The following is a 72089-nucleotide window of genomic DNA, read 5'->3' on the forward strand; positions in this document are numbered from 1 at the left end:
CTTGAGAAACTCTAACATTAAATATGAGTTCAATATAAGAGCTCTTTAATGGCATCCATTTAACCAGGGATTAACTAAAGTTCTTTCTTCTGTGATAGATACCAAGAACAAATTTAATGTTCTCAGCTGGCAGCTTGTCTCTCTCATGCCTAGTGCATTTTCCCTACCAATTGAGTGCTGTGCTTACAAGTATTACAAGTATTTGTTCCCAAAGCTGTTTTGCCAATTGTTTGTTATTGTATTTGTACAATTTAATTAAACATTTGGCAAATTTATGAAATGTTAATGAGAAAAGAGAAATTTTGTTTATATAAAAATTAAGTAGAACGTTGAGAGAGACTCAATAAAGAACCCCTCAAAAAATCCTATTTGATGAGGGTAAAAGAGATCAAATATATGATGATGGAAGGAGAACTGAGTCTGGGTGATGAGCACACAATGTGATATATAGATGACGTATTACAGAATTGCACACCTGAAACCTATGTAACTTTACTAACAATTATCACCCCAATAAACTTTAATTTTTAAAAAGTCCTGTTGGATTAAATCTAATAAAATAATTATAAATGATCAAGAAATTTTTATAAAATTCTAGAAGAATTCTGTTCTCAATTTGTTTCACAAATGTCAGTAAAGAAATTCGAATTGGAAATCACAAGACATGCATTATGGGCATGGGTATTCCAAAAGTAAACAAAACTATGCTTAAATAATTGGCCTTGACCTTAAATCAAAAGATTAGCAAGTGAGTATTACATATATATAGTGATCAAATAAAATATTTATGAGTATATCACATTTTAGTATTTTCTACATTATTAGACTTTTATATTAGTACTGCTAATTAGTAAGATAATAAAAGTTTATATCGATATATTTGGATGCATATAATAAAGATCAATTTATAGCCAAAAAGGAATTGATTAGAAAAAAATGAAATATGTCAGGGAGAAAAAAAATCTTCCTCTACTCTTCTAGGTTCTTCTGTTTCATCTGATAATCAAATTGGCACGGGACATATTAGCAGAGTTAAAACAAATTAAAGTTTAGTAACATATATACATCTTGTATACATGGGAGAGACACAGGGGAACTGGGTAACTCACCAAAATGGTGGAAGCTTTCACCTTAAATATCACCTTCAGCTAAAGACAAAAGAAGATGTTGGAGGTGGGGAGTCAGTTTGGGAGGTAACCAGGAAATGCACAGTAAATAAGAGTAAGATGTTATGCAGATTTAACTTATTGTCTTCTCTACTAATAAGAGTTTCTAGAGATTTAGATATCATCCTCTTCCTAGTACAGTGAGGGAAACACCCTTACAAATGGAGATTTCCTTTATAAATGTAAATGTTCTTAAAATTAACCAGCATAAAATAATCAATATCCCCAAAGAGGCATATTTTGGGGTGGCAAACTCTACTCCCCGCAGGGGCTCATCAAATCAAAGGAAAATCTGAACAACCACATTCTAGAAATAACAAGAACCAGGATATTTCCAGTGATCTGGGGAATAGGACTTACAAAATGGAATAATCAGGGAGACATTGATATGATTATTCAGTCCTAACCATTTTTCATCATCTACTCAAAATACAAATTCTAAGGTGAGAGATATTGCTTTTTATACTTTGCTTTATGTCCCCTTCCTTCCCTTGGTAAAGCAAAATATCTTGCCTGGAGTCCAACTAGTACTACCGGTGATGGAAAAGAAATACTTCTCCAAAAATAATAGAAGTGTTATTAGAAGGGGAAATACATCCTGGAAAGGAAAATATATCTAGAATCCAACAAACAAACTAAACATACATTCAATGGCGAATGAGAGGAAAGAGATTCTTTAATGTGCTCAATGGTGTTTATTGATTATTTTTTTTCTTTCATACAATAAATGTTTACTGAGCATCTTGAAGAAGATGCAGAACTATAGGGATGCAAAATTTGCCAAACAAAAATGTGTTTCTCTGTCATAAGGATTATTTTATTTTTAAGAAACAAAAGACTCAGGACGAAACTTTGACCTTCTCCAAAACCACCTAAAAGAATTTAAGACAGAAGGCCTGTTCCTGGAAGAACTATCACTGTAGATAACCATAGTATAATATGAACTAGGTGTGGCAGACAGTGTAGCAAGGCCTGTTTGATCAAAGTCCACTCTGTGACCCATTGTCTCTAGATGGCCCAGGAAATATGTAACGTTAACTCTTCATCTCTGTGTGAGTTTCCTTACTTCCCTTTAAAGTTGCAGACCCCATCTCCTCATCCTAGTCCAGAATGGCATTTATACCTCATTTTGACTTACTGTCTTTGGAATTCTTCATGTTTATGTGAATTCCCCACACATATGTATTACATTTGATTTTCTCTTGTTAATCTGCCTTATCTCATTTCAATTATTTGACCAACCATAAGAACCAAGGAGTGAAGGGGATAATTTTCTCCTGCCCCACAATATCATATAAAGCATGTTCTCTGACCACACTGCAGTTAAGTTAGAAATTAATAACAGAATGTACCCATAGAGTGGGACATTTAAAAACACACTATAAATAATTTCATGGGTTTAAGGAGAAATCATAACAGAAATTTTAAAATCTTAGAACTGAATAATGAAAATACTATAGAGTAAAACTGTGGGATGTAGTTTTGATACAATGATGGTTATATCCACATACTACAGAAGACTGACCTGTGATTTAGGTATCTAGTTAAGAAGTTATTAAAAGAACAGTAAAACAAACCAAAAGAAAGACAAGCAAAGGTGATAAAGCAGAAATTAATTAAATAAAAATACTTATAACTGAGAGAAACAATAACATCAAAAGTTTGTTCTTTGAAAAGTTTAATAAAACAGGCAAGTCTCAGGTAAAATTGGGACAAAAGAGAAAATGCATACATAACCAGTATTAGTGAGGTAGGGTGGGGCAGGGCCTGCAAAAAAGACAAAAAAACAGTAAATCAACATGAAAGGAGAACAGCCAGAATGGCCAAAACCAAGATGGGGACAAAATTCACCTCCAACCACATTTTATGGTCATTATAATACACACAACACTCCCACCAGCGCCATAACACCTCTGGAGAAGACCATATAAGGACAACAAAAAGATATATCCCAATTCCTGGAAAAACCCACTCCTTCTGGGAACTAATAGGAATATTCCTCCCCTTCATTCCCATACTAAAAAGCTTAACCTATAAAAACCACAGCCGCAGGGAGAATCAGGGCTGTTTATCGTGAAAGCAACATCTGCTCTGCCTATCAAATAGATCATTATTCAGTAAAGTACTTTTGCTTTATTTTCTGGCTCATGCTTGAATTTTTCCTGTGCCAAGATAAGGACCCTCTTTTTCTGTAACATTAGGAAAGGATAAGTGGGACAAAGTACAGATATAGAAGACATTTTTAAGGAAAATAAAGGAATTCTATAAACAATTTTATGCCAGTAAACTTGAAAACTTATACAAAATGAACAAATTCCTAGGAAAAAACATACTGTACTCAATGTCAATGAAAGAATGTCCAAACCTGTAAAAAATTTACATGAGAGTTTATCAGTTTATTTGAGCCAGAGGATACACCTGGAAGTAAAATCTCAACAGACTGAGAAAAATGCTCTGGAGAATGATAGTTTTACAGTTTCTTTTATACATTTGAAATTAAGGAAAGAACATAAGGAACATTACCTGAAGGTTGGAGAAAGCAAGACAGGGATTGGATTACAGGATAGTTAACAAGATTACATGCTCTCTCGAGGGTGGTTACACTTCTGAGGGGTCTAAAAAGAAGTATTTCAAATGTGATTTAACCTAGATGTGCAAAAACAATAGACTGGGTTGGTTAAGGCAAAGATAAAACTTTTGCTAAAAAGTTATATGCCTGGGGCATGACTACCCACCATGACCTGCCAGTTAGGAATTTATGATCAGTTCACCCTGTAAGATTACGTTTGGTCACCGGACTAGTCAGATTTATTATACAGCCCCTTTTTCATCCACACCAAACTGACAAGAAATAAAATTGAATTGTCCTATAACTATTAAAGAAATTTAAGCAATGGTTTCAAATCTCCCTAGACAAAGAAAACCCTAACCCTAGACAATTTAATCACAAATATAACCGACCTCCAAGGAACTGAACATTTCAAATTTCAACAAATTCTCCCAGAAAATAGAAGAACGAATACTCCAACCTATTCCATTAGACCATTATAACACTGATACCAAAACCAGATAAGGAGCAAACTAAATAAATGAAATCACAGGTCAATGTAACTCATGAAAATGAATGCAAAACTTCTACATAAAACAATAGAAAATTTGATCTAGGGATGCAAAAGTGATCTAACATTAGAAAATCAAACTCCATTAATCTAATTTTTAAAAATCTACACAATGACCCAGAGAAAACATTATTTCAATTATGGACATGTTAGAAGCAGTCTATTAAAATAAAGACAAGGATGCCCACTACACTTGCTTCTATACAACATTGTATTAGGGACCCTAATTAGCACAAGAAAAAGAAACTAAATGTATTGGGATTTAAAAGAAAGATTCAAAATCAGCATTCTTCACAACTGATATGATTTCCTAGATAGAAAACCTTTAAAAAATGCTTTAGGAAGAATATGAGCATTTAGCAAGGTAGCTAGATTATTAGATCAATGTACTAAAATCAATGACATTTTTATATACCAGCAATTGTTTAAAAACATAATTTAAATAATACCAGTTCCAAAAGCAACAAAAGCTCTTAAAGATCCTATGAATAAATATAGAAAAAGAGGTATAAGATTTATATTTTTATTACAGATATTAAAGATCTAAATAAACTAATAGACCATGTTCACGGATAGCAAGACTCAATAACAAAAATGCCAGATGTTCCAGATTGCCCTGTAAGTCCAAATAAAATCCTGATACAAATATTGAAAAACTGATTTTAAAATTTATAAGAAAAAGCAAAGGGCCAAGAAAAGCCAAAGACTGTTGAAGAGTAAGATGGAAGGTACTCCCTACCAGATGTAAATTCTTATTATAAAGTTATAATGATTAAGACAGTGCAATTTTGGAGCAAATACACATAAACTGTATTTTCTAAAAAATAGAAAGCCCAGAAACAGATCCATGTATATACGCAACTATCATTTCTAAGATAATCATATGCAAATCCCATTCCAAATGCAGAACTCAGGATTTCTCCCATCCTATTTTCCAAGAGTTACAAACCTGAGGATCAAGAAGGTAATTAACATTCCCTGTGTCTCGTGGCTAGTAAATTACAGAGCCTGAATTTGAAGACAGGTTTGCCTGAGTTCAAAAGCCAGATTCTCTTGGGACAGAGCCCTTATGTTATTCACCTTTGTAGCCTCACAGACCTACCCAATGCTTGGCATATAGTAGGTCCTCATTATATACTTTTTGATTGGTCTATTAGTTTGAATTGTCACTTAATTCACATAGGACATATCGACCTATGTGGACTAAAAAAGGGGGTATGTATAATTAGTGACTGAAAGCAACATCCCAGGGTGACCTGATCATAAATTCCTAACTGGACAGGTCATGGTGGGTAGTCACACCTCAGTCTTACAGAAGATACATCAGGAAGCAAGATCTCAACAGACTGAGAAAATGCTTTGGAAAAATGGCAGTCTGCAGCTTTTATGCATTTGGAAGTAAGGAGGGAACTAAGAAAGATTACATAAAGGTGGAAGAAAGCAAGGCAGGAATTGGATTACAGGATAGTTAACAAGATTATGTGCTATCTTGAGGGTAGTCAAGCTTTAGGAGAAGAGGTCTGAAGAGGCATTTCAAAGGTAACCTAAATGCACAGACAAAGATAAGCCCTTTACTAAAGAAGTTCCAGCCTGGCATGACTACCCATGACCTCCCCAGTTAGGAATTTATGATCAGATAGATCACCCGGTGAGGTTGCTTTCCATAGAATCCCTTTTTTGTCCACAGTATCATGGGCTTTTAGCATGAATGATTCCATTTTGGGTCTGGTTATTTTTCTTTAACAAATGCAATATGCAAATCAAAGGATGATGATGATTTTATTGGTGGTATCTTATACAATGCAGTAATTTGCCTATATCACTATACACAAATATAGCATAAACCGTGAAACTTTTAACTCAAAAATACAGCATTTCTGCTTCCCACTGCTTTAAGCTTATCATCATTTACTGGGATTCTTGAACAGCCCACAGTGAGAAATGCTATTCAGTGAACTGTATTATCTTTTAAGATTTAGGCCATCGTTTCTCTGAGCTGACAACCAGGAAGGAACTTGGGACCAAATAGCTCAAAGAATATTTTCAAATCATTTTCCTTTAGAGAGTTCTAGAAGAAGTGACATTTTCTAGCATGTGAAAATGACAGATGATTATCAGGGTTAAAACATTTAGATTCTTGCTTTCCCCAAATGCAATTTTGCTTCTTCTTTTTCCCAAATACAATGGAAATTAAGTTTAATTATTCTTTCCAGAAACTGGGAAAAATAGCCCTGATTTTAATATTAAACTGTATTAAAGAGTTACCTGTAAGTAGGTTTCCTTTCAAGGTTTTCCAATTTTTACATTTATTAAGTGAACCAGAGTAGTAAATTTTACTTAATGAGAAATAACACAATTATGATAGAAAAAGTTGCCTGGGAAATTGGATTAAACTTTAACTATACCAGATCAGAATAAGGCTGAACTCTCAAACTCTCTGAGTCATCAAATGCATTTTTCCTAAAACAACTAAAATTTCAAAACATCCCCAATTCATTACCAAAACTCAAGAAATGCTAATGATTAAAATACCAATATAGAGATATTTATACTAACACTCATATCCCTGGTTAAGATATGAAAGCAAGGTAGATGGGTAAATTAATCAAAGCATGCAATTTGAAACATGATAAAAGAAAGTCAAGATACTTAATCCTAACTAAATAAAGAGAAATAAAACTCATCTCGCTTTGTGGCTATTTTCAGAGCGCAGAGATCTTGCTAAGCAGAAGGAAAAGCGTGTCTAACCCCATTTTTATTACATGGCTACCGACCTATTCCATTATTCAGTAAATGAAATTGGACCTTCTGTCAATAGACGGAAATACCTGTATTTTAAAATAAAGGATTTTAATCCCCACATTCACCCTGTTAGTCTAATGAAACCGGTGGTTTAAAATTCCAGAGTTCTAAGGTAAAAGGCTTCCTTCTCTATGAAAGATACTTCTGAACTCCAGGAGACAGATAGCCTTGAACAAGTGATATGTGACTAAAAATATTTAGTCAAAAAGAACTTTTCTGAATTGGTGCCTAGCTTCTATCAGGAGAATTTATATATACCACAGAGGGAAAATATGAGAAAATAAAACTTTCACTTTTGGGCATATAAAGCAATAGTTTCATTTGTTAATATGCCTTTTAGGTTCATTATCAAAACATGAATTGAACTTTTATGGTACATTAGCTGAGCTATTTCTAATGCTCGTTTGAAAATGAGAAGATTCATGTCAAAAATTGGCTATCTGTGATCTGTTTCTAATAAATAAGTGGATAGGTGAATATCAGCTGCCTCTGCAAATCCCACTGACTTAAAAACTTCTCACTTTGGCCCATTTTGGGGTAATTCTAGAAAGTTATAATGATTTTCTGAGACCATACAAATGATGAAACTCTGAGAAAATGATTACATTCCTATAGTTTTAGTCTAGAATTCAGTAGAATGACACTGAACCTTTTGTCAACAGTTAAAAATATTTCATATTTGCTGAAGCAATCAGTATAATGCTAACGCCTTTGAGTTGACTTTATAATTGAGACCATATGAACCCCACTGAATGTCCTTGTTATGATAGAAAGCTAATCTAAAGAAAGTAGGAACATGATAAACTGCACACATTCTTAACCAGTTTCTACTTGGTCTGTCAGTTTTATCAGTAAATGTATCGGATTGCTGAATATTTTATTGTTGTATAACCACCGAAAGATATTGTGCTGACAGGTAAGATATTTTCATTTTTCCCCTCTAGAGAATGTAGGACCCATCAATGTCAGGGGTGGCACAGTGCACTTGTAAAGTAAAATTTTCTTTTCTTTCCAACAACAGAAAACATCTCTGGCTGCCAACAGTATCTTCATTGAAATTCTGCAGAATCACAGTTGCTTGTTCTTGCAAAGGACAAACATTAGGGCCTGAATGGCCTTTGAAAGTCATCTCATTTGGATTTGAGTGAAGGCTAAATTATATATCTTTTCAATGTAGGAAGAAAGAAAGTGGATTAAAGAAGAAATAAAACTGTTTAAAATGCACAATGTCTTTCCTGGAACTGAAGGAATTGAATTCAGAGGAAGCTGAATTCCAGACTAGTAAACAGGTCCAGTAATCCTCTCTTTGTTTACTGAAAATGAATCACTCCTCAATTTCTGAAAGGAAACAAAGAAATGTGCTTTCTGTTTGCAAAGGCTGTAAACCCTCAAGTTGAGGCCACCCCGACCTCACTGAGACTGCTGGCATTCTTGAGTCATGCTCTCATGAATGCCATGGCACAGTTGAAAGAAGTCAGCAGAATTGTTGAGCAAGCTGATGATAATGCTCCAAGAGAATCAGCCTTCAGTCCTGCACCTACAGTCAGATCACGGATTTATTCCCCTGTGTCAAATGGCAAATGTGTTCAAGCTGGTAAAGATCGGTCTCCATGGCAACAGGTCCAACTCTTACCCCTGGAGAGAAAGCTGGAAACCATTTTGGGCACTTCTTACTGGTTTAGGAATGTCCACTGAACTTTGAAACCTGCCCAGGCTGGATTTTGCCATGATTGGCAGAGGTAGAGACAGGGTCCTGCACTGACTTCTCAGCACCACAGTCACAAAGATGAACTCTTCTGCACTGGAAATACCAATTTTCAAAAAAGTTAGTGACACTATTCCTGGTTCCTCAGGCAAAGCCCACTTTAGGTAAAAGATAAACTGCTGTATATTAACAGTTTATTTGAGCAAAAGTCTATTTGTTTTGGACAGCACCAAAATGAAAGTGGTTGTAGTAGTCAGCCAACAGGAGCCAGTGGAAAGACTTTATATAGAGAAGGTATGGAAGTAAAGAAGGAATTATTTGATTGGCTATTGCTTAAAGCCTAGTTGGCTGTTTGTGATTGGCTGTCCTTAGCATTATGATTTCACAAACTTGAGGTGTTTCCATGCTTAGATTTGGGTTTGTTTACACAGGCCTCCACAGCATTAAACACACATCATTCTAATGGCATGGTTTAATTAATTTAACAGTTCTTAAAATGTTGAATTTTGAGAAAATGACAGCCAATGAAAACAAGTACAGCTGGCATCAAAAGCTAAGACCTTCTCTCTAAAGAGATCTACTTAGCCATCAGGTTTATAAAAGCCATTTTTAAAAAGTAGGGCCTCTTTTGCCAATATAGTAGCAATATCTGACTTATTATTTTTAATACAAAGAAAATCTAAAAACACTTTAAGATCATCTCACATTCCAAAGATGTCAGACACTGTTTGTACATAAACTTGTGTCCCTGAGTAAATTACCTAAACCAGAGATTTCTCGTACCTGTAAACTTTTTTAAAAATACAAGTTCCTAAGATTCACCCAGACTCACAACATCAGAATCTCCAGGAGGACAGCCCTTGAATCTTTTTTTTTTTTAATGGTCCACTGATCATTCCAATGATTGGAAATCATTGGTCATAGATGGGATTTAAGTTCTTTAAAGAAATAAAACCCTGAAAACCAAATAAAACTTTTAAGATTTAAATTGTATCTACACCCTTAATTGTATCTTGAATAACTAATCCTGAAATGTGTACTTTGCATTTTCTAAATAAATTATTTGGTTATCAAAATTCAAATTTTGCCCTTAAAAATGAAATTTTTCATATATTTTGTTCTACTTATGATAGAAAGTATAGTTTTAAAAGTATCATGTAATATGATTAACAATGCTATTTAAAGGTTTACATGTCAGTGGTTTCACTGCGACTTGAAAATTCTAGTAATTAGTGTTTCTGAACCTCATTTAGCCTAAGAGTGCTAATTTGGCCCTGTGTCTTGTTGAGCTTCATTAATTAACTTGTCACCATGTATTTAATAAGTGCACAATTTATCTAGTGTGGTAGAAAAATAATGAGCAGTGGCAAGCAAACTTATTGATGCCATTGTGCATTACTTTATTTGCTGTTTGTTTTTGGGTTTTTTTTTAACTAATTTTAGGTGGTGTCATCATTAAAATAGGGATCCCAGGCATGGGTTGTACACTAGCTAGTGATGATAAAGCACAAAAGATGATCCCCTTTAAGTGGAGTGTTAATGACCATTGCAGCCTGTGGCAAACACTGCTAATTGTCCTGCCTGTCAGCCCTGGCCTCCAGCTGGCCCCCGACACTGTATGGGAGAGAATTAACCTCTTATCTTATTTAACCCACTGTTATTTTTTCTCTGTTACAGTCACCTAATACATAGACATTGCTGGTCATTCTGTCTATTTTAAGAATGCTGTAAACCCAAGACTATCATTTTGACATTGATAGTATTTGGAATGACCCAAATGCACGTGTGTGTGCACGCGCGCGCCACGCACAGACACACACACACACAATGACAGAGTTCTCCATGACCAAACTTCAATCAGTCTCCTCTGAACTCTCTTCTAAACTAGACCATGATTTTGGGCTAACTCTTCCCCACTACAAACAAATTACATGAGAAAAACTGGTGGAGTTTTCTTGTCTTAAAGAAGTAAAATCTGCTGAAATGGCACATTCCATTATTTCATCATTTCAGTGCTAAAAGATGGTCTTCCTCATACTTAACTCCAATCATTTCTGCTTTATTTTAATTCTATTTCCTCCTATCAGTTCTCTGAGTCTACCTGTATAACTGCCAGTCTTTTCTTTGTGTTTGTCACATCATTTTTAACAACTTAATGACATTAGAAACTTTTACATTTGTCAGACTGAGAAGAGCTACCCAATCCATGAGAATATATTGTTTATCACGGATTATCTCTTCAATGAGATTCTCTCTTCCAAGTACTGGAATAAGCCACCCTAAATGTGTCACTTTGGCATGTGGTTTATTTTGAGCTGAAGACAATCAAGGCCCAAAAGACTCAGGAGGAGATTTTTACCTCCCCCGTAACTGACTAAAAGAATTTAGATAGTAGACCTGGTCCAGGAAGAGAACTATCACCAGAGTCAACTAGAAAGAGTCTGAGTTAGGTGTGATAAGCTGGGGGAGCACAGCAGGACCTGTTTGTTCAAATTCCTTTCTCTGTCACACTGTCTCTGCTGGCATGGCAAACATTTTTTTATCAAACATTTGTTCTTTCCATCTTCCTGTGAATTCTATTCCTTTCCTTTGAAGCCCCAAGCCCTACATCCTTCTCCTTTGCTCAGGATAGAATACAAGCCTCAATTACCTGACTGTCTGAGAGCCTCCCATGCCCATATGAGGCTCCCGTACATACAAAATTAAATTTATTTTTCTCCTGTTAATCTGTCTTATGTCAATTTAATTATTATACCAGCCAAAAGAACCTAGAAGGGTAGGGGAAATTTTTCTTTCCCTACAGTACAATATCAACAACTTAATTTTTAATTCTGAAAAAAAGTCTTCCTTTAAATAGGTTTATTTCATCTTCATTTTCTGATTGCAGAAGCACATTTTAAGAATTTAAAATACAGTTAGAGTCATCAGCATATATAAGAAAATTTTGCACTGCAGAAAAATTTTTCACAAATGATTTTAGTTACCACAGTTATTTTTAATACATAATATTTACAATTTCTCCCATAAAGCTATGACTAACCAGGTATGTTCAATATAAAATAAATAGACCTTAATGCATGTCATTACCCTATGCAAATACTTGTAATGGTGCTCCATTGCCTAGTGAAAAATATAAATCCTTTAGGTTGGCCTTGGAAGCTTTCCATCTTATGGCCCTGATTTTCCTTTCTAGTCAAATCTAAGTACCTTATGTTACAACAAAAATGGACAGTTCCTTATTCCTCAAACAAGTCTTTTATTGTGCCCTCTTTGTGACTGTGCCTATTCTCTTCCCTCTGCCAGGTAGAACCCCATTTACCTATCTCACCTCCCCCATCCATCCCACTTCCCCCTGCTGCCATTATTTTTACTTGCCTTTAACCTCATTTTAATTGTCACCTCTTTCACATGGGCTTTCTCAGTTCTATCAACTCTCTCAGGATCTTCCGATCCACTGAACTAGCATAATGCACAGTTGGTTTCTCACATAACTCTGATATTTTTGCCTTTATTGGCATTTCTTGCTTTACTTCTACATAAGAGTAAATGTCAAAAGGAGAAGATTGTTTTTATTTGTTGTTATAGCCCCAGCCAGACCAACACAATATCTTAGACATCATAGGTCCTCAATAAGTATTTAGTGAATGTGTTCATTTCCTATGGCTGCTGTAACAAATTATCACAAACTCAGTGGTTTAAAACAACACAAATTTATTCTCTTACAGTTCTGGGGGCCAGAAGTCCAAAATCTGTTTCACTGGGCTAAAGTCAAGGTGTTAGCAGGACCATGCTCCCTCAGGAGGCTCTAGGATAAAACCCATTTCCACACCTTTTCCAACTTCTAGATCTGCATTCTTTGCATTCTTTGGCTCATGGCCCCTTCCTCCACCTTCAGTGTCAGCAAGTAACATCTTCAAATCTCTATTTGCTTCGATCATACCACATTTCCCTCTATGTCACATCTCCCTCTAGCTCCCTCCTATAAGGATATATGATTATGTGTAGGGCCCACCAGGATAATCTCTTTACCTCAAAATCCTTAACTTCATCACATTTTTTTTTGGCCACATAAGGTTATATTCACCATTTTGCCATTATTCACGGGTTCCAGGGATTAGGACACAAATATCTTTGGGGGCCATTATTTAGCCTACCACAGTGAGTTTAATTTAGCAGCCTTCACTGAAGCCAATAATTATTTTTTGCCACTAGATGGAATGGTGCTAGTGAGCTCTCTAATCAAATCAAGCCTATATGTCTTTAAAAAGAAAAAAATTTATTATGTGACTTTATGATAAAAAAGAGTAATAGGATACTGAATAGTTTACAACGTGCTTTCCTATTTAATCATCAGGACAATTCAATGACGTCGATATTATTAATATCTATGTTAAAACTGTGGAGACATCCTGCCCACGGCTGCTCTGCCAGCAAGCAAGTCAGGCTGACTTCCTGCTCTTGATGCCCTAGAACCACCAGCCCTTAATTCCTTTCTGGGTATTTTTCCCACTTCCAAAGTAACACCTTCATTCAAAACTTTGTAAGCCACTCTCATTTATAGGCTTTTAAAATGTCACTATTCAAAGCAGCATTCAAAATATTCACACATGCTCTGTCTCCATCTACTATTAAGAAGAGAAAGTTCCCTCCGAGCAGCACCTGATGTTCCCAGAGGTATAAATTCAACCCTAACAGTCTGTCTGATCCTTCTGAGTCTTCTCTACCTGGGGACCGACGTGGGTAAGCCTTCTTTCTCTCCTAGCCTTGTTCGAAAGTTCTTTCCAGGAGTCTCACTTTACAGCATAAACTGTTTCTTAGAAGGTAGTGACTAAGAACAATCAGTAAGAACTGTTGGCTCCTAATCTGGTAGGAAGATGGCTGCCTCTTTCTCCCCCTTCCTTCCTTTAGCACAGCCTAAGCTTTCCTGATAGAGGCCGACTCCTCACGCACAGCGTACCATACCACACTCCACCGTCGGGTTCCTGCGGGGCCTCTATCCTCTCCTCACACAGACCTGTGCCTTTGTATATAGCACTGCCTCTAATTGGAACGTCTGTCCGCACTCCTCCTTAGTCAGTTTAAAAACAGTCATTCTTCCTTCAGGGCTTAGCTCCATCCACCACTTCTATGAAGCTTTCCTACAGACTTCTCCCAAGTAGAACTGGCTTTGCCCTCCTATGTCCTATAGGTATCTAGCACCCTTTTGCTTACTAGTGTTTATCACGCTGAATGGCATTGGTTGTTTATCTCCATACACCATCCTGGAAATCCCCAGGGCACAAAAATTTTGTATAATTTCCCTTTATACATAATCTATCTGTGTCTCCATTTCCTCATTATAAAATAGTGATTATAATAATTCCTACTCTGTAGGGTTGTTATGAGGATGAAATGATTTAGTACATACAAAATGGTTAGAACAGTGCCTGAAAAAAAAAAAAAAAAAGAACAGTGCCTGGCACATAGACGTGATCAATAAGTACCAGCTGCTATTATTAATGACATGTATCACACTCTGACATCACTCTTATATGTTTGTTTATAGTCTCTCAGCATGTTTAGAATGTAAGCTCCATAATAGCAGAGATTTTTGTCAGTTTTTTTTCACTGCTATATCCCCAGAGCCTGGGGACAATATGCCTAGTACATAGTAGGCACTCAACAATTGAGTGAACAAATATATGAGGGAATGAAACCTTAGCACCTAACATCAGATCTGTTGTGTAGTAGGCACATAGTATGTTTTCTTAAAAAAGATGTTATCTTTTTTACATATCTGATTCTAAAACTGAACAATTGTTCCTTCAATGAAGTATCTTCCTGAATTTTCATAAAAGACAGAGCATTACATCTTTTTTATGCAAACAAAATGTATTATCATTCATATTACTGTATGTAGCTATAGTTCTTTATACTGTTGTAAAACATTATTTTCCTTCTTTCTGCTGTCTTTCTACTTTGTTTGGTTTATTTTGATGGTTTATTTTGCCTGTTTTCAGCATTTATTTTTCATCAATTTTCAGCACTTATTCTTTTTTAATTTATGCATTGCTGGCCATAATTTTTCCTCAATAAATGACTCAATATAATAAAGATAATATAGTACATACTTTCATGTGAATTATTTCTGTTATTGTTCAGAACATTTTCTAATTTGCATTATGATTTCTTCTTTGACCCATGGGTTATCATTTACATTATGTAAAAATTATCAAAAGTATAATTTTAAAATTCCAAACACATTAGGATTTTTCCAAGCATTACATCTTCATAACCAGAAATCCCCTTAAAATTCATTTTGATTCAAGGTTTCTTCACCTCCAGTATATTCAATCCAGTTAGACAGGCTATAAGCAGATTTTCTCTAGTAGTTAAAGAAACTTTTTGAAAATATTAGTCAAGATGCCCACTTTAATTTAAATTAGTTAAAATTAAATAAAATGTAAAATTCACATGAGCCACATTTCAAGTACTCAATAACCCTGAGTGGCTAGCAGATACTATATTGGACAGCACAGATATAGAACATTTTCATCATTGCTGAAAATGTTATTAGATAGGCCTGGTCTAGGTCATGTTGTGGTAACAAACACAACCAAAATCTGTGACATATCATATTTCTGTGCACTCAAACTCCACTGCAAGTCAGGATGAGTCTAGGGTACTATCTTCCATGTGCCAGCTCAGCATTATAGGCCATTTTGGTTTTGTGGCCTTTTCATATCCCATATACTCCCATGATCACTGTATCCAAGAGAGAAAAAACATGGAGACTCATGCACCAACACTTAAGTGCTTCTACCTGGAAATGACAGTCATGCCTACCTGTGAGGGTCTGGGAAGCCCAATGCTCTGTGTACACAGAACTAAAAGGAAGTTAGTAAACATTGGTGAAATCTGACACATTAGGCATGACTGTTTGTGTTCAGACTGAATCCCTACATGTACCTTCTTGTAAGTAACACATCATGTGTCTGAAAATACTCAACATTGTTTTGGGAAGACCGTAGGCTACCAGTAAATGTTACTTCTCTATCTCATTCTCTTTGCAATAGCTTTTTTATGTGATATGTCACAGATTCTGGTTTCAACCTCCATTTTAATCCATTTTCTATAATACAATCAGAATTACCAGATCATTTTCCTAATGTCCTACAGAAAATTCTTCAGTCCCTCGCTGAGAACAGATTGAAACGCAATGTCTTTAACCTGATATCCAAGGTCTCCCAGACTCTGGCCCATTTGGCCTCCCAAACTTATCTCCCATTGCCGCCTGCACTCAGCAATATTGCACAGGTGGCCATTCTACTCCCAGGTCTTATGTATAATACCCCAACCTTATGCTCTCTCTTCTTGGAATGTCATTCCTCTCCTTCACTACCAACCTTAAATCCTTAAAATGCGACCTTCCTTGACTTCCTCAATTGAAATTAATTTTTCATCCCATATCCTCTCATATCTCCTGTCTCACTCTAGTTTTGTATCTCTTATAAGCAGCCTGAGGAAAAAGATAGAGACTTACTCATTTTTTATTCTCTTACAACAATATAGCCACAGTTTAGAAACGCAACACTGTTTTTCAATAAACATTAACATAGTATCTTTAATATTATAGATTAAGATAGACTTGGAATGAAAATAGAAATGGAGGGATACCTTAAAATGAAAAAAAAATTGCTCAATGTTTTACTCTTAATAGAAGTAAACATTTTACTTAAGTAGTGATGAATCAGCATTTCTAAGACTTTAGAAAACTGGAAGATTATATTTTAAATACCTCTTAAGTAGAAATCAGGAAAGTTAAAGCATATTTTAAAATAGTCCACAACTTGGTTACAGCATGGTGCTAATAACACCAAGGTTGCCGGTTCGATCCCCACATGGGCCATTGTGAGCTGCGCCCTCCTTAAAGAGAAAGAAAAAAAAGTCCACAAGAACTTCCCATGTCCTTGAATATTTTTGTACCCTTAAAGATTATAAGAGAAAGTAATGTGAATTACCTCTAAAATGTCAATATCATTATAAAGGCATTGAAAAGAAATTTTGAAAAGAGATAGCAAATACTTAAATTTGAAAAAGAAAGTATAAGGAAAGATATTATATAATTTAATAAATTATACAGGAATAAGAGGAAATATTTCTTGAAAGAATAGAAAACAGGAAAAAGAAAGACATTATCTAAAAACATCTGGAGATGAATGACAATCACTTCAAAATAGGATGAAAACCTAGAAGAAATACTATCTCAGTTATAGTCTACATAAAAAGAAAAAAGCTGGGAGGGCTTTTGTAGTCACCTACAGAGATTATCTGTAAAACAGAAGATAGATGACAAGCAGATAAAGATGTAACAAGCTAGTTCCAAGGAGAGTGTTCTCTAGAGTCTCTGTAGGAGAAAGGGCCTTACAGCTGATTTTTCAATTTGGGTTTTTATAAGTTTAGCTCTATTTAAAAAAAGAATGTCCTCCCTCATTTTCAAAGAATCAGAGGAAATGTATAATCTCACTTTCATATACCCCTTTTGTAGTAAAGTTTTGTTAAGGCTGGCCCATACCATCAAAACATCATGGTGGTAGGTTCCTACGTGGGAAAGTTAAGGGAAAACAACACTCTCAGATGAGCCAATCACAAACAAGACAAGAGTATATTTGTGCCTGTGTAGCTGGCAACATTCTTTAGCCCTTGCCTTTGACTCTGCTGTGCTGGCCATACTAAATGGATTAGCTCAATTAGAGCAGAATCCCCTGGGATCCAGGGTACAGATATAATTCCCATTCAGGCAGTGAGCTGTGCTTAGAGGAAAACCATTCTATAGCCACAGGAGGTCACTTTGTGGTGGTCATCAGACTCACAAATTAGTGTCTGTGGTCCCAAGACTCTGAATCAGAATCCTTGAACAAAGTGGGGAGATAGTGTCTGGATTTAGCCTTGGAAAACTTTCTTTAAAAAAGGTTTCTAAAAATTTGAGAATGAGTCTCCACCCAGCCTAGAGGACAAACCAGCCAATTAGGCCCCAATTTGCCCTAAAACTAACTAAATGTGTTGTAGGACATGTAAAACAAGTCTCTAAGAAGATATAAAATGAGCAGACCCCATTCTATGAGAGCAGCACAGACCCTAAAGACCCTTTAAGGTCTAGAATAAGTGCCTCAGAAATGGGACTGGCCAGGAAAGGCTTGTGCTGTCCCATATTAGACAGTAAGAGTCCTGTATGTTCTTCTGGGTCACTGACCCAGATTTTGCTTTGTCTGACTTTGTCTGGCCTCAGTCTAATGACCAAGCCTGAGCTGGTCTGGAACACATATCTTTCCTGGGCATCTGATGCCTTCCCCTGTTGTTATGACCAGTCCTGCTGACTTGTTCTTGCTTTGGCCCTACTCAACGCTTACTCCTGATCTTTGCCTATCTCTAAAGTTCCCCAATGCCGTGTTCTCCATCCACCCTAGCCTGCTAGCTCACATCTCCTGCAGAAACTGGCAGAAGCTACAAAAACAAAATGGTGCTTTGCTCCAGATGGCCCAGCAAGAAGATACCTGAGCTGTAGCGTGGGCAATATAGAGGGTAGACACCCATCACATCACTCTCAATGCACCTCCCGCCTTGAACGTGCTGGTATTTTCCTTCATGCCGGACTCTGTGCATAAGAAGCCTCATTCCATCCACCTCCCCTCAGTATGCACCTTCACCTCCATCCCTTCAGGATTCACATCAAATACTACCTCCTCCAGGAAGCCTTCTCAGGCAGAAGGTTTGCATAGCACTTAGTACATATGCCTCTCCAATACAACAGTTTAAGTGTTTAATCACAACTATTTTTTCAACCTCTGTCTCCCCTATACTATGACCTAGTTAAAAGCTGAGGCCGTTCCTTTCTTTTCCTCTGTGCAACCTTAGTATTTAGCACAGTACTTGACTCACTGTAGACGTATAATAAATTTTTCTTAAATATATAAATATGGCTTTCTAGGTCACAACTTCCAGACAGGAAAAGCCTGAAATATTGCAGGTAGATCCACTTTGCTATCCTGCTGAGTTAGAATATCAATATAAGAGGGGCAATCTAATGCAGCAGTTAAAAGCATGAGCTTTGGGCCGGCTCGGTGGCTCAGGCGGTTGGAGCTCCGTGCTCCTAGCTCCGAAGCCTGCTGGTTTGATTCCCACATGGGCCGGTGGGCTCTCAGCCTCAGGGTTGCTGGTTCAATTCCTCCGCCCCCTGCAACTGGCAGCGGCAGCTGGACCTGGAGCTGGGCTGCGCCCTACACGACTGGGACTAGAGGGACGGCAACTTGAAGCTGAGCAGCACCCTCCACAACTGAGATTGAAAGGACAACAACTTGACTGGGAAAAAAAAAAAAGTCCTGGAAGTACATACTGTTCCCCAATAAAGTCCTGTTCCTCTGCCCCAAATAAAAAAAAAATTAAAAAATAAAAATCTAAAAAAAAGAAAAAGAATAAAAAAAAAAAAGAAGAATAACCTTTGAAGTCAGGCAGATCTAGGTTTTAATCAGTTCTACCACTTAGCCTCAGTGTGATTTGGGGCAAACTCTTTAACCTACATAAACCTGGTTGTCTGTCTCTAAAAGGGGGTAAAAATGTCTTTATAATATTAAGCATTAAATGAGATAACTATTAAGTATATGGTCTTTAATAAACAACCAATAAATAATATTGTTATTATTGGCATTATTATACACCTTTCCTTCACTACAGTCTAAGGTTCTTTGTCAAGGATCCAGACCATTACCACTTTTGAAGCCCTAAAGAGCATCACCATCTAAGACTCTGAGACCCAGACACACATTCTTGTCTAAAGCCAACCCATGGATTTCACCAGGTTTGGGGATCTGTGGTGTAGTTTAGGAATCATCAATGACCATCAGCTCTGAAATGATGCTTAGTACATGTATTATCTGTCATGTTATCTATGACGTAATATCTAATCCTCTAGCTCTGATTAAAGAGGTTGGATGAGGTAATAAACTCCCAAAAGGCAGGAATCAGATGCACCTGCCATGCATCTGGAATATAATAGGCATTCAACAAGCATTCGGTGTAATAGGAACCTGGAACTTCTTCCTACCACTAGCCTATGATTCTGGAATTAATTAATTCAATTCAACATGCACTGAGTACTTCCCATGTACCTTACATGTGGGTTTTATATTTTCCCTGACAGAAACAGAACTATTGGTGATTTCCAACCTGGTTAGGATAATAACCCTTGAAATGAGGTAGAATTTCAACTCCCTCCAATGACCAGCAATAGTAACATGTTTATTACAAAAATTGCTGACACTCATTTTTATTTTAAATGTTTATAAAAAGGCTAGTAATATTTATCTCACAAGTGTGTCATGAAGAACATACAAGACGGTGTGTATGGTGCACCTAATACAGTACCTGGTCCATAGCAGGCATTTAATAGGGTAACAATAGTGTCCTGTGTCTAGATGATAAGACAGATGCAGTTCTCTCATGTTTATCACTATATCCCCAACATTTAACAGACTGCCTGGAACATAGCAGGCACTGAATATTGATTGATTGATTGATTGATTGATTGATTGATTGACTGACTGATTGATTGATTGATTGATTGATTTAAAGCCATGAGTTTATTCAGCCTCTCTCTTCTCCCATCAGGTCCCTTATAACAAGAAAAAGAGTAAGTAAAGTCTGTCAGACATGATATCTCTATATAATAAACCTGGAATTGTCAGACATAATTAAAACAAAACTAGTTCTCAGGGGGACATACATCCAGGTTAAAAGCAGGCTAAGAGATAATGCTCAAGGCATATCTTGGTCATGAGGACAGATTGTGACAGTTGGCCTGTGTAATGCTCTCTCATTGTGCCAGCTTCCTGAACAAAGTCTTCCTAGGTCAGCCGACAATGTTTGCTGAGCCATGTCCTAGGGGAATGTTCTAGGACTCCTATGGCCAAGCCAGATCCTCTGCCAATTGTCTCCCTCATTCCTGAAAGCATTTGAGTCACTTAAGAATTAGGTTTGTCTGCAACTTAAAGAGACCTTGTTACAGTGAATTAAGTACATAAAAGTTTGATATCATCAATAACAAGAATCTGAGGGTAGCAGCTACTGTCACTGATTCAGCAGCTCAAAGATTTGAGGGCCAAGGTCTCTGCGATGCTCTTGGCCTTTTTCTCATTGGCTCCAGTGTCTAAATACCAAGTCCATAGTCCAAATATGAAGAAGGAGAGAATGGAAAACCCAGAAAGTGCAGCATCTGTAGCAGGAAAACAAAAGCATTTCTAGAAATCCCACACTTCAGTTTTCGTATCACTGGCCAAAATTCTTTCACATGACCTTCCCTAGGCACAAGAAAGATCTGGAAATGTACAGATTATTTTTTTTCAGTTAGACATATTGCCGCTCTCAAAAAAAAAACAAAAAACAAAAAAAACACTCAGTGAAAAAGCAGGATGGAAAATGGAGATGGGGTAAGCAGGCAACTTACTGACATTGAGCAGGAGTAACAACCAGGGTTTCTTACTAAAATCTTCATCCTTAATCACCTCCTCTACCAAGCTGTTACAAAACTAGAAAATCTTTCAACGGCTTCCTAAAGCCCTACTGTCCTTCAGCCTCTTGAATTGGAGAACTAGCCCTGCTACCAGTTAGTGACAGTCATTCACCTTGGAAAAAGATGCTTTTAATATAATAGTAGGGTCAACCTCATCCCAAGTCAAGAAAAGCTGCTTCTCTCCCCTCATAAGAAGATAACTCCAGACCAATAGAATAAACTAGACCAATATTTTTTAATTACCTTACAGACCAAGATGGTAATTGAGTTTGCCCTTCTACACAATGGAGTCCATATCAGAAGCTTCACCACAGTCACATGGCTTTCCAACAAGTTAGTCTCCTATACTGGCATATGAGTCCCTCCCCTCACACATGCCATCTTCATAGCTATGAAAAAAATTATCTCATTGAGTGCTAATATCCCCAAGTCAGTTTGGAAATACACCCAGAGCAAACTCTATAATTTCACATGAACCAAATAGCCAAAAGATGGGACTAAAGAAATCACTTGCAGTGAGAAACCAAAAATACAATCTCCGAACCTTCCCAGCTCTCTAAAAAGTTAGGCAATAATTCCACTCTCAGTGAAAATTTCCAAACTCATCACTCCCCAAAAGCATAGATAATTACTCCTTTCACTACATAGACCAAAACATAACACCCCCCGGTTCACACTTCCCCTCCATCCAAATGTCACGCTGTTTCTCAAGACCAGTAGAAATGGCTGCTTTATTTAGACTATGGGGAACACAGCCTAGAGACCTTGAGCTTCATTCCCAGCTGTGTCCCTGTCACAGTGGTAGAGTAGGATAATGAGAAATATATCACTGAACAGAAAAACAATTATCAAATGCCCACCTCCCTGAGCTGAGGTCTAGAAGATTTCAATAAAACAAAATGGGCCTTTCAGATTCTGGTTCAACTTACCTTTCCAGCCTTACCTCCTGCAGCTCCCCACTTTGTACTGTTTCCCCATAAAGCCATGATCTCTCTAGCCTATTTATTTTATGCATGTTCTTCCCCTGCCTGGAACACTCCTCCACCTCATTTTTTCCCTCTACCAGGCTAACTCCTACTTGTTCTTTAGAACACAGATTGGACATCACTTCTGGGTTAGGTGTCTCACCTCTGTGCTTCCATTCTATTTTCCTTATCAAGCACTTGTCGTATATATAACTATAACACAACTCTCACTTGGCTATTGGTACCATCCTCCCCTCTCCCCAACCCAACAGTAAATTCCATTAGGGCAGCAGCTCTGTCTGCCTTATCACAAATGCATCCCTCATGCCTGTAACTGTGCCTGGCACAGAGTAGGCACTCAGTAGAAGTTCACTGAATGAATGTGTGAACTATCTAAAAGCAGATATTGTCAAGTGACCTCATGTTCCCTCTCAGAACTTGCTGGCGAGATTTTTCTCCAGCTCAGATATCTGGATTCACTCTGCTGCTAAGACTGTGCAGATGACAGGAAGAGAATATAGAGGATACACAGTATAGCACCACAACATGGGAAACAACTCATTAATACTTTAACTGGTGACGTTTAACTATTTTAACAGCATATTGTATGCTGCTAATCAATGTATCTGTGTGAGTTTCTTTATAGGTTTGAGGATTGTTTTGTGCTGTTTTCTTTATTTACAAGTATTCTTATATTGTATTATTTTCTTCTGATCAGTTACAGCTGGTTTTGTCCACAGCAATTTTAAACATCTTGTATAAATTCAACTACTGCCATGTCTTTAAAGAGGAATAAGCATACCAGAATCATTATAGTCCCCAGGCAAATCCTTGCAGCCTTTTGCCATTAAAATTGAAATAGAGGAGAGTTCCAGTCAAGAGGGCAGAGTAGGTAAACACTGTGCTCACCTCCTCCCATGACTACATCAAAATTACAACTAAATTATAGAAAAATCAACCTGGAGAACCATCTGAAGACTAACCATACAGAAGTCCTATTACTAAGTATATAAAGAAGCCACATGGAGACTGGTAGGAGGGGCGGAGATACGAAATAAGTTGGCCTCACACCCACGTGTGACAATTGATAATCGGGAGGGATATTTCAGCCGTGGAGGTCTTCCCTGAGGAGCAAGGGGTCCCCCACTTGGCTCCCCAACCCGGAGCACCAGTGCTGGGAAAAGGAGCCTCCACAATATCTAGTTGTGAAAATCAGCAGAGATTCCATTCAGCTGGGGGACACAGAAGGCTGCTAGAAACCCAAGCATCCTCTAAAAGTCCCCACGCACAGACTCATTCACTCACAGGCACTCACCCTGCGGCCAGTGGACAGACAGTGACTCAGGGGGCACCATCAGCATACAGGGAGAAACTGAGCTATAGGGCTTCATGATGAGGGCTGGAGGGACAGTCCATGTGTTGAGCCCTCCTCCACTGTAGCCAGCAGGCAGGCGCCATCTTTCTTGTACTGAGCCCTCCTCCCACACAGCCAAATCTGAATCTGCATTAGCCTGGTAAACACCACTTGCCCTACTCTGATGACTACCTTAGACTCTGTTCTACCTGACTTTCAAAATGCCAGAGGCTCTTTCAGCAGTAGACAGCTGGCCTTGGCACAGGCTGCAAACTTTCTTTAAAAATCTCAAAGGTGGGGTGGCCAGTTAGCTCAGTTGGTTAGAGCACAGTGCTTATAACACCAAGCTCGCCGGTTCGATTCCCACACGAGCCAGTGAGCTGCGACCTCCACAACTATATTGAAAACAATGACTTGACTTGAAGCTGATGAGTCCTGGAAAAACACACTGTCCCCCAATATTCTCCAATTAAAAAAAAACAAACTCAAAGGTCCACAGGCCCCAGGCAGGTGGTAACTGGCCTCAATGTGCCATGTAATTCTTACTAAGTGGTCTCAGTCTTGGTACTGCCACCAATCTGAATCTGCTGAGCCTTTAGGACAGCTGGCAGGGGGGGCAGCAGGGCTTGAGGTCCCCTGTGCCTTTGGCTAAGTAGACCCAAGCCCAGGACTTGTGGCAGTCAACTTCAGTTCACAATGTGGCCACTCCCACATGCCTCCAGAACAGCAAGGGCAGCTACCAACTTTGGAACACTTTATAGCATCTACCACTTAACCCAGATCACCAGGCCAGTCACAGGCAGTAGCTGAACTTGCCATGCACCAAAGCCCCTCCCAAGAGGCCCAGGAACCAATACAACTGGTGGCCAGCTTCAGACCACAACAGAGCACTACCCAATTAGCTTGACAAGCAGCACATCCAAAAGGTGATCTCAGCAGTCACCAGAGCCTGCTGGGGCAAATCACACTCCATAGGGTCAGCCCCCACACAGCAGCTCATACACTGTGATCATGGTCAAGCCTTATAGCCAGTCAACCTGAGAGCCAATCCCACCCACTGATGTGCCAATAACAATCAAGATTCTAGTACAACAGCAGGGCACACACAACCCACATAAGGGACATTCCTGGAACACCCAGCTCAGGTGATCAGGGAGACTATACCACTGGGCCCCACATGGCACCTACCACATAAGTCCACTCTGCCAAGACTGGGAGATTTAGCAGATCTACCTAATACATAGAAACAAACACAGAAAAAAATGAGATGCAGCAAAAAAAAAAAGAAGAAGTAAAAGAAATATGTCCCAAATGGAACAACAGGGAAAAACTCCAGAAAAAGAACTAAATAAATGGAGACAGCATCTACCAGATACAGATTTCAAAATACTGGTTATAAGGATGTTCAATTCTCTCAGGGAGAACATCAATAAAAAGATAGGAAGCATTAAAAAAGGGGGGCAAAAAGCCATAAAAAAGAACCAGTTAGAAATAAAGAATATAATAACTGAAATGAAAAATATACTACAAGGAATCAACTGCAGATTAGATGATGCAGAGGATCAAGAAACCAATCTGGAAGACAAGGAGACAGGAAACATCCAGTCGAAACAACAAAAAGGAAAAAGAATTTTAAAATATGAGGATAGTTTAAGGGACCTGTGGGACAAAATCAAGCATGACAACATTTGCATCATTAGGGTACCAGAGGGAGAAGAAAGAGAATAAGAAATTGAAAACGTATTTGAAGAAATAGTGATAGAAAACTTTCCTAACCTGATGAGGGAAATAGACATACAAGCCCAGGAAGCTCAGAGAGTCCCAAACATGATGAACCCAAAGAGGCCCACATCAAGACACATTATAATTAAAATAGCAAAGATTAAAGACAAAGAGAATCCTAAAAGCAGCAAGAGAAAGGCAGCTAGTTACTTACAAGTGAGCTCCCATAAGATTGTCAGCTGAATTTTCAACAGAAACTTTGCAGACCAGAAGTGATTGGCACAAAATAGTCAAAGTGATGAAAAACAAGGACCTACAACCAAGACTACTCTACCCAGCAAGGCTATCATTTAAAATTGAAGGACAGGGGTGGCCAGATGGCTTGGTTGGTTAGAGCACGAGCTCCAAACAACAGGGTTGCTGGTTCGATTCCCACATGAGCCAGTGAGCTGTGCCTTCCACAACTAGATTGAGGACAACAAGCTGCTGCTGAGCTTCCAGAAGGGCGGCTGGATGGCTCAGTTGGTTAGAGTGCAAGCTCTCAAAAGCAAGGTGGCTGGTTCAATTCCCACAGGGGATGGTGGGCTGTGCCCCCTGCAACTAAAGATTGAAAATGGCAACTGGATTTGGAACTCAGCTGCGCCCTCCACAGTTAAATTGAAGGACAACAACTTGGAGCTGATGGGACCTGGAGAAACACACTGTTCCCCAATATTCCCCAATTTAAAAAACAAAATAAAAAAATAAAAAAGAAAAGAGTTCATCTTTTAAAAAAAAAAGTTGAAGGACAGATAAAGAAATCGATTACAAGAAAAAAACTGAAAAACATACAAATATATGGAGGCTAAATGAGATGCTACTAAATAATTAATGAGTTAACAACAAGATCAAGGAAGAAATCAAAAGATAACTGAGACAAATGAAAATGAAAACACAATGACCCAAAATCTATTGAACACAGTAAAAGTAGGCCTAAAAGGGAAATTCATAGCAATTACAGGCCTACCTCAAGAAACAAGAAAATTTTTAAATAAGCAATCTAACCTTATTCCTAAAGGAACTAGAAAAAGAACAACAGAACCCAAGGGGAGTTGAAGGAAGGAAATAATAAAGAACAAGTGGAAATAAAAGAGTTAGAATCTTAAATAAGATACAAAAGTTCAATGAAACCAAAAGCTGATTTTCTGAAATGATAAACAAAATTGATAGACCTTTAACCAGAATCATCAAGAAAAAAAGAGAGGACCCAAATAAATAAAACCAGAAATGAAAGAGTAGAAATGACAACTGATACCACAAAAATACAAAGGATTGTAAGAAAACACTATGAACAATTATATGCCAACAAATTGAACAATCTGGAAGAAATGGAGAAATTCCTAGAAACATACAATCTTCTAAGACTGAATCAAGAAGAAACAGAAAATCTGAACTGACCACTAATGAAAACAAATCAGTAATCAAAAAATCCCCACAAACAAAAGTCCCGGACCAGATGGTGAATTTTACCAAAGAATTAACACCTATCTTTCTCAAATTATTCCAAAAAATTGAAGAGGAGAAAATCTCACTTTATCAGGATACCATTACTTTGATTCCAAAACAAGACAAAGACATCACACACAAAAAAAGAAGAAGAAGAAGAAAGAAAACTATAGCCCGATATTCCTAATGAACATAGATGTAAAACTTCTCAACAAAATATTAGCAAAGTAAATTCTGCAATACATTAAAAAGATCATACACCATGATCAAGTGGGATTCATTCCTGGGATGCAAGGCTGATTGATTCAATATCTCCAAACCAATTAATGTGATACATAAACAAAATTAAGGATAAAAATCATATGACAATATCAATAGATGCAGAAAAAGCATTTGACAAAATCCAGCATCTATTTATGATTAAAAACTCTCAGCAAAGTGGGAATAGAAGGAACATACCTCAACATAATAAAGGCCATGTATGACAAACCCACAGCTGGCATCATACTCAATGGAGAAAATCTCAAAGTATTTTCCTTAAAATTAGGAACAAGACAAAGATGTCCACTTTCACCATTTTTATTCAACATACTATTGGAAGTCCTAGCCACAGCAACCAGACAAGAAAAAGAAAAGGCACCCAAATTGGAAAAGAAGAAGTAAAACTGTCATTATTTGTTGATGACATGATACAATAAAGAGAGGGCCCTAAAGATTCCACATAAAAAATTATTAGAACTGATAAATGAATTCAGAACCGATCACTTATCAGGACTGATATAAAATTTTCATACTATTATACACAAATAAGGAACTATCAGAGAGAGAAGTTTTTTTTAAAAAATACCATTTACAAATGCATCAAAATAAAATAAAATACCTAGGAATAAATTTAACCAAGGAAGTAGAAGACCTATACTCAGAAAATTATAAGACATTGAAGAAAGAAATTGAAGAAAATACAAATAAATGGAAGTATATACTCTGTTCATGGATAGGAAGAATTAACATTGTTAAAAATGTCCACACTACCCAAAGCAATCTATAGATTCAATGCAATCCCTACCAAAATACCAATGGCATTTTCACAGAATTAGAACAAATAATTCTAAAATTTACATGGAACCACCAAAGACCCAGAATACCCACAGAAATCTTAAGAAAGAGTGAAGCTGGATGCATCATGCTACCAGATATCAAACTATATTACAAGGCTATAGTAATCAAAACAGCATGGCACTGGCATAAAAACAGACACACATATCAATGGAACAGAACAGAGAGCCAGAAATAAACCCACACCTATTTGTCAATTAATCTATGACAAAGGAGGCAGGAATATACAATGGGGTAGAGACATTTGATTCAATAAATGTTATTGGGAAAACTGGACAGATACATACAAAAAAACAAAACAAAAAAATGAAACTAGGCTACCTTCTTACACCATATACAAGAATAAATTCAAAATGGATTAAAGACTTAAATGTAAGACCTGAAACCATAAAACTTCTAGAAGAAAACACAGGCAGTAAACTCTCTGACATTCCTCTTAGTAATATTTTTTTCTGATATATCTCTTCAGGCAAGGGAAACAAAAGAAAAAATAAACAAACGGGACTACATCAAACTAAAATGTTTTTGCACAGCAAAGGAAACCATCCACAAAATGAAAAGACAACCTACTGAGTGGAAGAAGATATTCACCAATCATACATCCAATAAGGGGTTAATATCTAAAATTTATTTAAAAACTCATACAACCCAACATCAAAAAAAAAACAATCCAATTAAAAAATAGGTAGAGGACATGAATTGACATTTTTCCAAAGAGGACATACAAATGGCCAATAGACACATGAAAAAATGCTCAACATCACTAATCATCAGAGAAATGCAAATTAAAACCACAGTGAGATATTACCTCACACCTGTCAGAATGACTTTGATCAATAAATCAACAAACAAAAAGTGTTGATGAGGATATAGAGAAAAGGTACTCTTCATGCACTGTTGTTAGGATTGCAAATTGGCACAGCCCTATGGAAAACAGTTTGGAGGTTCCTCAAAAAATTAAAAATAGAACTACCTTACGTATGACCCAGCAATTCCAATTCTGGGTATTTATCTAAAGAAATCCAACACACCAATTCAAAAAGCTACATGCACCCCTGTGTTCACTGCAGCACTATTTACAATAGCCAAGATATGCAAGCAACCCAAGTGTCCATCAATAGATGTTTGGATGAAGAAGAGGTGGTACATATATATAATGAAATATTATTCAGTCATAAAAAGTATGAAATCTTACCATTCGCAACAACATAGATGGACCTAGAAGGTATTATGCTAAATGAAGTAAGTCAAACAAAGAAAGAAAAATACAATATGATTTCCCTTATATGTGGAATTTAAAGAACAAAATAAATGAACAAACAAAACAGAAACCAACTCAGATAGAGAACAGGTGGGAAAAGAGGTGGGGCTTTGGGTGAAGAAGGTGAAAGGATAAAGAAGTACAAATTGGTAGTTACAAAATAGTGACGGGAATGTAAAGTACAGCATAGGGAATATAGTCAATAATAATTTTTAAAGTTTTTAAAATTTAAAAAATTACAATCCTAAAATCTATATCAAATTGTTTCCATTAAAATTGAACAAGAGAATTGTTTCTTTGCATCCTTTTTGCCAGTCTGATGAGAAAAAAAAATTATATATCATTTTTGTATTTACCTAATGTCTGAAAAAAATATGTATTGAATAAATAAGTTTTCTTTAAAAAAAAAAAAAAAAAAAGAGCCATACTGTGTAAAAAACAAGCAAACGTTGAAATAGATACTATAATGTTGGGAGAACCTCAATAAGCCACAAAGAGAAGAAATGGGGAAAAGCGTAGAATGAGTTCTTTTGCTTTTGATTCGAGGCTGTCTCCCCACAGGCTGAACAAGTCTGACTGAATCAAAATCTACATTTATTAAATGTAGATAAGTGTGTTAGCCTTGTCCCAACCACGATGTTGGGACATGTAGGAACATGGAGTCACATCCTCCGCTCTCTTCTCTCCTTCAAATAACACAACTAACAGCACCAGTGACTACCAGGGGTGCCAAAGAAATGTACACATTTTAAGAGATGTTATCTATGCATTACTTTTCGAAGTTGAATTGAATTACGGTAGCAATGTGTAATATGACATTCGCTCAAAAGATGGTGTTAATCAAATGAATGCTAGCGTCATTCATTGTATTACAATTTTAGTACAGTTTTTTCCTTGCTTAAAATGTGTATACATTTTTTTGGCACCCTCTGTATTAATCTCTCCCATCGCAAGCCTGCCATATCACAAGGTCTAAAACTCTCAAAACATTTACTACACTCTACTAGTCATTAGAGACATAAGTGTATGTATCTATTGCCACACCAGTTGTGAACCCTTAGAGGGGTCCTTCACAGCACCCAGCCATCCCGTGCATTGCCTGCTTATGTCTCTTGATATTTTTTGGAGGAGGGGGTGGTTGTCAAAGAGAACTGGAATGTTGAGTATTTAATTAGAGCTCACTAAATATTTTTCATTGTTTGATTTATGCTTAATTCCATGACATCAACATTAGATTCTAATAACTATGCTTTTGATTATTTTCCCCCAAAACCGTATGATTATTTTGCCACTGTGTAGCTTGAGTGTTTTTAAATAGTTATTGAATTGCTTCAAGATTCCATTAACTTTTACTTGTTATCTAGTGTACTCATTCTTTTTATCTATGAAATTTGACTAATGGAAATTGATTTCTTTCCCCTAAGTGTCATTTTCTTGCTATATCTAACCCATGTTGCTAATTCATAGGTTTTAATGAAATCATTTCTAGTGCTAAATTTGTAAATTATGCTTAGATTTATTATACTTGAAGAATATTGCTTTGCATCTCTCTGGAGGTATTTAATCTATAATGTTATGTCCCATTCAAGGAGAATTTTCATTATTTTTTTAACACAAACTCAAATGAGATCATTACTATCTAATTCAACAACCATTCAAATGCCCCTTATGCTCCAAGACTTTGGGGGCGACTGTTGCTGTTACCTTTTATTGCGAGGACATGGTCATCTTTCATTATATAAACAGGCCTTAGTTCTACTCTGTGCACAGGGACGATAGCTTGGTTATGCTTGTCTTTGGTCACTCTACCTGCTATTAACTCTGTGCGACTTTGGGCAAACTGCTGGACATCTCTGAGCTCCAGTTCTGTCATCTGTACCTGAGTTACAGGGTTGTTGGAAGATTTGTATAAGAAAATGTTTGAAAAAATTCCAGGAAAGGTGCCTATGACATAATAGGATGTTGAGTAGGGTTCATTATCTTCCCTAATCATTTTCCTCAGATTCTCCTTTCTTCCTATTCCTGTTCTATACCCTTAGGGCCTAGTTGTCAGACTAGCTAATGATCCTTTAATAGGGTACTTTTAACAGAAGACTCCGAAAGCCTGGAAAAAAAATAAGGCTCAACAGAAATGAAAATGGGATACCAGGAGAGGTGACAGGAGAGAATTCTGGGGCCAGAACAACTTCCAGGTCCCATTGTTTTAGACTACGGTTTCTGCCTTCACCCAAGGGCCTGCCCTCTGAGCTCACTTTCACATCAGGTAAAAAGAAAAACAAAAGTTCAGTTTTTCAGAATATTTGAGATTAGATGAGTCACTTGGGAACAGTGCAGTCTCCTTCTGAATTTTGGCCACAGGGTTCCATATCACGCTAATGAAAAGAGAACAAGATAAAAAATATCTTTCAAAAATTAAAGATATCATGAAGTCTCTGAAGCAGGTTTGTTACTGGCTATGGGTAGGTTATTGTTCCCCAAGCCCAATTCTCTTGAAAGCTTTGTAATGATGTACTTTGAAATTCAGCAACAAAATAATAAAATGATGGGTATGGTTAGGTGTATCTTATAGCTTTCTAATTCTCCTCTAAAGTGGGGATTTTCTATGAGGATTTTAAAATACTTCTTACTTTTATTAAGTGTCACTTCTGCTGTTCTGCAGTAATTAAATGGAAAGGAAAATGTCAAGAATGATAAACTACTATTATAGGTTTATTCTTTCTTTTCTTTTCAGAAACTAGTCAACCCTGTATCATGAGATTCTAAAATATTAACTTTGAGGGTATTGAAGGAGAAAGTCTTCCTGCTATGTTATTTTCAATAAATGACTTCTCAAATCCATGTAAATTGTAAGGTCTATGATTTAAATACAATCCATGGTGTCTGAATACCCCATGTTTATTCAATTTCATTTAGAACTACTTGACCCTGCAGAAGTTACTGTAGCTGAAACAGCTTGTACGTGGCCCAGTTTGCTATATGAGTAACAGGAAATGACTTTATATTTCAATATTCAACATAGGTAATAAATTGGAGGTTACTGAATGATTTTTCTGAATAAAGTCAATCATTATTAAAGTTTTTAAGAGACCAATTTCCAAGAGCCTCTGGCATTTCCACTGAATCCAAATAAAGCCTTAGGGATCATGAGGAAGAGCATTAAAAGCCAATTACTTTTTCTGAGCATCATATTTCAGACTGTAAGTCTCATTATTTGAGATAATCAAATTTCCAGCTTATTTCTCAAACAAACAGAAGTTAAGAAAATAAGCAGGATGGAGGTATGGAGCAATTTAAAGACCTCAACAATTGATTAGTTTCGGATGACTATATCCAATTGCCAAGAGGGTCTGTGTGAAATCTAGAAACATACTTTTCAAATCAACAGTGTGTATTAGTCAGGGTTCTCCTGAGAAACATAAATGAAAGAAATCTATATCTATCTATATTTATATCTATATTTATCTATCGATAGAGATTTATGATATTATGAGGAATTGGTTCACAAAATGGTGGAGGCTACAATCTGCCACCTGCAAACTAGAAACTCAGGGAAACCAGTGGTGTAGTTCAGTCCAAATCTGAAGGCCTGAGAACCAGAGTGCCAACATTTTCACTACCTATAGGGGAATAATCAGAACTTTAATTGATGACAAGTAAATGAGCAGAGAATAATTAACCCTAAATATATTATTATAATAGCCAATATTAACTGAACATTTATTATAGACCCGGCTCTGTTAATACTTGTCACATTTTATATTCATAAGAACCCATTTTACAGGTGAGGAGCCTAAGGCTCAGAGGGTTTAAGTAGCTTGCTCAGTGTCAACCAGCAGTAAGAGGTTAGTAGTTCTGACCAGACTCATTGCTTTTAACCACAGTTCAGTGTCTTCCTCCCATTTCATGAGGAGCAAGGATGGTACCCAAGGGTGGAAGAATCATGGTCTCGAAGTATAAGAGAGGGAACAAACAGAAGAATAAAACTCTGAGGAGTTTTACCAGATTTATGTTAATACTTGATAAAAATGTAAACATGAATTAAAACTCAAATTTTTAGGTTCTGCAAGGCACGTTGCACTTTAATACTGTGAAAAAAAAAGAAAAGAAAGGATAACTAACAATTAATTAGCCTACTTCTACAAGGGACAACCATTTGGGGGAGGGGGAGGCGGGGAGGCAAATAGCCTGTAAATAGATTTGAGACTATTTCAGCCTTTGGGAATAAAAGAATGCTAAAAACAGAGGACCTGCATTTCAAACTTTATTATGTATTTTTTCAGATCTATATCACTCCTTTCAACCATAAAATTCAGTGTATAGAGTTAGATTCTAAAAGCTTGCCATATAACTATGCATCTATTTTATTATGCAATTAAAAACAAGATTATAAAAATAAACATTTTATGTTCTATTCAAATCACATTTTCTAAGTAATCCTCTCAGTAACAGAGGGGGAAACTTCACACACCCTTTTTTTTCTTTTTACAGTGGAACTTACCTAAAATAGCAAGTCAGGGATATAGGGTTAAGGGCTTGTGAATTTATGCTCCTGTTCAACAAAAATTAATTAACTCCACTCCAGCAACACTAATTTCTAACTCACTAGCATTTTTTCCCCCTATTTCTTCTCCAGCTTTCTCCATTCTCTTTCTCTCTCCTGAAATCCTGCCAATACCCATGTATTAACAATTACCGTGATACTCCAGCCCATAAGGATAAGTCATTTCTTGTTGCTGCACAAGGGTAAAGCAATCAGTTGATTTTTGGCATTGTTATATATTGTGGCAGACAGATTCTAAGGTAGCCCCCCGTTATTTCCATCTCCTGGTATTCATGCTTTTGTGTAATCTCTTCTGCTTCTGACCAATAGAATATGGCAAAGGTGATGGAATGCTACTGCCTTGATTACATTAAATTATATAAGACTCCATCTTGTCAGCAGACTCACTCTAGAAATTCTCCTTGATTATCTGATGAATTAAGTAGCCATATTGGAAAGCCCAGATGGGAGGACCTCTAGGAGCGATGGACCACTTCTAGGAACGATGGGCCACCTCTAGGAACTGAAGATAGCCTCCAGCTGATAGTCATCAAGAAGCTGGGCCTTCTGTCCTACTAATGCAAGGAAATGAATTCTACCAACAACCCGAGTGAGCTTGGAAGTCTTTTCTTCCCCAATCATGCCTCCAGGTGAAAAGCTAGCCTGGCTGACACCTTTATTGCAGTGTCATAGGACCCTAAGGAGTGGACCTAGTTAAGCCATGTCCAGACTCCTAATCCAGAAATTGTAAGATAATAATTGTGTGTTGTTTTAAGTCACTAAATTTGTGGTTAATTTGTTATACAACATGAGAAAACTAGTACATATGTCTGTGTTCCTCTGAAATATTCAACCCAAACACCTCATACTGAAACCTCCCGTTCTTCTGTCTCTTAGTTACTTGACTTCATATAATCCTCCAGACCCTGACTCCCCTTCTTCTTGTCTATGTATTAACTTCCTCTTAGATGCACAACCTTCTATATTCAACTTAGAATCCATGGCTCATCACTTCACCCACTTGCTTGCCACTACCTTCAACACCATGTTTCATTTTCTTCCATAGCAAATACCTGGCAAATCCCCAAACCTAAATAAATCCACCTATTTTTCTTCTCCAGTCTTACCTTGTGGTGATTGAGAAAATCACTCAACTGTACAAATTGGTGCTACTGGAAATTCATGGATGTAGAAACATTTCTTTTATTAAAAAAATCAATAATGTGTGTGCATTTTGCAAAAAAATGTAAAAACGTAACTGACAATGTACCGGATGCAAATTTTAATGAGAACTCTCTCCACTGGTGAATAGTGAAAAGAAAAAAAAGAAAAAAGAGATTTCTTCAGTACTTAGGTAATGCTATTTCAACTATATTTTTAAGTGCTACAAACAATTATTCAGTCATTCCTGATATGACTGGTTTAAGGGGGTGCAGGAAATGGGGATTCCAAGAATCCTTCCTTGTGACTCAGTAGAAGTCATGTCATTGGCTTTCTCTTCTCATTTCAGAAACAGTAAGATTCTTCATGCTATTTGGTCAAAAAATCTACTTTTGATATTGTAATTTGCTTTCACTTAGGGTATTATCAATTAGAATGCTAGTGCCTCCTAAGGGCATAATGGAATTGTTTTAATGGTGTACAGTCCTTGGGGGTGTGAAAGATACAGCTAAACATTTTATCAAATGTATTAGATTGATTTTTGTTATTGTCTTTGCCGTATACTAAAGAAAACTCTCAACTGCTTTTCTTCCCACAGATGTTCCTAAATGCACCATTTCTATATTTTGCTTTTTTCAGATACAGAGAATCCAGAAAGTAGGCAGATAGTATTATTTCAATGGATTCTACCTGTTTTATAATATTAATTTAACCACTAATTAAAAACAATTGCATTAAATAATGAGCATTATATATTCTGGACAGCTGTGTCATCTGAGAACTAGTGTGTGTGTGTTTTTTCAATTCTAAGGGTATGTAATCTTAAAATAAGCAGAAATTTTACATTTTGTTTGTATTTGTAAGTATGGGAAGGAACTTTCTACTTTCTGATTTTTCACTTCCCTAAAATATCTTAAATTATTTCCTCTTCTAGCTTTAGCATTTACTGTTTTACTTTTTTCTCTCTTTCTTTCTAGTAGTTTCACAAAGATAGCCCTAGGATATCTAAATCTAGATACAAAGGATGTTTTATTCTCTATTTTCATAGGAATTATGTTTAGGTGATAATGGGCCCTTAAATAATGTTTAAAAATGAATACCGTGTTTATTTATACATCACTCTAGAGCAAGCTATATGCAAATCTATGAATTCACTTTGGTAATGTACCTGCCAAATTCTGTGAAGTATGTGAAGTTGTTAATTGTAAGTTTCTTTTATTCCCTGTCTATATTCTTTCCATCCTTTCAGCAACCACCTCCTTATACTGTATTTCCCTGAAAATAAGACCTAGCCAGACAATCATCTCTAATGCATCTTTTGGAGCAAAAATTAATATAAGACCCGGTATAATATTATATTATACCTGGTATTATTATATTATATTATATTATATTATATTATATTATATTATATTATATTATATTATATTATATTATACCGGGTCTTATATTATATATGACCTGGTCTTATATTATAGTAAAATAAGACCAGGTCTTATATTAATTTTTACTCCAAAAAGGCACATTAGATCTGATTGTCCGGTTAGGTCATATTTTCGGGGAAACATGGTATCAAAGGAAAAAATGCTATCTGACAGCTAGCTACCAGCCTTGGCTCCTTTCCATAAGAACCCATTCGTTCAACAAATGTCTACTGAATGCTTAATGTATGGAAGACACTGCTAGTAGAGCTGCATTTCTCATCATTATGCTCTTACCTTCTGCCAGGAATAGCTTCCCTCTATGTATTGTGCTTCACCTGGTTTGAATAATTAGCTACTCACCATTCAGGTTTCAAATTGATCAACATTTCCTCTAGGAAGCCATCCTTGACTGAGCTCAGTGACCCTCCCAAGTGATCCCATGGCACTTTTATTTACTCCTTTTGTATAATTCTGTGTTGTGGTTATCTGTTCATTTTGTGACCATGATTGGACTTGTTACACTTTTTTTCAGTTGGGATTCCCCATCCCTAGCAGAGGACCTGACACATCAGTGAGGCTGAATAAACATGGTATCAGAGAGGAAGGGCAGCTCCAATACTATGGGAATCAAAGAAGCAACAGATTAATTTTCCTGGGAAAGTTATAGAAGACTTGGCGACTTGTGAAGGACTTCATGGAATAGATAGAACTTGGAGAGAAGGCATTTCAAATAAAAAGTTGAGCCAATAATGATGTAGGCTTAATAAAATCATGGAACATAGTGTAAATTGGAACCACAACGTTGAATGAAGGCATTCTGGCTTGATTTCCTACAGTCAGATATATTCTTAAAATAGATTGAGGCAAAACCAAAAATAAAGTTCATCAATTCCAAGTTCCATTTAAGATGCTTGTTGTCCCTGTACATTCTCCATGTTTTTCCTCAAACTGCTTTTACTAACCTGATCCCTCTGTTTCAAACGACCTTGCATCCAAATGGTGAATGTCCAGATTTTACCTAGGCAGCAGAGTCTTCTTATATGTCATTTCCTCTATAAAACCCATAACATTAATGATGATGATGATGATAACTGCTAATTATTGAAAACCCATCATGTCCCAGGGACTAGTTTAGGCACATTAAGCACACTTCCAGTAGTCTTATCAACCCCAAAATGGGAATTTTAACCTTCATTTTATAAAATGGGAAAGAGGCTCAGACCTCTGATTAAACAGGAACACAGCTGGTATTCAAACCAAGGTCCACTAACTTCAGTGCCTACACCTTCTCTACTATACCACTTGCTTCCTGGCTTTCCTTCTGGAGCCCATAGCGCCTAATCCATGTCTCAATCATAGCAATGGCCATGTCTCTCTGTGATTATTTTTGTACCATACTAAGGCTCCCTTCTTCAGTGAGCTCCTTACCTTGAACTTCCTGTGTGACCCCACCAATCATCAAGCTGTGCACAAATTATACAAAGTGGTCAATAGATAGTTATTGAATGAAAATACTCCAAAGGTCATTTTTTTAATAAGATCCCAAATTTAGCTGAATTAACAAAGTGCATTGTCATGCAGGGACTCAGCTCCTGCTCCCTGCACAAGAACGTAGGATGTGGTGAGGTCAAAAGGGACACCAATGGAGCCATGGATAGGGGGTTCATACCACTATAGTCTCGCTGGCGGCTGGGTTGGAGACACAGGAAGCAGGCTCCACACGATGCGCAATCTGCCGTCTGCGTCTCTGCCAACCAACGCACCCCCTAGCATAGCCAAGGCAGTTATATTAGTGGCTAATGGCTAACCAGTAACAGCTAACGTAATCAGATGGCCATCTGATTACAGCTGATGGCCATCTACTACCCGAGCCAGCACCTTTCCATGTGAGGCCGAGAGCCTGGAAACTGCTCTCTGGGAATCTGTCCCCACATACAGGAAATTAATTGCTCAAGGTGTTAATTATATTTGAAGTTGAACTCTTCCAAACTGTTTTGTGTTGTTGTTTGTATAGTGGGAGAAAGAAAGAAAGAAAGAGAGAGAGAGAGAGGGAGGGAGGGAGGGAGGGAGGGAGGGAGAAATCCTATCACTGGAATGAGATGCATTATCTTTGGTCACACAGGCTTAGGGGGAAATCATCTTTTATTCTTATTCATAGAAAGAGACATAGCCAATGCCCTTTTCAGAAGGTTTTGGCTTTCACCACAACCCTTCTCTGAAGTTTTGAAAAGAAACCTTGGCTAGTAACCAGCACTCTGATTTCATAAATATAATCAGGAGTAATTGATGATTCTTCCTTCTATATAAGCAGGGAGAAATAAATTCCTACCCTCTAATATATATACTAATTCAAAGCCTCTTGAGTGACCTGCATGCTTAAGTTTTCCTCTTTTGAAATTTAACTAAAGCAATAGAATTTAACCAAATTGACTACATAGCCCAGTTTAAGATTCATTCATCACACAAAAATTAAAGTCAATTTAGTCTCATCAATAGGGCCTCTATTTCAGTTGGCACCAGAAATAACTTTGCATATGTTTGTGAAGTCAGATTTTAGTCATTTCAGCATTTGTTCATATATAGCCTATTTCCCTTTGGATTACATAAGCAAGACAAAACGTATAAAATAAGAACTCAAAGGAAAGCAAGCAGTTTGGATAGTGGAGTGTGTGTGTGTGTGTGTGTGTGTGTGTGTGTGTGTGTACTCTTGTTCCTTGGATTCTGTGGAGCTGATCTGAACAAGTCACTACCGTAGCTTTAAAATGAAACATGAATAAAGCAGCTATAGAGATAGAAGGAAGCTGCTATAACACTGGCCTTTAGTTAGTAAAGATCCAGTCAAAATATTTATATTTTTCTTAGTCCTTGACTTTCTAACATTTTTGATGAGTGTATATTCACAGTATCAATCTTATTTTATAAAGTTAATTGCACAATTTGTAACTCCAGTCTAGTATCCCACCATGCCTATTTCCTCCGAGATCCAGCTGAAAAGAAATGATGAGTTGAAGACATTCATACAAGTTCTTCCTTTGGTCTTGACAGTTTATGTCATTGCTTTGGTCTCAATTTCCCTGTGTCAGCAAAGGAAGAACTACCCTAAAAATGTACCCTAAACACACAATCAGGAAACAATAAGAACACGTTATAAAGATCTGATCATTCCGTGACTGAGGGTTTATGGACTTTTATATGTGATGGGATAGAATAAAATCCCCCTCTCTGATAACGGAGGAGAAACTTGGGTGTCAGAGAGAAACCCGATATGAGAGCCACCCATGTTCTTATATGGCTCTGGCTCAGACATTTTCTGTAAAATCTAAGGGGAGCCTTTCTAATGAAAACCAGGTCAGCAAGAGGCAAATCTTAATTTAATAGGGTCAGATTTTTCATTTTAGAAGAAGGGTCAAAGACATAGGAGGAATATTTATTCCTTCATAGATAGACCTATGTAGTCTTCAGAAGAAAATTAATTCTCACTGTGTTATGTGTTTAGCTTTAGGTAAGTGAAGACCCACAATATCGCAGGTGAATATTTAACCAGGGTTAAAGCGTTAACTACTTATTATGCCTCTCAACTACAAGCCCAACATTTCTTCCCTTTTCTCTGTGGAACAACAATAACGCAAACTTATAATAATAAAAACACAATCAAATTATTCCATTTCTACCTAGTCAAAACTTAAGGAGACAGAGTTTATAGGACACCAAAAGAAAATGGGGACAGGATTATGTTATCCTGTGAAGAAGGGAAGCATACTATGAGAAGGGGGAAAATGGGGCACAAAGATACCAGAAAAGAACAAGCTGGAAGATAAGCCTTCCAGAAAACCTTGATAGAGTCAAGGAACAAGACAGATGGTGACATTTTGTCCCTTTGTTTGGACAAGAAAATTAGTTGTCTAAAGAAAGACAATTCTCACATTTCTGGCACTGTACTGCTCTGGGATAACCACATGAAACATTCTTAAGCCCCCACCAGAGTTTAGTGTTAACTTAGTCTGAAGGAAAAATGGCCAGCATCTGAGTGAAAGTGGGGTAAGATGGTGGAGATGGTAGGTGGGCAGTGGCAACCTCAGCCCCTTATTCATCTGACGGACACTTTATAGATTCTACCCTGTGAGAATTTCCAACCTGCAGATTACTTATCTGCAGTGATTATAAATTTAATTCCCTGACATCCATGACTCAAAACATGGTGAGATAACCCCATAAAGGACAGGAAAGGAAGAGGCTGGCCATAGAGGTGACATGAAGTTTTACCCAGAGACACATCTTAAGTCCCCTATGCCTGAAAAAGAGGAGCCCAAAGAATCATCTTTCATCAATATTTCTGAACTCCATTTACCTAGGAACACAGCTATTTCAGAAAAAAAAAAAAAAAAAAAATGCTGTGACCTACTTGAAAGGTAATCAGAAAACAAGAGCTATTGAAAATTTTTCTAGACTTTTTTTTTAAGTTCTAGACATTTTTTTAAACTAAGGAGGGAACCCTTGCCTCTGTCTGTGTTAAACTTGAAAATTTATATCCCACTCCTCCATTTGAGGCAAGAGGCTCTGTATCCTCCATTGCATCCCACTGATGCATTCTAAGACACAAGAGAGTCAAGCAGTGCCATTTGCCTTAAAGGTTCCCCTTTTCTCTTCTCCTCTCTGGTGTTCATGCCTTCATGAAACCCTAGGTCAAGTTTCCAGCTCGTATGCCCTTAACAAGAACCAGGACCAAGCAGCTATTTGCAGGGCACCAGTGTCAGCTAGAAGACACTTCTGTTATTACTACTTTAAGCATAATTTATATCTAATGATAATCTATATTGATAGAAAACTATTCTTATCTACTACTTATTAACATCATGAGGGCACAATATTTGAAGGAAGGTTTAATGAAACAAAATAATCAAGGTATACCTTATATGCTTAGTATACTAATGTAAATTAATTTTAATCACTGTAGACCTTAATCCAATCTTAGTTTCATCTTTTCTGTAGAACAAAGACCTCAGTTCCATGCTCACTTCAGTGTGGAAGCACTTCTGTGTTCACTGAGGCTTATTCCTGAAGTACTAGGCAGACCTCTTCCAACCCTTGTCCCAAGTACCCAGGGGGGTACTTTCATTAATTTTTAACAATATATGATAGAAGGGTACCCAGCCCTGCATTGATACTCTGCTATTTGATAACTTAAAAATGTATTTTCTACTCTTCTGCGCCGTTCACCTGCTCCAAATCAAAGACAGTCATCTCTTCCCAATGGAAACTTCTGGGCTTCTCCTCCTAACTCCAGGCCCCCAAACCTCATATCAGCTGCAAAGACCTGAATCACTGAATCTCTGGAATATCTCTCTTCATTTGTTCTGATTCAGGTCTGATTGTTAGTAGAAGAGCAACATAAATACCTAATGCTAAATAGAACAGAAGTCATAAAAAATGTACTAAGTACATGTTTCCTGTCACATCCTTTATTCCCTTTCATTAATAAGTTTAAAAAATCCAAGTCTTCTGCATTAACCAGAAAATGGCCTGGCTGCTTCCTGACAACTTACCTAGCAGGGACACAGAATCCCAATGGCTGCTCTTTTAGATTTCTTCTAAAATACATTTTGACTTTGTCTCCCTCTATTTTTTACCCCATCATTTCTCACCTTTCCCAAACAAAAATCCTTGAGCTATGTGCAGTTATAGGACTTTTAGATACCACACGTGAATTTAATAGCATTTTTCCTGATATCTATAAATATTTGTATCTGTATCAGTAGATCATAGTTTGGATACTAATAAAGAAAAAATAACCTAAGTATTTCCCTCTGTGTGAAGGTTAGCAAGGTAACACATGTAAAAAGGCATTTAATTAATGAATTTCTGTCATAATAGCAATCAAGGCCATCTATCTAGTGCTCTTTCCATTAGCATATACCGCCCTACTCATAACTATCATGCATCTTAGATTGTAAGCACTCTCTCCATTTCCATGACTGACTACTCGGGGAAATTTGCTTGTCAATACAGTAATTGTAACATGATGATAACATTTTCCACAGTTAGATTTAATGTCATATATATATATCAAAGATATGGATCCTGTCAGAACCAGTGAATCCATTCAAAAAATGTGCTAGTAATACACAAGACCAGGAAGCTGGGACAATAGTCACAGTTATATGAAACTGATAGACAAGAAAGTGTGTCGAGCCAGACCACACTGGGCTCAGTAAGGCAATATAACTACAGAATAACTCTTTGTCAGGTGTTCTTCAAATACAAATGCTTGGGAACCATAACAATGATGGAAGCGAGTCAGAATTATAGTTCAAGCCTATGAGCACTAATTTGAATATAATAGAAAAAAAATCGATTATTTATTTTAGAATCCTTCACCATATCGTTTCATGGAGCTTTGCTTTGGGAAACTGAAACATAAGATCTGGCCCACCGCACTTGCCCTGAAAATGCCCAAGAGGAACGGTGCCTTCCCAAATAGCCCAGCTTATGCTGGGGTAGAGGAGCTCAGGCAGAGTTCCTGGTTTTATAAGAATTTCAACTGGACAATAGACCACATGTAATTAAAAACATAAAATTGTGTACTACCAAATAAACGTCCCTCCCTACCACTGCCCCAGCCCAAGCTCCCTACATAAGGGACAAACTGACCACTGCTTGGGATCAGAAGTGAGGAAAGAGCAGGGGAGATGTTTGCATCTGCATCACAGAGACACATAATATAAAACTTCAATTAACTTAAACTCAGCTGGATACTTCCTCTCTTACCATTTTTTTCTACTTCGTGATCCAGCAGTCCACTTCAACAGTCACTTTAAGCACAAAAGTGGTAAATACACTCATAGAAAGAATGTAACTTTTTAAAACAACAAATCAGGGAGTACATTCTTGGATCTATGCACCTTGGGCCCAATTTCCTACACATTCTCTATTTTCACATTGACAATTTATGTTCAGATTAATGACATCCAAAGTGTTGCAAGATCTTCAATCTTTAAAAAAAGATTCAATATTGTCATGAAACTCTATTCGCTAAATGATGAAGCATGTTTAAAACTTTCAAATTAAAAACAGCTTTTTTTTAATCTCTTGGTAAGCAAAAATTTTAATTAACCAAGAGTTCACTCTTGCAGCATTTTTATTGATCGTTGCGTTACTTTATAAGTGATTTGGAAATTATCCATTCTTTGGTATAATCCATGTGTCTCTTCCCCTTCATTTAAGTAATCAAAAATTGTCTGCATCCAAAAATGAACTTACACAATTTTAAACAAATAGTTAATATATGAAAGTGTTCGGTTTTCAGAAATTTTGAGCTCAAGTCCCAGAGAGAAAAACTCTCAAAAGGTGTTTTCCAATAAGTTCCAAATCCAATATAATTTCCTTTCAGAATCGATTTCATAAAAATGTGACTCAGTCCATCCTTGAAGAATCTTCATAAACCCTCAAATAACATTGTCCACTCCAAATTCCATCAGCGTATTAAATGTCAGCCTTAAAAGAAAAGCAGTGTGAGCATTGATTGAGATCTTAAATGATAAATAATATGAAATGATAAGCTATGGTTGTCAAATTAGATATCATTCAGTAATCCTATCTATTGTGCATTTAATATGTCGCTGCCTGATTTATAATATATATTATCAACAAAAGAGCCTCATTTTATAAACCACATACAATCATCAGACATGTCAATTTATAAGCACAGCTTGAGTATACCATTAGAGAAAAGCAGAATACACTGAAACCCTCCATTAACAAAACTTTGCTGTGCTCTAGTTTTATGAGAGAAGCCAATCACATGAAACCTCAAGGAGCAAGCATTTTAAAATTCATTAAATCCTAGGGTTCCACACACATTAAGGCCAAATACCTACATCAATGGTTCTTAATCAATTTTTTTCAGAAATAGAAAAGTTGTGTGTGTTTTATTTTCCAAATAAAACTAAAGGAGAGGAATTATTGCAGTTAAGGGGAGGCACGTAGGGTGGGGAAGAAGGAGTTAGTTTCAGAGCTCTGCCCACTTCTACCTTATGGATCAGTCAGATAAGGCTGGGATATGCTGTGGTATCGAGAGATCCCAAAATCTCAGCGGCTTAAGATAGCAAAATTTTATGTCTTACCTATGCAGGCTGCAGAGGCCTCATCTTGACACTTGCTCTGATTATTACCATGGAAGGAGAAGAGTAAACTAGATATGCAAGCCTGGCAATTCTGTTTCTATTTCTTTGGCCAAAGAAAGTACATAGACAAGTCTAATCTTAAAGTGGTAGAAAGTATAATCCATCCAGGGAATAAGATAGTGATGGACAGGAATCATGACTGACATATGTCAACTAGCAATGTGAAAACTATAATGCAGTTCAAAGCCATTGCCCTCCATGTCTTTACTTAGTGTTATTCAGACAAGGCATTGCAAGATGCAAATTGATCAAGAATAAAATTATTTCTTCTGTATGATAGATATATTAGGAAAGTTAAATGGATTCGTGTATTAAGGAAAGATCTTAACAGGATTTTCAGAATACCCCTTCAGTAAGCTGGAAAATTCAATTAACCAGAACACAATTTCCCAAATATATCATCTAACTTGCACTTATCTCTTTTACATTTTAAATAAGCGTCAGCATGCTTGACATAAAACAACCTTCAAAAATTACAAGAGAACTAATACTTCCTCATCTCCTCTTTTCTACTCTGTCAACCTAGTTGTATGGCCAAAAACCAGAAGCAAGTGAAAAAGATTTAAAGAGCATAAGTGAAAACAATTTCAATGGCCATCTATGTTATATAATAGCTATTGCCACCCTTGGGTGACTATTGATTTAAAAATGTGTGTAAAATTGATTGAGGTTATCAGTTTATAAAGTATGATTACTAGCCTTACTGACCCTCATCCTTTTTCTATCACACAGTGGACATAAGATTAGAGGCAACAAGAATGATCAAAGAACTTCCAAAAGCAGCAGTAAAAAAAGTGACAACTAACTACAAAAGACAGGTGGAAAACTATCTAGACAAACACCTCCATCCATAAGGGGTGAATAGTCTACAGTTAGCAATCCACCCTCTGTGTACAGGGCAACCTAACAATTAATGTTGATAAAGATCACTCTAAGTCATGAACAAAATATTGAAACTATAATGATCTTGGGTGCATCACTTAGCCTCATTAGTGTTCGGTTTTATTATCTAAAAATAAGGGAGGAGGAATAACTGATCTCTGGTCATTTTGTGATTCTATGAGGCTATAAACAACTAATCATCGCTAACAAATAGGAACTAGAAACCTAAAGAAAAATAAAATAAAAAAAGAAACTGAAATAGGGTAAGGAATTAGGCAAGGAGAAAAATCTATGAAGCATGCTGTTAAATGTTTATATGATTAAATAGGCTAAAAATACAGTGCATTAGTCATAAGGATTTTGGTTGCAAATAAAAGAAACCCAGCACAAACCAGCTAAAATAAAGAAATGTATTAGTTCTCATCCCTGGAAAGGGGGTTGGAGGTTTGGTTTGAGCCAGTACCACAAAAATGTCCACAAGGAAACCCAACCTCTGGCTGTCTCTACACTCTGTCTTCCATAATGTCTAGCTCATCCTAAAGCTACAACCGTCTTGGGTGCAATATGGCTGCCAACAAATTCCAGGGTTACATGCTGTTTTGTCCACATCCAACATGAAAGAAATGGCATCTCTAGTTCAGCCTTCAATAAAAAAAGACCTGAGATTCACTGCAATTAGTCCAGACTGGGTCTCACATTTGTTCTTGAACCAAACATTGCAGTCAGATTATAGAGAGTGCTGATTGTCCAACTGATTAAGGACCCACTTGAGAAGCTTACAAAGGGATGACCTTCCCAGGATGCATACAGGCAACAAGGGGAAGGGTAGATAACCAAATAAAAAGGAGGAGTACTGGCAAGAAGAGGAAAACGGTGGCTGGCCAATAATAAGCAAATGTCCACTATATATAGATGGAAGCAAGATAGGAAAGGAGCAATTTAAGAAGTTGTTTTAATTTATTGGGAAAATACTTAAGTTTAGCAAAACAGTGTGAGAGACACTAACTAGTAGGGTGATACAGAGCAGGTAATACATAGTCCCTGCCTTCCAAGTAACTTACAATCGAATGGAGAAGATGTAAATAGTTGGTTAATATAAGGCAGGATAAATTCACTCGTGTGGTTGCAGAAATACAAGGCGAGGGATAAGGGAATAACTTTAAAAGCTCTAAGTTTCCAAACAAGCAAAGCCTAACAAAGCACATCACAGACTATTTAGAGTATCAGTGAGACAACCATTTACACTTCCCAGAACATAAATAACATTTCCAAAAAGTAAAATGAGGCATAGATCATGTCCAGCTATTAAAGTTCAACAGGACTGTCACAAAGGGTAAAAACTTGTCAGCTTATTTTGATCCTCAGAAAGACACTAAAACAAGTACTAAACAATTTCCAAAATCCTAAGCAAAGAACTTAAGAGTCAGGCCTCTTCCCCACTACTTCCATACTCTTGATGAACCTCAGTCATTGGAGTCCTAGAAACCAAGGCTTTGGGCACGTGGAGGACTTCCGTGCAAATCCAGCAAACATTTTTGAGCACCTACTATGTCACAGGCAGCTAAGAATAGCCCAGTGGCAGGGAGATAAATATATACAGATCATCTCTATAGAATGTTTTGAAGCAAGTTTTGAAATAGCGGGAGTGTGACTAACAAAACACTGGCCCCCACCACCTCCACTTTCACCCCGAGCAAACATCCAACTTCAGTTGTCTTCTTAACTAGGGGAACATTCCATTTATACCATACTTTTAATTCCCCACCTTCCAAAAATTCCAACAAAATGACCAACAGAATACCAAACTTGGGGAAATTCTGCATAATTGCTAGAAACTAAAGAACATTGTATCCACATGACAGAAACATCGGGAAATTTTTGCTGGATATTGTGCAGACAAAACCAGATTGGCGCAAGCACCAACCTAGCCCACAACTCCTTGTGTGAGAAGAAATTATTGGCCAGGAATGTAACTGGAGATGTGTCCATGAGAAGCCCTAAATCTGAAATGTATAAACCACCTTCCATAAAGATACACAGAGAAAAATCACAGGATATATGTAACAGTTCAGAAGAAGGGCATCATGCTAAGAAATCAAAGCAATGTCCTCCAATGAACTAGAAAAACTAAAAGAAAACTTTACAAATCTATCATTTGTATCAACAATAATCAAAGAAACATTGTGTTCCAAACACTAGGACAGGTAGCCATTCGAAAGGGGTTTCTAAAATAATAAGAGAACTCATATAATGAAAACCATGAAGTCCAAATTAAATACTACAGTGGAAACGTAAACAATACATCTGCTATTTCAAAAAAGTAAACGTGAAAAAAGAGAGATTAACAGATAAGAGGCAAGGAAGATAGATCCTAAAGATCCAATTCATTATAGTAAGAACTCCAGAAGGAGAGAACAGAGAAGAAACAAAAACCAAGAAATAATAGAACTTTCTGGAGCTGAAGAATAGACCGAGTAATCACATTAAAACATTTTACCAAGTAGCAGACATAATTTGTTAACGGATATTGTATTATTTTGCTAGGGCCGTCATAACAAAATTCTACAGACTGGGTGACTTCAACAACAGAAATTTATTTCTCACAGTTCTGGAGGCTATAAGCCCATGATCAAGGTGTTGGCAGGTTTGCTTTCTTCTGAGACCTGTTTCCTCAGCTGGCACTCTTGTAGCTGTGTCCTCATATGGATTTTATGCATTCACATATCTGGTGCCTCTTTGTGTGTCCAAATATCCTCTTTGGATAAGGACACCAGTCAGACTGGATGAGGGCCACCTCACAGCCTCATTTTAACTTAATGCCATCTTTAAAGGTCGTATCTCCAAATATAGTCACATTCTGAGGTACTAGGGGTTATGGTTTCAACACCTGAATTGGGGGAGAGGGGACACAATTCAGGTCATAACAGATACCAAAACCAAGATGTGTCCTGGTCATTTCTTTTTTATTTTTTTTGTTGTTTGTTGTTGTTTTTAACGACATTATCAGAGCAGAAAAAACAAGTAACGAAAACAATAAAATCAAGCTAATTTAGGTTTTTCATGTACATTGTTAAGCACCAGAAGTTTTCACTGGAAAAAAAGCCTGCAGGATTTTGTAGGGAAAAACGTCTTATCCAAAGAGTCTAGGTACAACCAGAATAACAGAAAGACATTCTCAGACATAAAAAGGGTAGAATGTATAACACCCATGCACACTTTCCAAAAATAATTACTTCAAAAATAAAAATAAGAAACTCACAGATTGGACAGTTGTAGTATTATTTAAAAAATTCTAATTGAGGTGGCCAGATGGCTCAGTTGGTTAAAGCGTGAGCTCTGAACAGCAGAGTTGCCGGTTTGATTCCTACATGGGCCAGTGAGCTGCACCCTAAACAACTAGATTGATGACAATGAGCTGCCAGTGGGGTGGCCAGAGGGGCAGCCAGATGGCTCAGTTGGTTAGAGTGTGAGGTCTCAACACGGTTGCTGGTTTAATTCCCGCATGGGATGGTGGGCTGTGCCCCCTGCAACTAAAGATTGAAAATGGTGACTGGACTTGGAGCTGAGCTGCGCCCTCCACAACTAGACTGAAGGACAACGACTTGGAGCTGATAGGCCCTGGAGAAACACACTGTTCCCCAATATTCCCCCCCAAAAAAAGTTAAAAAAAATTCTAATCAGTAATAAAGCCATCTAAATAATTGTAGATACAGTGTCATAAAATGTAATTTAATTTTTAAAATAAGTCCTTAAATAAAATAGCCATGATATAAATATGTAAACTAAAAATTTGCATCTAACATACCAGATCATAACAAGGAAACCTAGAAGAGGGAAATAAAAGAATGCTAAATGAGTGAACAACTGATTTAAATATATTGTAATTAATGACATATACATTAGTTATATTGAATGAAAAAAAAGATAAAACCTTTTAAAATTATTGGAGTAGCAAAGAAAAATATGCCATATGGCAAGAAAAAAGAATTCTTAAAGGAAGAACAAAAACCCAAAAAGTATAAAGTAAAATTACAGTGAACCAAACCTACCACTTGAAGTAATAAATATGAATGGATTAAACTTCTTCATTAAGACCCAATAAGAAATCCAATAAGGGTTTCTTCTTCCTGCTTTTCTTTAGTTTCCAAATTGACTTCAATAAAGATGTTTTAATTTTATAATTATAAAAGTGACAAATATTGTCACAAAATATAGAAAAAGAATACTAACTAGACAATGGAGTCTGTTTTGACATACCCAAAGATTGTATTAATAAATTTGCCCATTGTTGCCATGTCAACTAGATGCTGGTGGGGACCACACTGCACAAGCTCAGACTGCCCCTTCCAAGGCAAACTGCCCCATCCACAATCCCTCTAAAGGATCCTTGCTCTGCTTTGACACTTACTGTCTCCCCTCCCTCCTCAGCTCTCCGGCCAGAGTGACTTACCCAAGATCAGCCAGTCCACCGGCTTGCTTATGGCCTGGTGGTAAAAGGTGAGCTTGAGCAAGTAGATTCCCTCTCTGGAACTATTGGAGCTGGAAGTATGGGAAGAGAAGTCAGTCAGCGGTGAGAGCCAGAGTCACAGGGCTCCTGACAGCTCCCTGGGTATTTCAGTAACAAATTCTCCCTTTTCCAGGGGCAACTTGAACAGCAATCTGTGCCAGCAACCAAAAGAGCTGAATCAAAATATGATGGGAAAGTGGAAGAGCCCACTAATTAAGTGATCTGCTCCACATCAAATTTAAAATTTACTGAATTGACTGAGTTGATTCATTTTTTAGCACATTGTGAGGATGTGATTTTTACTCCATACTGAACAGTTACTTATTAGAGTTCTGCCTAATAAAATACGCCAAGGAACTCTGTGTTAAAATTGTTTAGATAGAGTAACTAAAACAATTAACAAGTTGCTTAGTGTTTTCACATCTATCTGACTGAACACGCACTTTCCTCTCTCCATAGATAAAATCTATACTGTCATTTTTATTCAGGTAAACACTTTTCAGGTCTGTGCCTGTTGCAAATTTCTCATACTCTCTTTTGGGTTAAAGGGATGATAATACACTGAACTTAATCCCTTACAATAAAAACTTTGCCTTATGTTTCATGATATCTGAGTGTTTTTAAAATGGTAGTGTATACCGTGTTTACCCAAAAATAAGACCTAGCCGGACAATCAACTCTAATGTGTCTTTTGGAGCAAACGTTAATACACGACCCGGTCTTAATTTACTATAATATAACACCAGGTCTTATATAATACAATATAATATGAGACCGGGTCTTATATTAATGTTTGCTCCAAAGGACACATTAGAGCTGATTGTACGGCTAGGTCTTATATGCAGGGAAACACGGTAGTTAATGTTTTTCAGAATCAGCCATCATTGTCATGTTTCTTATTGGCTGTAGATATGATCATTAAAATGAAATAAAGTACTTGAAGTCTATGTTTGCTTGAGGCCTTGCCAGTGTACCATGTAGAACCTGTTTGTTAAGGCAAAATTCTGTAAGGGGTGCTGTCTTCCTAGAATGACTGGACTCACCTTATGTTTTATTCATTCAACAAATACATGAATATGTGCACAAGTGAATGAAAGACAAATTTAATAAATAAGTAGATAAAGGAATATTAAAATGAAATGAAAACTTTACCTTTCAGTTAAACAATTACAGAAACAGTGGATTACTGTTTCTGAAGTATTAATGAAATTAATTTCTAACTCCTCAAATTGGATATAGTAGAGGGGGAAAAGGCTTCGATAGAAGAAGGTAAAAGGTAGTCTCCCTTTTAGTTAAATATTTTCCCTTCTCAGTTTATGCTGACCCTTTTCTGTATGTTTCACATTGTTCTGGTCAAGAATATTTGCTTCTTAGTACTTCAAAGCCTATGTTACCAATAATAGAAAAAGTTTCTCCTTATGCACTCACTCAGTGTGCACTATAAACAGAGTCTTTAGCAACGGCACTTGTAAAAAGAGATTCTTTCATTAAGTAATTTCCAAAATGCCAACTGTGTCCTTAATTTATTTCTCTAGGAATTGTTTTTCTTTCTGTTTCATGTTGTCATAGTACTGTCTTCGCTTGCATTCTCTCTCTCTCTCTCTCTCTCTCTCTCTCTCTCTCTCTCTCTCTCGTATATTTTCATGCCATAGCAAAAGAATGAGATTTTATATTCAGGTGCTTTTTTCCGAGCAGAAAACAACTTCTCCTGTTGGATGAAAACATAGTCACCTTATCACATTCTCTGCATTTCCATTAAACATTCACTCCCCCTGAATTAGCTGCTCAGGTTGACTGTATAACTGTTTCAGTATTGATATTTGAGTGTTTTCATTCTACCATTCAGCCTTTTGATAAAAATTTATCCTGTAATCTATTGTGCCTTTTTGTACCTTATTAAATTAACCTAGAATATTCTTCCGTCATCAACTCTTTGAAAGCAGCAACTTCATAGTACTTAATAGTATCTTTTACATATGTGAATTTAATTAAATTGAAATGTTTGGGAAATGTGGAAAATAGTATAGGGTGTAAAATAAAGTAATCAAAGTATTCAATACGTGGAGAAACACTAGATACATGAAATAATAAAAATATTAATAAATGCAGTCAAAAATATAATTTAACTTCTTATTACATGGATTTAGAGACAGTAAGTGTTAAATCACATCTCTTGAAATGTAACTTCACAGAGTAAAATTCTAATGTAAACACAGTTATTTTTTGGGTTTTGTTTTTGCACTTCAGCTGTATGGTGGGGTCTGATCTCATGGATTGGCCTGGCTAGCCAAGAAATATGAGATAGAAACTGATGCAGGGAAATATCTTGACAATGAGGCCTGCAATGTTAGAAAAAACATTCTGAAATTGAATTGTGACAACTATCAGCTCCTGGGGACATAGAAAATTAGTTTGCTCAAAATTCCAAAAGGCATGCTCCAGTAAGGCGGTTTCAATCAATGCAAAGGAAGGGAGATGGGCTCACTAACCTGCCAGGTCTATTCCCTTCTTTATGCCTCTGAACGTGTCTGAAACACATTAAGAAAACATTTATGTGCCACTTGCCTTGAATGCAAAGGCACACACTGCATCTCCCACACAGTCCATGCAGGACCTTTCATTTTCAAGTTTACAAAGAATAAAATAAAATTAGAGTTTGTCACCTTTAGAGGGAAAGAAAACAGACTCAGTCATCAACGGAGAGTAACCAGAAGCAAGAGTGCGTGCGTGGCAGCCTGTTCTTAGGCACAGCCAGGGATGAGGTTTTTCACACACGACAGGAATGACTTCTAATTGCTCTTGGAAACTTAAACTCTATCGCCTGACTCTGGAGTCATAAAGCCCCACAGACTTTGTTCACAACATCATGGCTTGTGGTGGTTACCCGGCAGTGAACTACATTTCATGGCATCGGCAAGACCACAATAGCCTTTAAGGTCCCCCTCAGCTTGACTTAATCTTAGACAGGTTTCTTCCTGGTTATAGGCCCCTGACCATCCCTTTGCCCTAGTGCATTTATTTTAGAAAAAATGGAATTTTAAATTATTTTTCTGACCCTTTAAGATGTAAATCTTCTACAACCCAGACATGTCTTTCTCAAGGACCTGGAAGTCATCCCTTTAAATGTAATCATCAAGAAAGATAGCACCCCTACATCCCAGTCTCTGTGGGAGGGTAGGCGCCTAATTTCCATAAATGATAATTAATAAACAATTACAATTAATAAACAATGACAATTAGTTAGCCCTAATCACATTGACCAGCCTCTCCCTTAACATCCTCCAGTACTTTGCATTAGCTCATCAAAAGGTAGAAGTGTTTAAAAATCCTTCCACGTTTTGTTTCAGCAGACTTGACTCTCTCTCTCTCTCTCCTATTGCAATAGTTTTGAATAAAGTCTTTTTCCCCTGTTTGATTGACCCAGTGCTATTTTTCTTTTACAAACAATAGTTGAATATCCCATAATCCACTATCCCCGTCTTCCGTATTTTAATAAGATCAACAATATTCCCAGCTGAAAGATTATGTGTTCCAGCCCTCCCTGCAACTGGGTGTGGCCACCTCTGTTCCAGCAGCCATCTTAACCAGAAGTTCTGTGCTCAGAAGTTCAGGCTGAGGAAGAGGGATGACTGAGTCTGGGAGCTTGGTGACCTTGTGGAACTGTCATTAAAGCCTCAACTGCTTATTCCCTACTTCTTTGCATCACAGAGAAATACACTTCTCTGCTTAAGATACTGTGGATTTGGGGCAGTGGGAGGAGGACCTCAAGCTATTTGATAGGATAAACTTTTCAAGCTTCCTCCAAAACCTCAAAAACATCTATTTTACATATATCGTAGGACTTGAAGGGATATTAAAGAAGATCTCATCCTCACTGTCTATTTTACAGATGAGAAAACTGAGGAGACCCAAAGATTGCAATCAGCTTGACTAAAAATCATTCATATAGGCCAACAAATGAAATGCAAATCATCACTTTTTCCCAGGGCCTAGCCTGATGTCTGACTTACTAAACACTTCATATGTGTTTAGTGAGTAAAAGAGCATGTAAACAATTTATTACAATTCAGTATGATAACTGTTATGTTAGACAAAGAAATAAACTGAAGCAGAAGTACAGAGGCATGTGCCACTGATCACTCTACTTGCTAGCCATGTGTATACCATCTTTAAATTTCGAAACTCATGTTTGGAGACATATTTATTTTTAACTCCTTAAGTTAAACTTTTTACTAGCAACTGGGCTTTATGTTAGTGATTCTTATATTGATCCCAGCAGGTAATTTGTCTAACGCACAGAGACTGGCTAAAATATTCAGTGGGCCCAATTATCTCTATAAGAACAGTGCTATCTGAATCCCAGACACCCTTCTTCCTGGGAGTCTGTTGCTCAAAGTCTGTGTGAATTTATGGCAGTGAAATGAAAATACTAAATCTCTCAATTGGATTAGTTCTGCTGTTGCATGTAAACCCACACTGAATGTGCCAAACCAAAGTGTAAATTCTTTCATATGCCAGATTTTCAGTCTTATTGTCAATTGCATTTTAAAATTTACAAATACTTAAAAGTCAAAAACACAATGCAAACTTTTTACTAAGGCATGAGTTATATCAAATTAGAAATCTGTTTTTTTCCCCATTTATTTTCAGAGGTGTTAATATGCAGGAGACACTATAGGGAAGCTGCTTCCAGTCTCTGTTACTTCATTTTTATAGACCTGTTTCCTCATCTATATGACAGTGTCTGACCAGACAAAATGTCAGGTCCTGTCAGCTCTGATAGTCTATGATATTATTATTTAACTTGTACACCATGGAATATGGGGATTGCTTATTTCTCCCTCACATGCCATAGAGAAAAGAAACTTCTGCTCTAATTCCAAGGAAAGAGGGTACAGGAACAAACACTTGGGTTCCCTCTCTCCACTCGCTCACTCAGTCACTCAGTCCCTCAGTCACTCACACAGTCACTCACTCATTTACTCCTCCCAATAGGGGGAGGAGTCATTTACCTGATGGGTAAGGCAAGGAGTATCTGAAATCCACAGGACCCTGTTTACCAAGGGTAAGGTCACAGCATCAAAAATTGCATTAGCCAAGGCTCTTGCTGTCTTGCTGTCTTGGTCATATGAGGTGCCTCATGCTAGGTGCTCTCTGCTTCTCTGCCTCCTCCCTAAAACAGTACCTTTTTTTCACCAGGAGATACAATAATCTCTAGCTTCTCTGCTCAGGACTGCTAGCAAGTTTCAACTGGGGTATGAGATAAGAGGCCAATCCACCCTTGTCTCACTCAGTTTTCCTTGTATAAAGCTAACACTTTAATCCATATTTGATAACTAGTATCCATTATCAGTTATTGATAACACCACATGTAATAATTGTTCCAGAGCAAGTGCCCAAGATGGTATCCTCTGCACTTTCCAGAAAGTCAGGACATGACCCTATCATAGAGAAGGGGATATGACCAAATTCTGGAGAACAATGGCTGGGCCTGGAAATCTGGGCAACATGTGGAAGAGGGAAGAAATTGATACATGGTGAGTCAGGAGAAGGCAAAGAGGAACCAATCTGAGTGTAGTCCATTGTGTGATGATGTCTATATCATTTTCCAACTTTGCCCCAAGGGAATTTACACCAAATATTCACCAATATAATACATTTTAAGAGTAGGGCTAATGAGTAACTTCCATCATCCAGGAATCTGCAAGAAATAGTCAGCTTTTTGTCAGACATCTAAGCGAGGCTGCAGTGGTAGCAGGTGATCTCTGAGCATCATTACGCTGCCCCAGGATGACAAGAAGAAAGATGCCGGAAAGTTGGCCAAAAAAGACAAAGACCCATGAAGAAATCTGGGGGCAACCAAAAAGAAGTGGTCCAAAAGCAAAGACCAGGACAAGCTCAGTAACCTAATCTTGTTTGACAAAACAACACATGACCAACTGTAGGGAAGTTCCCACCTATAAGTTTGTAACACCAGCTGTTGTCTCTCAGACTAAAGACCCGCAGTTCCTTGGCCAGGGCAGCCCTTCAGGAGCTCCTTAGTACGTACAGGGCCTACCGTGTTTCCCCGAAAATAAGACCTAGCTGGACAATCAGCTCTAATGCGTCTTTTGGAGCAAAAATTAATATAAGACCCAGAGTTATTTTACTATAAGACCAAGTCTTATAATATAATATAATATAATATAATATAATATAATATAATATAATACTGGATCTTATACTAATTTTTGCTCCAAAAGACACATTAGAGCTGATTGTCCGGCTAGGCTTATTTTCAGGTAAACACGGTATTAAACTAGTTTCAAAGCACAGAGCTCAAGTCATTTACACCAGAAATACCAAGGGTGGTGGGGATGCCCAAGCTGCTGGTGAACATGCATGAACAACAGGTCATACCCACTGTACATTTTGAAAAATAAAACTATATTAAATCAAAAAAATAAAAAAGAAATAGTCAAACTATGTTTTTCCTTCAGACAGTAAATAGATAAAGGAGTCTGCGACGGTCAGAAAGGAAGCTCTCTCTCCTTCCCCATTCAGCAGTGACAGGAGAGGCTCAGCAGTTAGCCATGTCTCAAAGCAAGTACAGGAGCAGAAGCTATATCTGGGAGGGGCAGATCAAATATGGCGTGTGTGTGTGTGTGTGTGTGTGTGTGTGTGTGAGTGTGTGTGTGTGTACATCTCCCAACAGCGGCAGATGTAAACTTTGAACTCTAAAGACATTACTACTGAACCTAATTGTGGACGACATTATCTTGCCCAGTAGATGTTGTTCTCAATCTAGAGCCACTATTTGCCTTCTGGTTCAAAAGACCACAAATCTGGCCCCACAAAGCTGCATTTTAAAATCCCCAGCTCTTATGCATTCAAGATTGGCCTCTCCTAAGCAAATCTCCCCCACCCTTATTGCAATTCTGTGTTCATATGAATAAGTTGGCCACAAAGTTGCCTCTGCACCAGAGGACAAATTATTGCAACTGAACTGTCATCCCTTGTCTCAGTGGGCATCCAACAAAGTCCAATCCTGTAAATTGCCAGGGAAAATACATCTTCTCTACCCTTGAAATCACTTTCATATTTATACTAGTAAAAGATTAGCCACCAATGAAAAGTTTTTGTCATAGAAATTTGCATCAACAAATCCATTTCCTGTCCTTCCTTTTACACACTTCCTTTGCATTTGTAAAATCTAAGACACAGCTGATGATTTAAAATAAAATTGTATATATGTATATATATATATATATATATATATATATATATATATATATATATATCTATCCTTTTATTCCTATGAAAAGATGCTCTAGAGAGAATAAAATGTGTTGCCTAGTAGCAGAATAGGTAATCTTGTTTGAAAAATAGGCCTTGTGTCTTGTACAGAGGCAGCTGATAAATTAAAACAAAACAGAGGAATTAAGTAAAAGAAGATACATAAGTTAATGCAGCCTAAAGGCAACCTCAGCTTTAATGCCAACAAATTATAACATTTTTACAAGTTTTTCCCTGCTTATTTTACATTTAAAAATGAATAGCTAATATAGCAAAAGCAAGCACCTTCTTGCAAAAACATATATAACAAGGATAAAACAAGTAGACCTCTTTTTTTTCACTAATGAATCAAATTCTAAGCTACAGCAATTAGTAGTCATTGAATAATCAATAGCCAAGACTGATTTGCTTGGACACTTGTGAAACTATTGTGTTTCCCTGAAAATAAGACCTAGCCAGACAATCAGCTCTAATGCGTCTTTTGAAGCAAAAATTAGTAAAATAAGACCGGGTCTTATCTAACATAATATAATATAAGAATGGTCTTATATTAATTTTTGCTCCAAAAGACGCAGTAGAGCTGATTGTCCGGCTAGGTCTTATTTTTGGGGAAACACAGTAGATTTTGACAGCAGGAGTTAGTGTAGTGTGCTAGTGAGAAATCACAAAGAGAGAACTTTGGGTAAATAATGAATCAATGGTTTCATCATGTGTCAACAGAAGCTCAAGATGACTGAGCATGACTAAACAACAGTGACCTGACTTTTTGAAATCCTACAAGAAACAGATCAGCAGTTAACTGACCAAATCTTAACCATAACCTCACATTCTCATGACTGTGATCATTCAGATACATACATCCAATCTCAAAAGATAGACTCTGTTTATAGTCCTCTTCATCATTAGCCCACTTTACCTTTAAGACCTGAGGCTAATTTCTCCCAATGGTGGATGACAGTCAGTAAGTAATGCCTATACGCTCTTGCATTAACATTGTCATCCATTTAAAATGGATCTCACCAATTAATTTTGAAGCCTTGTGGCCCCAAAGTTATAGAACAGAGGTTCTCTTAACCAAGCCTCCCCAGGAGCAACCCTGCAGCCCCTTTTGGAAATAGAGTTATGAAGTATAAAACTCTTATTTTATTTTCTACTTGAAAAGTAGGGAGAAAATATTTGAGGGCTGAGTTTCATTAAGTAAATACAGAGTGGTTTAAGATTCCAGAAAGCAGTGCAATGCAGTTTTAAGTACTGTTTTACATGTCAATAAATGATGAAAGCTAAATTTTTTAGGGCCATTTTCTAGGAAATCTACAGTTATATGACAATTCAGTTACTCAATTACTTTTCCATTGGAATGGAATACTTTCTGAAGTATATGTCTTATCTCTATCACTGAAAAGAAGTAGATAAAATTTGCCTACCCAATAGTTTTCCCAGTCACTCTCCTCTGGCCGGTTCCTCCATTGCAGTCATTGCCTTCTGTGTCACCATTACTCTTCCACATCTGATACTGAGGGAAAGAGAAGAGATCAAACTAATGTCTAGCCAATCACAATCCATGACCTCTTCGGGCCAACTGAGAAAATCCACCCAGAGCAAAATCCTTCTGGCACCCGGAACTTTAACTTAGGGAGTAGCACTTAGACATGCTGGATAGCACCTTGCAACTTGAAACAGATGTTGTTGGCAACAATCACTTGTCTATCCATATCTCCCACCCTTTAATTGTAGCTGGAGACCCCAGATGTCACTCCAAAGAAAGCATGTAAATGTCAGCTGGGCCACATTCTCTGTGTCAGATATACACCAGGCCCACCCTCCCATCTGGACCCAAGGCTCATTTCTCTCATATATTTGGTTCTATGATTCTCCTGAATTCACATCCAGATTCTCAACATCAGCATCGAGAGCTTCTCTTTGTGACCAGTTTGAACTCTGATATGACTTACTCTCCTCTAACCTGATAGCCTCCTCTATCCTACTCAACGTCACCCCTAGCCGTGCAGGCTAGCCCCCTCTCTCTACTGTCCCTCCAGAAGCGAAGGAGTGCGCCTTTCCTGCCTGAGTTCCTAAACATCACATCTGCACGGATTCTCTGTCACTGTGCTCCACCTGCCTGCTTGTGGAATACTCATCAGTTTCTTCAGCTGCAGAGGGACTTCCTACCTAGGCTATACCCTTTGGAGCTTATGATTGAATGGGGAAAGCCAAATGCCAGCCAATGTTAGCAGCTAAATCTATTTCCTCCCCACACCCCACCCCCAGTGACTGCCCTACTCCTGCAATTGGATAGTCACATGTCTTATTTATATCTTCTTCCTTCCCCATCCCAAGTGTATTCCCTTCCACTTAGTTTGTCACACCTTTCATAGTTATCAGGCCATTCTTGGCTCTTTCTGTGAAAACAACTGCTCTTAAAATGATACGGATTTCAGGGAATTGAGCAGTAGTCAAGAAGTTGGACATCTTTTCTTATCATAAGTTTAGCTATCAATGGCACTTCACTGTTTCATTTAAAGTACTAGTTTTCTAGGACATCAAACACATGCATATTCATCAGCTGCTATTTATATGAGATTATCCATGCTTTTGCCTTCTTCCCTAAGTGCAGTTAATCAAGAGCATTAGAAAATAGAGCTACCCTATAAAGCCTGAATTTTGTGGCAAAGTATGTGCAGAGCTAGCAAAAAGATACCCTTGCTCTATTTGTTGACCTCTCCTGAAGGTACAAAGGAAACCGAAAGCTTCAAAAATTTCAAAGGATTCAAAATGGTTTGGGAGGAATTTGATTTGCTAGGAAGCCTTCTCTAAAGGGAATTGCCTTTTGAATTGTTATATCTCATATACATTTTTACTGCCATTTTTATTCACTCAGTCATCAGAATACCAAGCTAGAGCATTGGACCATTAGACACAAGGATGAATTCCAAGACAACTAGGGAACCAGGAATGTGCAGAATGGGTTTAATGACTCATGGGTGAAGCCAATCACAGTCCATGTGATTGGTCATAAACCAATACGGAAGCAAAGACCCTGAGAATGAATTCAGGCTGCAGAGCAACAGGTTCTGCCAGTTCCACATAACAGTTCAAGCAGCTGACTCAGCACTTCCACAGAGCTCACAAAGCAAAAAGTCAGTTGTTTTACTCTATTTCATCTTCCATTTAACCTCTTAAAATCCAGGTATTTTTTAGCATATTAGAACACAAAAAAAGTGATTCATGGAAAAACATGATTCCGAAGAGAGAGAACAATGACCTAAAATACTCAAACACACACAGAAATAAAAGGCTGCAATGGTCAAGCTAGAAATATCTGTTTAAAATAAATTCATTAAAATATAGCTTCTAATATAAGCCATGTCAAGTGGTTTCATGGATGACTGGGAATTAGGAATTCTGGCTCTAATCCTGCCTGCAATTCAGGTTCTAATTCAGTCTAAGCAGATCCCTCGTGTACTCTGACTCCCCATTTTGGTCACATGTAAAGGAATGTGAACCATCTCAGGATCCTTTTCAAGGCCTTCCCACACTTCTGAAGACTTCTCTGACACTTCCACTTGCTATAAAGTAAATTGCACCCCTCTCTATACCACCTCTCTATCCTAAAGGTATTTCCCCCTTTGCATATATCTATTTGTATTCATGGTTTACCAGCTGGTATTATCCCCCTGCCCACTACCTCATATGCTATTAAGAGGGATTTATCATTGTTTAGGGCTGACAAACAAAGTTTGGCAGGGATCTGATTGGGCAAGATAGCTCAAGATTAGAAAAGACATAATGACTTTAGATTAACTGACCAGAATTGTGGTTCTCAGTGATTTGAGAATTCTGATCCCCAATATCCATTCAATTAAACAATCAGCAAAGAAAGAATGTTATACAAAGATCATGGATATAGAAGTCAGAAAGGTTTGGATTCAAACCCAAACTCTGTCTAATTCCACTTTAATCCCTCCATTCTACAAGTATATAATGTGCATCTGCTATTCTCCAGACATGGTTCTAGATGCTGGGGATATAGCGATAAACACAACAGATAAGATAGTTAGAGAATTGTGAACCTGGAAGAAACTTTAGGGGTCGTCTAAGTTTGATTGGGACACATCTGTGCTCATTTGCATACATATTGTCTCTGACTGCTTGTGTTACAACAGGAGAAGGGAATAGCTATGACAGAGACCATATGGACCAACAAAATTCTAAAATATTTACTTTACAGAAAATGTTTCCTTTGCAGAAGCAGTTTACTGTCCTTTCTCTAAGTGCTTGTCAATTTTCTTATTAAGTATTGGCTGTATATCAAAGCATTCTTCTAAGCTTTGGGAATACAGTGGTGAATAAAGCACATGTCCTGTCTTCAGGGAGCTTGCAGATTTAAGACACAGGATGAGAAAATAGGCCATTAGTATCCAATCAGGTGTGTAGATCTCTCCCTGTTTTGTTCACTGATATATCTCAAGCCCCTAGAATAGTGTCTGGCACATTGAAGATGCTTAAGAAATATTTTTTAATGAATTAATTTCATGTTTCCCAAAGGGATTGGCATCTCAGCAAAAAAACTTAAGGACTTTCTAGACAACTAGAAAAAGGAGAAGAAAATGTATGTGCAAAGGCCAAGAGGCTAGTGAATACATAGAATATTTTTAATAAAGTAGATCAGTACATCTCATTGGAATGAGATGGGTGAATGTTGAGGAAAGAGACTGGAGCAGTTAGCAATGGACAGGCCCACAAGGCCCATTAAAACATGCTGATGAGCTGGGACTTGAACTTGGAGCAATAGGCAGCCACCAAAGGAATTCAAGCTTGAGTGTGATGTATTTAGATAGGCGCTTTAGAAAGATCCCGCAGTGTGGGAACTAAGGGGAGGCCCAGGGACCAATTAGCAAGCAGTTAATAGTTACTTTGCAAAGTGGCACAAGAAAATCTTCCCCTCTAGAAAAAAGTCTAACTCCAGGTCTCCTTAGTGGGTGGTTTCAGGTGTTTGGGTGTCCGTGCCCCTTGGGTTGACGTGAGACACATGGTTATACCAGCTCACAGACAGACAACTAGGAACTATTAATGATGAGGAAAAATGTTAGTAGAGCTGGTGGTATTTTGAAATTATTGTTAGTTAGAGTAAATAGAGCTTCTAAACAGGTATCTCAGAAAATCCAGACTTCAGCAAGGAGGGAAGAATGCGTACGTCCTCTGAAAAAAATGATCTCTTAAAGCTGATTCATGATTCAGTCGGGCCAAAACTCCTCCCATTCATTTGTAACCCAACCTGTGGCTGCTCTTCCTAGATTTTCCTCTTCCTCCATGGAGAGTAGAAGGTGTGCAGCCAAGTCCAGGTAGCCAGGGAGGCCGCACTGCCGCCAGCAGGGGGCACTATGAGGTAGCACACATTGTCTTGCTCAACTCATCACTGCCCAAGGTCCTGGCATGAACATTGCACATTCCAAAACCCAGGTCCAGAGATGCTCAGACTCAGGGAGGCTGATGCAGGCTTAATAAGTTCACGAAGAACTGAGGTACAAATCAGAAAAACAAACTTATTATTTTACAACGATAAATGTAAGCAGCAGCAGGTTATCAGCATCCTCAGTCTGGTGTGTTCTTTTTCTCTATAGCAAACTAGACAAGGAGATAAATTTTATAGTCATAGTATTTTGTGACAAGTGTAGAATCCAAACAAAATAAATGAATTAACATGCTTTGACTACATCATGACATTGGGCTAAGACAGCTTATGACAGACATCTCACGGCGACGATGGTCTTGCCAATGGAAAAGAAACATTTGAAGTCCCTCAGCTAAGACTCCTTCTCCCCTGGGTAGTTTTAGGAGGGCACTTGCCAACATTTGCCTCTCTGACTTTCCATTTCCTGTTCTTCCACTGCTGGCCAACTGCGGTTCTGAATGGTAAGTTCTGTCTTTAGATATGTTAATATATTGAATCAGGTTACAGTCCAGTCTTTCTGACTCCATTTACAGTCATTTTCAAAAGTGACTTTCACGCTTTTGTTCTAGATGCAGAGGGCACATTTATTCCAAATTCTTGGGTGTACTTCGCTCTTGCTCTCCCGTGAAGATAGTTTCTGATATTCAAATGCTTGCCCCTTGTCCCACATGTATCCAGCAGCTGGAAGCAGGACTTGATTAAGATAGGACCTCATGCATTATAGCATCTTTCTTGCTTTTTACGACAGTGAATTTTTCTGCATTTGAAACCTGGTTTGCTTAAGGTATTATTAAAGCATTTATATCCTTTACTGATTAAATTTTAAGATCGCTTGGATGTAAGAGACAGAAATGACACTGCAATTTACATGATGCTTGCTGTTTACAGGCACTGGATTAATGACTTAATATCCAGTACTTCATTCAAGTCTTTAAATACTCTATGATTGAAGTATCATTACCCTCCATACACATATAGGGAAATTGAGGCTCAAGAAGGTAAGTGGTTACTGAAGGTCACTCAGTGAGACAGCTGGGATTCAAAACTATGCCCACCAAACTCGAAGCACGTACATCACCTCCCCATGTTCACAAACATTAAAGAAGAATTAACCTTGCTACTTGCCAGATAGGAGCTTGGCTGTTTTCCATAATCATTGTACTTCTCAACACTTCCCAGAAACTGAAAGAGTAAGCATATTGTATTTTGACCATAGACTATCTGACTCTTCCGATTTGGGTTTCGTCCAAATGGCCCCAACCTGTGGCTCTACATCTTTGATACTGGCAACCCCCTGGTGTATCCTAGCACTTTTACAGGTGTATCATTGCCCAGGAAAAGGTTGAGAAACAGAACTTTACGCTGTTATGATCTCGCCTTCCCTCATCATGCTCTTCCAGACGCTAGTAATCAAACTGAACCAGCTCACCAAAAATTGTTGCAGGCTGCATGGTCCAGTGGCTTCTAATGCTTCCCAGGTGTGGCTCTGCTGACCTTCCAAATATCCACTTACCTACATCCCCAGAGTAAAGGAGAATTCATGCTGATCGGTGAGAGAATGATGTTTCATTTATCTTAATACAGGGAGTCCCAAACCAGGTTGATCAGAATCACTTCAGAGATTTTTAAGCATATAGATTGTAGAGCCCACTCCAGGAATCAGTAAATTTAAACAGCTCCAAGGCTAATAGGGAAACTCACCCAGACCTAGGATTCCCAGTGCAGTGGATAGATACACCCCTGGGCATTGGGAGCAGAAGACCTAAGTTCCAGTTTTTATCTGTTACCACGTGATCTTGGGCAAATGAATCTCATAAGCATTGATTTTTCTCTTAAGCAAAAGGATGTTATAAAATACTTATTTCTTGGTATGTAGGGGGAGGACTAAATAAGATAATAGGTGAAAGAAAATCGTCACAAATAATGATTTCACTCGATATTAACACACCTCAATAAGAAAGACTAGAGTAAAATGGGCATGCAGTCCAATTTTAGATTCGCTTTTGGCACTTAGTTAACGTGTTTCACCATATTCATCCTTGAATTCAATCATTCTAAGTTTATGACAAAAATAACCATAGCTACCCCTTATAAAAACAAATATAAGCATTACTGTTATATTTAAAGAGAAGCCAAGAATCTTGAGAAGTCTTTTTTGTCCTCAAGCTATTAATTTGTCTTTCTTTTGGGAAAGGGTGTTTTGAATTTCTTGCTATCAATCCTTCACTTAATATGGAACTTCATGAATTCCAGCTGTTACCCACATAATTCCTCTCCACGTTTGATTTCTGAGCTTTTCCCTTGTCTCTAAATCCTTCCCATATGTTTGTTGAGGGGTCCGGGATGGGGGAGGGGGACAGAGGACAGGAGGCTGAGAGCTGCCCTCTGTCTAAGAGCTAAAGTGATATGTGGGAACACGTGACAAGCCTCAAGTGCTCTCTGTCCTCGTACCAGGCCTTCTGCCCTTCAGGCTGCAGCAGCCACCTGCTCCTTATTTTCCTGAGCTATTCTTCGATTCACCACGTTAAAAAAAAAAAAAAAAAAAAAAAAATTATACTTTTTTCAGCCGAGAGTGCTCCTAGACCGTCTGTATCCTGGCTTTTGTTTACAAAGCCTCTGTGGTGTTCTTGCCAAGGGAAAAAGAGGGAAAAATACCTACTTCATCTTCAATTTAACCTTTTACAGTCAAGGTCTCTTTTAATACACTAGAAAAATATGAAACAATGATTCACATGGGAAAGATATGATTCCTGAGAGATAGAACAGTGGCTCGAAATACTCAAATACACACGTAAGTAAAAGTCTGCACTTTTTAAAGCTAGGAATATTTGCTTAAAATGAAATGCATTGAATGTAGCTTCTAACATAAGGAATATCTAGTGGTTTCACAGCTGTCCTGAAACCAGGACTCCTCGGACTGTTAAATTTTGCCAGCAGTTTTCAGGTTACACCTCAGCCTGCCCATGGTGGATCGCTGTGTGCTCTGCCTTTTCATCTTGGCACCTGTGATGATGAACCAGACCACCCCAAAATCTTCTGACGCCTCTCTGACCTGCCCATATGACAGAAAGTTAATTACACTCTTCTCTCAACCATTTCTCCATCCATCATAGCCCCATCTCACCTTGTTCTACTATAATTATTTGGCTACTTCTTCAGCCTTCCCAACTAAGCTGAGCCCTCCTAAAGGTCAAGATTATACCTTACTGTCATGCAGAAGACCCTGCTCGGTCTCTGCTCCTGCTCCCCATATAAGAACGCAGGATATGGTGAGGCCAAAAAGGAACACCCACGGAGCCATAGGTAGGGGAGTCATACCACTATGGTCTCACTGGAGGCTGGGTTCACTGGACGTGCGACCTGCTGTCCGTTTTGTCTGCAACCCACCGACAACTCTCTTTCACTCTCCTCCACTCTCCTCGGCTCTCCTTCGCAGCCGCAGCAGTTATATTAGTGGCCAATGGCTCAATGGCTATAGCTGACGGCCAATCAGCCACAGCTGATGGCCATCTACTACCCGAGCCAGCACCCCTCCATGTGAGGCCGAGAGCCTGTAAACTACTTTCTGGGGCTCTGCCCACACACTTACTAATCAGGATGTGCCCACCTTCCAGCACCCAGCACCGTGCCTACCAAACCCTGGGTGTTTGTTGCTGAATTTCATGAGTGGCTATGTAGGTATGTTTGGAGATTTATGGAGCATGTAAGTGTCAAGTATTTGTGATATATTCATCTTAAATCATTTTTCCACAGCCCTCACTCTCCCCTTCCTCTCTGCCCTAAAATCTTCTCTAGACAGACTATATTTAGACAGCTTATTTAATTCTGAGCCCCAGCTTCAAAAGAAACGTACAGAGACTGGAACACATCAAGAGCCCAACAGAGATCCTGGTGGAAAGCAGATGCATCTAATATCTCCTGATCCTATTTTTCCTTAATTCCAGCCACTGCCACAGGACCAGATCAACTTCCCACAAAAATACCTGTCAGCACTTGCCTCAGATCCAGCCTCCTGCCTTTCGTTTCCTCCTCAGGTGTTCTCTGCTGAGGAGGTGAGGTTGAGGAGGTGAGGTTGCATTTGCAACCTGAGAGTGAGGAAGAGTTAACGCCCCCTGGACAAAACTCTGATCAATAGGAGATGGGAGACAGTAGGTAAATGTTTTCCTTGGACAGATGGTCCTGAGACACATCTCATATGGCTTCTTGGGCCCTGCCATGGAATGGAGCGCCCTGTTCCCAAAACAGCAGCCAATGTGAAAATCATCTTTTATTGACTCACTTTCCCTGTATGGCTTTCCCCATCTCTCACTTCTGCTCCCTAGATCATACACCCCAACACAAATACACATAAGCTTTGACCAATATTCGAGTGAATGGATCAGGATGTTGAAAATCTACAAATGGTATCCCATGGTGCATAAAGAATCAGGACAAGATTCTTTTTAAAAAAGAAAAATCCTAAAAGAATATAGAACTTGTCGTGTGGAAGAAAGAGCAGATTTATTTTATGTTTTTCCAATCAAGTTAAACTAGGCCTACAGATGGAAGCAACAATGAGGAAGACTTTGACTCAAAGTCATTTAGAGAAATGTTTAATGATTAGAGCTGGGCCAGTGTCCCAGCTGCCAGCTCTCCTCTCAGATCCATCCTGCACAGGATTCACAGAATCTCCCTTTAATCAACAGCCCTTTAATCAAGTTATCCCCTGCTTGAACACCTCTAATAGCTTGCAACTCACTTAAGGACCAAGTTCAAACTCTGGCATTGGAATTGTTTGGCAATGCAATGAGCTGCAATGTGAAGGCAGGAGAGCTCTGTCACGTGAAGTGTGCAAGCTACGGCCAATTAACCACTTGGCAGATTTGTTATCAATAAGATTCTCTCCCAGTTCTCTCTTTCCTGGTGCCTGCCAGTCATTTCCATGCTGGTGGTCCATCCTCACTTTGTACTTAGTCCATCTAAAACAGAATTCACGTCTTCCCCAACTTCCACCAACTTAACTTTCTTGATTTCTTTATTTTTGAAGTGGTACTTTCCCATTCCTCCTTGAATATCTCACCATGAGGAAGATGCTGCTCAACTGCTATTTTCTCCATAAATTCTTCTATTTTTTTCATGCCTACATTATAACACTCAACACACACTATTATAGGTGCTACAAATTGAAACAAGTGAACATTTTGAGAACAGACACCAGGTCTCACTCTTTAAAAAAAAAAACAAAGAAAACAACCTCAGTACCTATGTAGTGTCACAAACATAGCAAGCACTCAAAAAGTATTTGGTAAGTGAATCACTGAAAGAATAAGGCAATATTAAAGGACCTGATTTCTCAAATTACCACAATGTGGAACATGAGGGTCATTGTTGCCCCTCCCTTCAAATCCCCTAGTCAACAACCAAGTTTTGCTTATTTCTTTAATCCCTCACATCTTTCCTGGTTGATATCCCCATTCCATCAATCCAGTCTGGGCCTTGAATCTCATTCAATTAACTTCCCAGCCAGTGTCCCTGTCATGCAGGGTCTCTGGTCCCACTCCCCACAAAAGAATACAGGATATGGTGAGGCCAAAAAGGAACACCAACAGAACCACAGATAGGGGAGTCGACCACTATACTCTCGCTGGCAGCTGGTCGAGACACAGGGAGCAGGAGCCACAATCTGCCTCCTGCTTCTCTGCCAACCAACCCACATGCTATCTGCAATCCGCCGTCTGCTTCTCTGCCAACCAACCCCCCAGCGTAGCCACGGCAGCCATACTAGTGGCTAACAGCTGACTGGTTATAGCTGATGGCCACCCAGCCACATTGGATGGCCATCTGATTACAGTTGATGGCCATCTAATAACTGTGCCAGCACCTTTCCACGTGAGGCTGAGAGCCTGGAAACTGCTCTCTGGGACTCTGTCCCAACAGTCCCTACCTCCAGACACTTTCAACACCTTTTAATATTCATTCACCGTGGATATAAACAGCACATTATCCTTTCTTAAATCCCACTAATGGCTTCCTTCCAACTATGAGATAACATCCAAGTGCCTTGTCCAGGAATTCACTTATCTTCTAGCTCTATTTTTCCAGCTTTATTTCCCACACACGTTAAGGCAATCTGGAGTGTTCCACTCCCTATATGCCCAACCATGGCTTTTGCATTTCTTCTGCCTGGCCAAATTTCACACTATTTTAAGTACCAGTTCAAATCCCCTCACCTCCATGAAAACTTTTCCAATGATCCAGCCCTGAGTGCTCACCCCATTCTCTGAATTTCTAATGTATTTATTGCCGACAGCCGTACGTTCCTTTCCCAAAGAATGTTCCAAGGAACAATAGTCTTTTAAGGTTGCCCCTCTAAAAAAAGCCTTGTAAAGTCACTTAAGTTTGGAGGATGTATATCTACACATTTAGCAATAACAGTTAACAACTATTGAAGGTGTGTGTCAGTCATTAACTTCATGTTGTTACAATTAATCCTCACCACAATGCTATGAGGTGCTATTCGTATCTTAGTCTACAGATAAGAAAACTGAGTTGAGATATTTGACCCCCTTAACCCTCAAGTTTCTTATCCTGTAAACTAGGATTCAAACGTAGACAGCTTCTGATATGCTCTTCTTGAATATGTGCGGTCAGTCCAATTTTCAGGTATATGAAATGCTATACAAATGGAAGAGTTGGCCACTATCAATATCATTTTTGTTCCTTAAATAGACTGGAAGTTCTCTGAAGGCAAACCCCAATCCAATTCTCCTCTGTATCTCCACGGCAGAGAGCACAGTAAATGCCCATCTCCTCAATAAAGTGGTTGATTTTTCCTTAATTTTTGTTTATTAATGGACTTTTTAAATGTATAAAAATACTACATTATAACTTATTTTTTAAATGATTGTTTTGTTTTACAACTACAGTTGACATGCAATATTATATTAATTTCAGGTGTACAACATAGTGATTAGACATTTATATAACTTATAAAGTGATCATCCCAGTAAGTCTATTACCCATCAGACAGCACGCATAGTTATTACAACATTATTGACTATATTCCCTATGTTACACTCTACATCCCTGTGACTATTTTGTAACTGCCAATTTGTATTTCTTAATCTCTTCACTTTTTTCACCTGACCCTCACCCCCTCCCAGCTGGCAACTATGAAAATGTTCTCTGTATCTATGAGTTTGTTTCTGTTTTGTTTGTTTCGTTGTTTAGATTCCACATGTAAGTGAAATCATATGGCAGTGATCCCACTTCTGGGTATTTGTCCGAAGAAACCTAAAACAGTACTTCAGGGGACATGTGCGTCCATGTGTTCATTGCAGCATTATTTACAACGGCCAAGTTGTGGAGGTAGCCTGGGTGTCTGCCAATGGATGAATGACAAAGAAGAAGTGGTACATTTATACAGGGAATATTACTCTGCCATAAAAAAAAAATGAAATCTTGCCATCTGCAACAGCATGGATGGACCTGGAGGGTATTGTGCAGAGTGAAATAAGTTAGACATTATAATTTCTTAAAGCACTTTTTCATCTGTTAATTCATTTTATTTTCACAACAGTGCTCAGATAGGTCAGTATTTTCACTGCTTTTTGTATACAAGAAAGTCAAGATAAAGAGAAGTTAGATAATCTGCCCGGGAGTGAACACCTAGGATTTGGCAAGTAATAGGTTTCCTATATCTCACCCTAGTGAGTGTGAAATCCTCACTCTACCTGACACCAGGGTCCCCTGTCAGCATCTCCAGGAGGGTTTTTTTTACCTTTATTTCACTCAATCTCCACTGACTGTCAACCTCAGAGATATATAAAAATGCAAGTATTGTTTTAGGAAAAAAAATAATAAAACATTTCTGATGCATCTACCTTCAATGTATTCAGGCCACCATTTTATGGAAATTAAATCACTGTCTCTCTCAAGTGAATTACTAGAGGAATACATGATATTACACCAAATCAAGTCCCCATTCCTTTTGTTACTGCTTTGTTGTTCTTTCCCTTTTTGCTTATCCAATCATATTGCCTATTTGTATTCAGTATTTGAACACTATAACTGGAATATAAAATATAATAGATCTCTTTACAGCTCCTTGTGGAGATGTGTATGGAAAGTGTTCACACACAGGCACCGATGTATCCTTCACTGGGTAGAATTTAGTCCTCTTGTCTTTGCAAGGCCACGTTTTCTGTCCTCAAAGACTTTGCCTAAGTAATGGGCTTTGGTATTTCTATTAGCAGCAATCTACTTTCTCTCAAAAACTCCCTCTGATCTGTAGAGGAGGTTGTTTCCATTGATTTTTTTCTGTTCTTTCCTTTACCATCATCCTTTTCTTGACCAATGTTTTAGTCTACTTGATTTTCAAATTACTTTGTAATCACAAAATGTTTAGCTAATTTTAGCTTAATTCCAAAAAGTAATTTTCATTGGTGCCATCTCTTTGTTTTATTCCTTAGCAATATTGTAGCTAGATGTGAAATTAATTGTGCCCTGATTCTAACAATGCTACCCGAACTAGCTCTCTGTTCTTCTTCAAAGATGCATCAATTAAAAAAAAAAAAAGTTCAAGCTGATGGATAAAAGAATTAGGATCTCTTAGTCTAGAAAAGTGTTGAGGGGTGACTATAATGGCCTTTAAGTACATAGAAGATAATGGTTAGTTGTTGGCAACTGCAGGAAGAATAGAACAAAAGGAACTAGGTTTTAAGAGGAAACATGGAGATTCAAAATAGAGATAAGGAATAAATTACTATCTAAAGACAGAACTAGTATAATCTGCAAGTGGGACAAATCCATGGTATATGTGGTGTTTTGAAGATTCCCAGGAAAGCTCCTGCTGCCCCACAAATTTATCTCTCCTGCTGGCTTTTAGGGAGTTAAACTCCTCCATCACTCATCCTTTTCACACCATCTAAGGCTCTCTTTTTAAAATCCAGTTGTCTTATGATTCATTAAGTCACAAGCACATCAGCAACATAGGTAATGGGGTCCAATATGAAATGAAAATGTAGAACCCCTTGTTCAAAAATTTAGGATTTCAAGATTGTGACAGCAGAGCATTAAAGCCACATGTTAAATGTGGGGCCCTTCTAAATGCAGAGCGCTGTGCAACTGTGTACACACAGTCATGAAGCTGGCTCTGATGGCTTAGTTTGGAAAGACGTAGAAAACAAGGAGGTTGGACCATGTGGCCTCCAAGGACCTTTAAGAATCTATTAAATGGTAGACCTAGATCCAGTGCCTAATCCTGGAGCAACCAGCCTCATGAAATCATAGTGGTGGGAAGAAGATATCATGAGAAGAAGAGGAAAGAAAAGTGGGAGGAAATGAATATGAGCCCATTTCACCCTGCAGTTATGTGAGGGCCTGTCTTAGGTGAAGGATGATATGATGAGCACAGGGAAAACCTGCAAAGTAAATCCTGAGTCCCTGGCC

The 72089-nt window shown here is 37.8% G+C and overlaps 1 pseudogene; it reads left to right on the plus strand.

The window, feature by feature from the left end:
• Positions 1–8533: 8533 nt before the first annotated feature.
• On the plus strand, positions 8534–56318 carry LOC109452921 (small ribosomal subunit protein eS25; annotated as a pseudogene).
• The last annotated feature ends 15771 nt before the right edge of the window (positions 56319–72089 follow it).

Source organism: Rhinolophus sinicus, linkage group LG02 (assembly GCF_036562045.2).
Source record: "Rhinolophus sinicus isolate RSC01 linkage group LG02, ASM3656204v1, whole genome shotgun sequence".
NCBI lineage: Eukaryota > Metazoa > Chordata > Mammalia > Chiroptera > Rhinolophidae > Rhinolophus > Rhinolophus sinicus.